The sequence below is a fragment of the Mesocricetus auratus genome, unplaced genomic scaffold (genome assembly GCF_017639785.1).
Source record: "Mesocricetus auratus isolate SY011 unplaced genomic scaffold, BCM_Maur_2.0 Super-Scaffold_6731, whole genome shotgun sequence".
Lineage (NCBI taxonomy): Eukaryota > Metazoa > Chordata > Mammalia > Rodentia > Cricetidae > Mesocricetus > Mesocricetus auratus.
In genome coordinates, this window is record NW_024429185.1 from 4,585,574 (window position 1) to 4,657,662 (window position 72,089).

At 40.3% G+C, this 72,089-nt stretch overlaps 1 protein-coding gene across 2 annotated transcripts; it reads left to right on the forward strand.

The window, feature by feature from the left end:
- The first annotated feature begins 24,094 nt into the window (after window positions 1–24,094).
- LOC121139135 (zinc finger protein 120-like) lies at window positions 24,095–40,413 on the forward strand. Of its 2 annotated transcripts, none has more exons than XM_040742198.1 (4): window positions 24,095–24,484; window positions 37,101–37,227; window positions 37,428–37,488; window positions 38,949–40,413. In XM_040742198.1, the coding sequence occupies exons 1-4, from the start codon at window positions 24,458–24,460 to the stop codon at window positions 39,835–39,837; spliced, it is 1,104 nt and encodes a 367-aa protein (XP_040598132.1). In that variant the 5' UTR covers window positions 24,095–24,457; the 3' UTR covers window positions 39,838–40,413. The 2 variants fall into 2 exon arrangements, with proteins under 2 accessions (XP_040598132.1, XP_040598133.1); XM_040742199.1 differs by lacking the exon at window positions 24,095–24,484 and adding an exon at window positions 27,459–27,642.
- The last annotated feature ends 31,676 nt before the right edge of the window (window positions 40,414–72,089 follow it).

Genomic DNA, 72,089 nt, shown 5'->3' on the forward strand with positions numbered 1-72,089 from the left:
GCGAGGCCAGCCTGGTCTACAGAGCAAGTTCCAGGACAACCTCCAAAACAATAAAGAGAAACCCTGTCTCAAAAACAAACAAACAAAACAAAACCAAAAAAAAAAACAAAACAAAACAAAACAAAACAAAAACTCATCCACCATGATCAAGTAGGCTTCATTCCAGAAATTCAGAGATGGTTCAATGTACGGAAATCCACCAATGTACTCTACCATATAAACAAGCTGAGAAACAAAACTCACATGATCATCTCACTAGATGTTGAAAACATCTTTGAAAAAATCCAACACCCCTTTATGATAAAGGTCTTGGAGAGATCCAGGATAACAGCAACTTACCTTAACATAATAAAAGCTATATACAGCAAAACAATAGCCAACATCAAACTAAATGGACAGAATCTCCACCCGATTCCTCTCAAATCAGGAACAAGACAAGACTGTCCACTCTCTCCATACCTTTTCAATATTGTCCTTGAAGATCTAGCTAGAGCAATACAATGGCAAAAGGAGATCAATGAGATACAAACTCCTACAGCTGATAAATAACTTCAGCAAAGTGGCAGGATACAAGATCAACTCAAGAAAATCTGTAGTTCTACCATATAGAGAGGATAAAAGGGCTGAGAAAAAAAATCAGAGAAACATCGTCTTTTAGACACAAACAACATACAATATCTTGGGGGTAGCACTAACCAAACAAGTGAAAGACCTGTATTGCAAGAACTTTGAGTCTTTAAAGAAAGAAAGTAGATACCAAAATATGGAAAGATCTCCCATGCTCTTGGATAGGTAGGATCAATGAAGTAAAAATGGCAATCCTGCCAAAAGCAATCTACAGATTCAATGCAATCCCCATTAAAATACCAATACAATTCTTCACAGACCTTGAAGGAACAATAATCACCTTTGTATGGAAAAACAAAAGACCCAGGGTAGCCAAAACAATCCTATTCAACAAAGCCACATGGAGTCATCATCATCCCTGATTTCAAGCTCTATTATAGAGCTATAGTACTGAAAACAGCTTGGTATCCGCACAGAAATAGACAGGTAGACCAATGGAATCGAATTGAACACCCTGATATTAACCCAGACATGTATGAACATCTGATCTTTGACAAAGAAGCTAAAAATATACAACGGAAAAAGAAAGCATCTTCAACAAATGGTACTGCCATAACTGGATGCTGGCATGTAGAACAATGCAGAAAGATCCATGTCTATCACCATGCACAAAACTTAAGTCCAAATGGATCAAAGACCTCAACATAAATCCAGCCACACTGAACCTCTTAGAAGAGAAAGTGGGAGGTACCCTTGAATGAATTGGTATAGGAGACAGCTTCCTGAACATAACATCAGTAACACAGACACTGAGGTCAACAATTAATAAATGGGACCTCCTGAAACTAAGAAGCCTCTGTAAGGCAAAGGACACAGTCAGCAAGACAAAAATGCACCCCACACAATGGGAAAAGATATTCACTAACCCAACATCTGACAGAGGGCAGATCTCCAAAATTTACAAAAAACTCAAGAAAGCTAGTCTCCAAAACACTAAAGAATCCAATTAAAAAGTGGGGTGCAGAACTAAATAGAGAATTCTCAATGGAGGAGTTTAAAATGGCTGAGAGGCACTTGAGAAAACGCTCAGTATCCCCAGCCATGAGGGAAATGCAAATCAAAACAACTCTGAGATACCATCTCACTCCTGTCAGAATGGCTAAAATCAAAAACACCAATGACAGCTTATGCTGGCATTGATGTGGAGAAAGGGGAACACTCCTCCATTGCTGGTGGGAGTGCCAACTTGTACATCCATTTTGTAAATCAGTACGGAGATTCCTCAGAAAAATGGAAATCAGCCGGGCATCGGTGGTGCATGCCTTTAATCCCAGCACACGGGAGGCAGAGGCAGGCAGATCTCTGTAAGTTCGAGACCAGCCTGGACTACCAAGCGAGTTCCAGGACAGCCTCCAAAGCCACAGAGAAACCCTGCCTCGAAAAACCAAAGAAAAAAAAAAAGGAAAGAAAAATGGGAATCAGCCTACCACAAGACCCAGCAATACCACTCTTAGGCATAGATCCAATAGATGCACGTTCATACAAGGGCATCTGTTCCACTATGTAATAGCCAGAACATGGAAGCAACCTAGATGCCCCTCTACTGAAGAGTGGATAGAAAAAATGTGGTACATTTACACACTGGACTCCTGAAATTTGCAGGCAAATGGATGGATCTAGAAAAAACCATCCTGAGTGAGGTAACCCAGTCACAAAAAGACAAACACGGTATGTACTCACTCATAAATGGATTTTAGATATGAATCAGGGGAGTACCAGCCTACAATCCCACTGCCAGAGTCTACATAACAGAAACAGAACCTTCAAGGAATGACTGATGGAAGCAGAGGCAGACAGCCACAGCTAAACACTGAGCTGAACTCAAGGAACCCAGAGACAGAGAGGGTGGACTGATGAGCCTAGGGGTCAAGACTGGGCTTGTTTAACCCACAGAAACAGCTGACCTAAACAAGGGGGAGCTCTTGAACTCCAGAATGATGGCTGGTAATCCAGCATGGGACTATTAAAGACCCCCTGAATGTGGTTGTCAGTGAGAAGGCATAGGCAATCTATGGGGCCTTGGGTAATAGATCAGTACTTAACCCTGGCATACAAATGGACTTTGGGTGCCCATCCTACAATGAGAGATGCACTCTCACCCTGGACTCTCAGGGGAGGGTCTAGGCCCTGCCCCAGATGAAATGACAGACTATGGACACCCCTCATGCAGGGCCTCACCCTCCCTGGGGAAAGCAGTGAGGATTGGGGGAGAGGGTGGGAGTAGGTGGAAGTGCATGGGAGGAGGGGAGGGAAAGGGTGAGGGACCTGGGATTGACATGTGAAGCAACCTTGTTTCCAATTTGAATTGAAAAAAAAATCAAAAGAAAAAACAGGGTAAATCCACACACAATACCACCACCACCAAATCCAAAACAAACAAGAATTAACAATCAGTAGTCCCTCAATATTAATGATCTGAACTCACCTATAAAAAAGCACAGGCTAAGAGTATCGATAAGGCAGAAGTCATCCTTTTCCTGCATACAAAAAACATACCTCAACTTGAAAGACAGATGATACCTCAAAAAGTAAAGGGTTGGGAAAAGATTTTACAATCAAATGGACCAAAGAAACAAGCTGGTGCAGCTATCCTACTATCTAACAAATTATATTTCACACTAAAATCAAAACAGATGAAGAAGCTCATTTCATATTCAGAGGAAAAATCCATCAGGATGAAGTCTCAATTCCAAACATCTGTGCCCAAAGAAAAGAAACCCACTTTCATAAAAGAAACACTACTAAAACTCAAATCACACAAAAGACCTCACAGTTATAGTGAGAGACTTCAACACCCCACTCTCACCACTAAACAGGACAACTAGACAGAAACCTAACAAAGAAACAAAGGAACTAACAGAAGTTATGACCCAATTGGGTTTGACCGACATCTATAGAACATTCCACCCAAACACAAAAGAATATACCTTCTTCTCAGCGCCACATGGAACCTTCCCAAAAATTGACCATATACTGGGAATAATATCAACCCTTAACAGGTATAAAAAAAATTGGAAAAACTCCATGCATCTTATCAGACCACCATGTCTTAAAATTAGAATTCAACAACACAAATTGCAGAAACCCTTCAAATTCACGGAAATTGAATAATGCTCAATTGCACCACTCCTGGGTCAAGGAAGACATAAAGAAAGAAATGAAAGACTTCCTAGAATTAAGTGAGAATGTAGAAACAACATACCCAATCTCATGGGACACTTTGAAAACAGTCCTAAAAGAAAAGTTCATAACTGTCCACATCAAAGAACAGGAGCACAATCACACTAGAGCATTAACAGCACACTGGAAAGCTCTAGAACAAAAAGAAGCAAACTTACGCAGGAGGAGTAGACACCAGGAAATAATCAATTGGAGAGCTGAAATAAATGTAGTAGAAACAAACAAAACAATACAAAGAATTGATGTAACAAAGAGTTAGTTCTTCCAGAAAAATCAACAAAATAGACAAAACTTTATCCAAACTAACCAAAAGGCAGAGAGAGAACAGAAAAATTAACAAAATCAGAAATGAAAAGGGGGACATAAGAATGGACAATGACAAAATCCAGAGAATCTTCAGGTCATAATTTGAAAACCTGTACTGCACAAAATTTGAAAATTTAAAGGATGGACTATTTTCTGAATAGATATAACTTATCAAAATTAAAAAAAGAACAGATAAGCAACTTAAACAGACCTGTTATCCCATATGAAACAGAAGCAGTCATCAAAAGTCTCTGAACCAAAAAAAGTCTAGGGCCAGATGGTTTCAGTGCAGAATTCTACCAGAAATTCAAAGAGCTAATACCAATACTCCTCAAATTGCTCCACACTATAGAAGCAGAAGGTTCAATGTCAAACTCTTTTTATGAGGCTGAAATGACCTTGGCACTGAAACTACACAAAGACACAACTAAGAAAGAGAACCACACACCAATATCCCTCATGAACATTGATGGAAAGATACTCAATAAGATACTGGCAATCAAATCCAAGAACACATCAGAGAAATCATCCATCATGATCAAGTGTGCATCATCCCTGGTTCAACATATTAAAATCCATCAATGTAATCAACCATATAAACAAACTGCATAAGAAAAATATCACATGATCATCTCACTAGATGTTGAAAAAGTCTTTGACAAAATCCAATATCCCTACATAATAAAGGTTTTGGAGAAATCAGGGATAACAGGAACATACCTAAACATATTAAAAGCAACATACTGTAAACCAACATCCAATATTAAACCAAATGGAGAGAAACTCAATGCAATTCCTCTAAAATCAGGAACAAGACAAGGCTGTCCATGGTCCTCCATATCTCTTAAACATTGTACTCGAAGTTCTAGACAGACCAATAAGACAACAAAAGGAGTTCAAAGGGTTGCAAGTTGGAAAGGAAGAAGCCAAATTTTCACTATTTGCTGATGATATGATAGTTTACATAAGTGACCCAAAAAACTCTACCAGGGAACTCCTACAACCAATAAACACCTTCAGCAAAGTGGCAGGATACAAGATTATCTAAAAAAAATCAGTATAAAAAGGACGAGAGTATATGTATATGTATATGTATCTTTCTCCTCTGCAGGGAATTCTCGTGGACCAAAAAGAAGCACAGTCTGTCTTGTAATTTATCAGTCTCAGCAACTGTGGCAGCTCATCAAGAGGGCTCCTCCTGGTCTGTGAAGGTAAAGACACTGAACACACACTCACCAAGACATGGCCTGTGGTCTCCCTCACAGCTTCCTGCAGGTGCATCAGAGGAGATCCGTAAAAAGAATGTGCATGTTACCTTTTTTTGGTGCTCCTGATTGCTAAGCCTTCCCTGAGTGCCACAGCAAACAGGGCCCAGCCATCTGGGTCTCAGGACATCAGCATCTGCCCTACTGAATGATCAGATATCAAGTGACTACAGCCCAGGTTTTCCCAGTAAATACCATCCAACCCAGCAGACAGAGCCCTAGTCTGGGTAGTATTTTACTAGAAATTCTTGTAATCCCCACCGCACTTCCTGCTCCTCTTCCAAGGCACAGAGTCCTTTGTGGACACATTCCTTTACACACTCAGGGTCCAGCATTGTCAACCCATTGTTCCAGAGCTGTGAAGTCTTGCAGACAGATGTTGCATTCCAACAGCAACTGTGGTCATCGTTCAAATGATGTTAAAGGAGGGGGGGCAGGAGAGGGAACACAATGACAAGTCATGGTAGGGCTTGCAGGCAGAATAGAGGTGTGTACATGATGTAGTTAGAATCTCCAAGAACTGTTTCCAGAAGTTGAAACAGGATTCATGGTAATGGACTACAGAGACTAGGGGTTTGTATGAGATCATAGCAAGGATTATCATACCATTTCTATCTGCCAGAATATCTTAAACCAGGAAAATAAGAGTTTGTTAGACACAGTCACACATTTTACCCTCCTCTTTTGGTTGAACTGCAGGAATTTGGTTTGAAAATCTTGATGTTTTGGTGTGTGGACCCCAAGAAATGGTCAGTCAGAACATTTATTTATTGATCATATAAAATGTATTACAAAATCCACACTGCTAGTATTATCATCAAAGCAAAAATAGCCCTCATCTTGCTGGCTGCCCTTCCCTTTCTGCACTGTCCCTACACTGGGTTCAAGGTTGGGCAGTGAGCTCAGTACCTGCACACATCCCTCTTCATTGGTATGTTCCTAACAAAAGCCAGAGAACCTAGAGAACACTTATTCACTGGTCTCTTTTTCTCTTACTAACCACTCAAGCTCAGCCCTGGAAGAAGTAGCAGGACCATCTCCCCAGCCATGGGCAGCAGAGTCAGGATTATGAGTTCAAAACAATTCTCTATTACATAGTGTGAAGTAAGCCTAAAACACATGAAACATTGCAATAAATAGAAATAAAACCCAACAATTGAGAGAAAGGAATCAAACTATGAATGGCGGATGCTGAGATCTGTTACCTGACACAGAGTTTCTCAAACCTCTCACTTGACTTAACTGTGTCAAGCAGGACTGAACATATATGCATAGGAGAGTTCCTTAATTGTAAATATCTGTGTTCAAGGACAACCTGATCTACAAGAGTTAGTTCTAAACAGCTTCCAAAGCTCCCAAGAAACCTTGTCTCGAAAAACAACAAAAATTTCATTCATTCACTTAAATACTTCTTTATTTGTTTTTTGGTTTTTCGAGACAGTGTTTCTCTGTATTGTTATGGAGCCTGTCCTGGAATGGGCAGGTGCATCTCTGTGAGTTCGAGGCCAGCCTGGTCTACACAGCAAGTTCCAGGACAGCCTCCAAAGCCACAGAGAAACACATCTCGAAAAACCAAAAATAAAATGTACAAAGGTCATTGACCACCAGGAGAGCAACAGAGTGTGATTAAGTCCACCATGGTCAACATAAGAGAGCTGAAAGTGCAGCAATTCTAGAATTAACATGCCTGCCCCCAGCCTGGTCTACAGAGTGAGTTTCAGGACAGCCTCCAAATCCACAGAGAAACCCTGTCTCGAAAAACCAAAAAACAAAAACAAAAAAACATGCCTTCCCAGGGGGAAATCACTCAAAATATTTAAGAGATAAATGAGCAAAAACCTCTACACTGATAGCACACATTAATTTCTCACTAATGCTCAAAGAGGAGAGAGTCTAGAAAAGAGTTTGTACTCCACACATGCTGTCATCGTTATGTCTCTCCTAGGTTAAGGCTTCAAGTAAAACCTTGAACAATGTAAATAGGGACAGGAGACTGCAATTGTAGCTACTTAAGCTGATGGGAGACATATACCAAAGATATTCCAAGAATTAGTACACCAGTGACCTGAACGAGCAGGCCATTCTTTGGAGACACAGTGCTGAAGGGCAAGGGCCAGGGGATGAGAGAGAGGAAAAGTAGAAGGTAAAAACAAGTGAAAGCTGCTTAGGGGAGGTCTCACACAATTTGTAAGGGCCATGTGGTGAAAGACCCCAAATTTATAGAAATAAAATATAAGCTTAAACAGGGAGGGCACCCCACTAGAGAACTTGGGAAGTGAACAAAGGACCCCATCCCAGGAACCGGCCAAACCACAGAATGGAATGTATGGTTTAGCAACCTTAATTGCAGAAGGGCTGTAAATCCACGAAAGGCCAATTACAGGCTGCCGACCATCTGGAAGAACTGACCAGGTCGTCAGAGAAGGGCAAACAAGATTAGTGGGAAACAAGGAGATAACACTATTTACTTAGGGAGAGATAATTAAATCATGCCAAGGTTTGAGGAAGTTACAACATTGTAGGTCAGGAAGATATCTACTTCCCCAGGTCAAGAGTCACGTACCCCCTTCCCCCGTCACAAGATAGGGAACCCTCCCAAAAGCTTGTGGTTTTTGTCTTTAAAAGCTGATTGTAACTGAACCTTGGAACCAATCTGTCTAAAAGCTGACCGAGAGGCCCATCTGCAGATGCCTAATTAAAGCCTCTTGCGTGTTGCATCAATTGGCGCGTGGACTCTTGATTCTTGGGGTGAGGAATCCAGCTTGGGGACCCCTCCTCAATTCGGGGCACCCCAACAGTGGGACATCACAGAACAACTAATGTGGCCACAGTTTTGCACCCAGCCCTGGGAGGACTTCACACACCAGCTTTCAAGGCTCAGCAACTTCTTCCCTTCTGGGTCCCACAGCCCATAGCTCACCTTGTCAGGTCTTCCCACCTTGGCCATGCTTCCTTCACAGCTCCCTGCGGCAGGGCTCACAGCTCAGCACCCAAAACCACAGCTCCTGCTCCACTACAGAGCCAGGTATTCAACGTGGTTCCAGGAAGAGGCGTGGACTCTCCTGACTGGCAGGTTGGTCTAGGGTTCATGATTGGCTAGTGAAGCCTGAGGGACAGCAGCACCTCCCCTAAGGTCACAATGTGTTCAAAGGCACAGCATAGTGAGAAACCCTGGTCTGCAGAGATTTGCATTTGAACAGTGCTTGCCCCAGCTGCAATTTCTGGCCTAGCCACCTTTCATAACAAAGGCACTAGAGATTCTTCCTCAGGACACAAAGTGGCTAGTTTGCATAGCCCATTACACACTGTGGAGTGCAATTATTCCACTGCCTCAAAGGTGGAAGGGTGTCCAGAATATTTCCAGTTAAGGAGAGAGTTTGGGGCCAGGTGGTGGTAGCGCTCGCCTTTAATGCCAGCAGAGGCAGAGCCAGGCGGATCTCTGACAGCCTCCAAAACAATACACAGAAAGCCTGTCTCATAAAACCATAAAACCAAAAAAAACAAAAAGAAGAGAGTTTGGGACACAAAAGGAGATGCATGTTATGTGACTTCACACTGAGGGCAGACAATCTTGAGGAAAGGAAAGGAACCAGATCACAAACAAGATAATATCTTTCTCCAACTAGAAAGATGGCTCCTGTGGCTCCATTGCTTTAGAAGACTTATTCCGGACATTCAAGTGAATCTCTTGACAAAAGAATAATAACAAAATCTTTAGTCTTCAAGGTCAGATGAATAATCCCAGAGAAATGGAACAAGGAACAATGTACTGTGATCCATCAGTGGACAGGTGAAAATCCAAAAACAAACAAGATAAAAAAACCACAGCAGTATTATTCAAGGTTCTCTACTGGAACGGAACTGATAGAATAAATCACAAGGAAAGCAGAAATTAGATTAAAATGTCTCACAAGCTGTGTCCAGCTAGCCCACCAATGGCTTTCTACCAATAGAAAGGTGAAGACTTCAGTAGTTGTTCAACCATAAGGTTGGATGGCTCAGCTGGTCTGCAATATATATCAGCAATCCTAAGAAGTAGACTTTAAAGAGAGTAAAGTATTGAGATTCACAGTCACAGCCTGGGCCATCAAACAAAGAGAAAGAGCTTCCATCCTCAATATCCTTTATATGTGTGATCTGCCACCAGAAGGTCCGGCCAACATTAATGCAGGATCTTGTTACCTCAAAAGATCCAAATTAATGAAGAGTCTTCACATTCTAAACCTGTCATTAAGAAAAATCATCACAGATGTACACAATTCTTTGGCATTCAGTAAATTCGAGAGGTGGTCAGTTTGACTACCAAGAACAGCCATCAGAACAACCAGGACAGAAGACTAGAGAAAGATTTATCAGCAGGAGGCCTTGAGAGATTGGTATTCGTTTCCAAAGTTATTTTCATTTTTTATTCATTTATTTATTTATTTATTTGGTTTTCCGAGACAGGGTTTCTCTGTATTGTTTTGGAGGCTGTCCTGGAACTTTTTCTGTAGACCAGGCTGGTCAGGAACTCACAGGGATCTGCCAGCCTCTGCCTTCCGAGTGCTGGGATTAAAGGTGTGTGTCACCAATGCCTGGCATTTCCAAAGTTCTTAAGCATGTAAGCATAGGAATTTTGCTCAGGGAGTCTGGACAAGTTCATATAAAGTTTTGCCAAAACATGCTCAGTTAACAAATGCAGTTCTGATTATGGTCACAAGGTAAAGACAGAGATATATAGGGAATTCCTTACCTCACAGGCATGCAGGAAAAATACATAAGTTCTTAAAATTATATGAAGAAGTGCCCATGGCATGTTCATCTTACACCACAGTGTCCTTGCTGAAAGTCCAGTCAATGACATTGTGAAAGCAGATTGCTTTGGATCCTATGATCTCTGTCAGTCATTACATATGATCTAAATGACAGATGTATCAATGCCACAATTCTCACAAGTACAAAGGACAGAAAACACAAATTCAGAAAACATCAAGGAAAAGTCACCTAGAAACACTGAGTTCATTTATAATATTTGGAAGATATGCTGAGCTATTATAACCTGAGAATAAAGGTCCTTTTTTTTTTTTGATTTTATGAGACAGGGTTTCTCTGTATAGTTTTGGAGGCTGTCGGTCCAGCGTGGCCTCGAACTCACAGAGATCTGCCTGCTTCTGACTCCCGAGTGCTGGGATTAAAGGCCAGAGCCTCCACAGACCAGCAAGAACAAAGGTCCTTTTACATCTGAAAGGCCAGAGCTGCTTCCAAACAGGACCTGAACCAGTTCTTTTAAGTAGCCCTGGTTGCAAATTGTCTCATGTCTTTGACATCACTATAAAGAATTTCATTGTTGCCCTTTGTAACCTGCATTTTGATTTTAGTTATATTGTATTTTGCCTGCATGTGTCCATGCCCAGCAACTACAGAATCCACAGGAAACCAAGAGAGGCTGGGGAGTGGCTTTACAGCAAATGGTTAGCTACAATGTGGTTTCTGGGAATGGAACCTGATCCTCTGCAACAACAGCCATGCCTCTTAACTGTTCAGCCATCTCTCAGCCCTTCTTTTATTTAAAATTTACTTCTCTATGTTTGTGATTAAAAGGCTTTCTATTACCTCCCTCACTTTTTGCTCTCTCTGCAATCTTTGGTATATACTTGCCTCCTGAGTTCTTTCTTGTTAACAATGTATTAGTAGGAATATAGAAAAACATGAATACTATGTTCTGAGTCCACTGTGTTTGTTTTATGCGCGTGGTTTAAGGGCTGGAATATTGTGTTGGATAAAAAGTGAGGGAGCTCATTTCTATGTGAGACTAATTTTCTCACCTGAAGGAGAGGAGATTTCCACTTTTTAATGAGTCTCAGGTGTCTGACCCCGACTAGGCTTCCTTGGACAGGGAAGATAATCAAGAACAGAAAACTTAATTCAAAATTACCTTAGAAGTTAAGAGTAATCATTATTCCACTGGGCGGTGGTAGAACACACCTTCAATCCCAGGATTTGGAAGGCAGAGGCAGGAGGATCTCGGTGAGTTCGAAACCAGCCTGGTCTACAAGAACTCATTCCAGGATACCCTTGAAAGCTACTGAGAAACCCTGTCTCAAAAAAACAAAACAAACAAAGGGCTAGTTCCAGGACAGACTTCAAAGCTACACAGGGCAACCCTGTCTTGAAAGAAAAAAAACAAAACAAAACAATAAAAGCCAGGCATTGGTGGTGTGTGCCTTTAATCCCAGCACGCGGGAGGCAGAGGCAAGTAGATCTCTGTGAGTTTGAGGCCCACCTGATCTACAGAGTGAGTTCCAGGACAGCCTCCAAAACTACAGAGAATCCCAGTCTCAAAAAAAAAAAAAAAAGCTGGGAGAGTCATATTTGACATATTTGTTGACAAATTGCTTTTTGTGGGAGGTTAATCTTTGACAATGGGAAATTACTTGTTAGAATGGAAAAATACTCCCATTTTGATGTATATATAAAGTCAAATGGAGCTATTCTGGGCTGCCCACCTGTGTGAAATTCACCAAGTGGCCAGAGAATTCATTTCTTCATACTGATGCCCCTTTCCCATCTCAGGACTTGGACCCAAAGCTAGGCTGGACCAGATGAGATAGAAATACGTGCATACAGAAGAACAAAACCTGGTACACATAAAAGAATGCCAGAAATCCTGGCATTGGTGGTGCACCTTTAATCCCATCATTTAGGAGGCAAAGGAAGGCAGAGCTCTCTGAGTTCATCTTGGGGCCCAAAGAGCTGGTTCTGCTTCAGAGAGTTCAATACTGTCCTTATTCTTCAAGGCTCTCTTCAAGGTTCAAGTCCTAAGACCTAAAGGTCTAAGGCATGGGTAGACCTTTGTTTGTTCTTGGTCATAGATGTTATCTAAGTACCATTAGACTAAGGTTAGGTTACTCTTGGTCTTCGAGGCCAGATAATGAATAACGGAGTCTATGGTGTAGTTACCAAATGTTTGAATAATTAAGGAAGAAAGTCTGGTTATTCCTTGTACATGATAAAAAACTATTTTACCATTGTTGTGCCCAAGTTGCAAAATCCCCAGAGATCACCAGGAAGACCCATGAAACTGCAAAAGCAAGGTTTAATGATTATTCATCCAAACACAACAGGGACCCCGTCTGGCTAGCATCCCTTAGAGGGAGTGAAGTTCCCTGACTCCTGCTAGGTTTTATTATTATTTTTATTTTTTTATATTTTATTTATTGTGTATACAGTCTTCTGCCTGCGGAGGGCACCAGATCTCATTCAAGGTGGTTGTGAGCCACAATGTGGTTGCTGGGAATTGAACTCAGGACCTCTGGAAGAACAGTCAGTGCTCTTAACCGCTGAGCCATCTCTCCAGCCCACTGCTAGGTTTTAAAGACAAAAGTTAGAGGATTACATCAGTAGGTACAGGTTGGTTTCTGATTGGTTGACACTTGGGTACAATTAGGAGCATTTCTCAAAGTCATATTTTGGCATGAAATACCTGTGTACCAATTATTTTCATTGGTTAGTGCTGAGAGGGAACATTCTGTGGTTTCTATTGCATTGTCTTGTTATTTGCAGTTTTCAGAACTATATCCTGGAGACTGCAGGGGAAGTTTTGGTCCCCCCTGGAGTTTCTTTTGTGGCCAAACAGTTCCCAGGAAACAAGCATCTAGAAGGCTGGGGGTGGGGTGGGGGTGGGGGTCTGGAGTTTCTTTGTGTTCAGCTTTGGCCCTAGACTCTGGGAGGCCAGAGGATCTGAAGTTTCCTTGTGTCAGAGGCCTATGTGTCTTTTCTTCCGCCTGTTATGGCTATTAAAGCAAGGGGCTGAGTGAGGGTCTGATTCCTTTATGTCTAAATTATTAGAAGTGAAGTCTCTGAGTTTAGTTTACCCTTTCAGCCATGTTCATCTTTTTTGGTTGGAGTACTTAAGAATATTGAAGAATAAACTTGGGATGCTCAGCATTCACTGGTTTTCTCTCCAGACTCTATCCTGGGTCTCTGTCTTTTTCTTCACATCTTTACCTGCCCTTTCTCAATCACACTGCACCTCTCATGTATGATCCAGGCGAGTCCGCTGGACCCGACTGAAGCCTCACAAAGATGAGCTACAACAAGTTCAGGGCTAGGCAGGAGTACACAGAAAAACCATGCCTCAAAAAATAAATAATAAATAAATAAAGGCTGAAATTAGACCTGTAAAAAAAGCTGCAACAATAAGAACAACACATGAAGAGAAGAGTTGCACAAAAACCTTATTTTTCAAAGTGGGTAGTAGTAGATTCTTTTAATTTCAGCACTCCAGACACAGAGGAAGGAAGATGCATACTGAATTTTAAAGCATGTGCATAGTCAATAAGGGCAAACACACATACATACACCAGAATAGAACAATACTGAATAATATACATGAAATGGAGCATTGGATACTTGGGGAAAAATACCTTTTAAATTATTTCAGGTGTCAGCCACTGATCCCCATCAAGTCACTGTCAGAAATGATACTAACAGAGCCAAGCTGATCTCCACAAATTGGAACCAGCTTGGTCTGTATTGTGAGTATGCTAGTAAGACATATCTCAATTATAGGCTCATACAATTGAATATGATATTGTTTTCTTGCTTGAGATATGATCACATTAGAAAACCCCACGTTGCCTGGATCTCTCTCTGTAATGTACTTCAACAATTCCACTATATATTTCATTCTGTATCATTTGGCTCATTATTCAATGCATAGCATTTTTCTATACAAGATCAAGCATGAGAGCAATTTTCTTTATACTTACTTATATTGGAAGAGATATGGATCGGGAGAAATTTTACAGTGCTTGCACTCCCTGTTGTTTTTCTTCATCTGACTATTCTACAAAATTAATATCAAGCTTTCCTCAAACTCTTTCTAGTTTAATATTTTAACTAGTTTGTCTGTAAATTAAGCTCTTTGCACATTTTCTTCTAATATTAAGAGTCCAAGTGTAAAACCTAAATCAATACTGTCCAGAGTAAATACTCTAGCTTCCAGTAACCCAACGACTTTTAAAGAATGTTTTTTATAAAATTGTTAGAAATTTTCTCAGAATTGCATTTTTTTGAAGACCACAATTTTTCTTTTTTTTTTTTTTTGGTTTTTCGAGACAGGGTTTCTCTATATTGTTTTGGAGGCTGTCCTGGAACTAGCTTTGTAGACCAGGCTGGCCTCAAACTCACAGAAATCCGCCTGCCTCTGCCTCCCGAGTACTGGGATTAAAGGCGTGCGCCACCAACGCCCGGCCACAATTTTTGTAACTATGCACAAATGCAGTATTTTTTTTTGTGCTATCAAAACATTGAGTTAAATAGCCATTATTGTATGCTACCTAAAACAAAGACTGACTATACCGGATTTATAGGTGATGTCCGATAATGCTGTTGTTATGTTTTTGTTTGTGTTTCAAGACAGGAATTCTCTGTTTTGATTTGGAGGGTGACCTGCAACTAGCTCTTGTAGACCAGGCTGGCTTTGAACTCAGAGAGATCAGCCTGCCTGTGCCTCCCAAGTGTTGGGATTAAAGGTGTGCGCTATCAATGCCTGGCTGGATAATGCTGTTGTACACTGTAAACATTTGTCAGCCATACTGTTTTAATAATAATGTTGATTGTCCAGTAGCCAGGCACGGAGTATAGGTGGGAAAACCAGACTAGGAGAATTCTGGGAAGAGCAAAGACAGAGACGCAGTTGTGAGCTAAACACAGAGGAAATAAGATGAGAATATCTTACTGAGAAAAGGTACCAAGCCATGTGGCTAAACATAGAAAAGAATTATGGGTTAATTTAAGTTTAAGTATAAAACTTCTGTGGTGCTAGACATGAGGAATGTTTTTGCCACACAACAAACTTGCTAATTTAAGATGCAAAGAAATTATAATAATAGCACCCATTTTTATAGGCAGGTGGAAGTAAAGCCCTTAAACTTTAAAAAATGCAGAATACATGTTTTAGCAAATAAACCCTCTATTGTGAGAATTTCACATGGTGCCAAGTTGAGCGTTTCTCCTGTGAAACTCTCTAGAGCTTCAAATTACAAATATATACATCAAACCAGATTTATATAAAATTCCATTTTCTTGGATCCATCTCATAGCTGCTATGAATCAGAATAACTCAGATGCTGCCAAGTAAACTGTAGTAAGTTCTTCTTGCAATCTTGTCAAACATCCGAATTGGGTTTTCATTATTCCACACTTGCTGAGCTTTTGTTTTTAAATCACCCATATCTACCCACAATGTGTAAAACACACAGTGACTGTGAACAAATGCTTGTTGTATCTGCAGCCTCTGTTTTATGCCTCTCACTGGCAGAACCACTTCCTTCTCTAACTCTAAAATCATCAGTAACCCCAGGTCTTTGCATGTGATGTTAACTTTTAACAATTCAGGAGTACATGACATGGAACCCTACACACAAAAGCTGGGAGGAAAACAGCCATGAATTGGTACTGAGTCAGATCACAGAACAACAAAATAATTCCATTCAGGATAGTAAGAGTAAGCCTAAGGATTTAAAGTCCCTGAAAATCTCTTAAACCTCAGAGTGTCATGTGGTGCTACAGACTTGTAATCTAGGGATTTAGGGTGACTAGTCAGGGGTATAGCAAGGGCAATGCCTGTGGGGCTACAGACAGGGTTCAAGTCCACCTCAAACAACAATGGAGACCTTGACTCAAAACCACTTTTCAAAAGGACTGGAGATGCAGCTGTTCTAGACCGAATTCACCTTTATAGCACACCAGGATTTAATATTGGCTGTGACCCTGTAATGGCCCCTTGAGCAGCATGTTCTTGAGAGGCCCCTTCTTTGATGGGGTGGGGTAGGGTGGCTGCTTGTAAATCAGGATTGTCTCCTTTGTTATGGGAATATAGCTTAATGGCTGTCTAATCCTGGGGGGAAAATATTTACATCTTATGACACAAATCTCTTACAGGTTTAGTTAGCACACTACTTATCTTAGAGGTATTTGAGTCAGTACTCCCTTAGCTAAATTGTACTTTATGTGACTTAATGTTCCCTAAGAATCAGTAAATTCCACCGGGCATTGCTGGCTCAAGCCTTTAATCCCACACTCCAGGGGCAGGTGGATCTCTGTGAGTTCGAGGCCAGCCTGGTCTACAGAGCGAGTTCCAGGACAGCCTCCAAAACAATACAGAGATTCCATGTTTCGAAAAAAAAAAAAATTGATAAATCCTCCTACCATCAATTCTACTCCTCTACATGAGAGTTGGGCAGGTGAGTGCTACTCTGCACAGGAGACACCGTTTACAAGCTCCACAGCATTAACTCCAGAATGACCCTACACCTAAATGTTAAAGTTAAACCTGCAGAACTTCTGGAAAACACTAGGAGACCGGGGCTCTCCGAGTTTGGCAAATCTGCCTTCCACAGTGACAGTAGGCACTACAGGCACAGCATTTCAACGTGACCCCAGCAAGGCTATCTCTAAGCGCAGTCCGGCTCCCAGTGTCCTGCTCAGACGCAGCCCGCGTAACGAAGTATTCAGAGGCTGCGGCCCGCCGGGCCCACGCACGTAAAGGACCACGCAGGACCGCACGGGACGGGCAGGACCACAGTGAACTCTGCGTCGGGCTCCCACCCGGCCCGGGAAGGACTCGCCACACCGCGCTCCCGTCTGGGGACAACAGCCCTTTGCTCACCATGGCCGGCCACTCCTCCTCCGCATCTGTGGGCAGCAGCCCCTCGCTCACGATGGCCAGGCGGTCAAGCTCACACGCTCTCTCCACAGCAAAGCCCACGGCACAGCGCAACCGAGTAGCTTCCGAATTCCGCAGTGGGAGGGGCTGAGGCAGAAGTTTGGCTTGCGGAAGAACCCTCCCATCTGACTGACGGGTCTTGTGGAGATCCTGATTGGCTGGTGAGGCCTGAGTGACAGGAATAATTCCCCGTGGGGAACCAGTGAGCCTCAGGAACACAGCATAGTGGGTCTCAGTCCTGCCTTCCTGGCTAAGCACAGATGGACTGGAGGTTTGCACTAGATTTATTAGGTCTCTGGCTAGTGTAGATCAATGGGTCAGTTTTAAAAGGAAGTACACAAACCCAGGAAGAGACTAACCAGATGTTGCACAAGAAGAACGCAGGGTACGTCAGGAACATTATAAACAAAGTTCACAGTGGCCATGGCACTGATAACCACAGCAGCACGCGTAGAAAGAGCTGGGTTCTCGGGATATGATATGAAACAACCCCTCCCCTTCACCAACTCTCCCAGTATTCCCAGATTTAGAGGAGATCTGGTTTTGTTCTGTACATCAATGCCATTGAGAAAACTCCCAAGGCCTGGGCAGATTGCCAAACTCAGTGAGGCCTAGTTTCTCAAAGTTCTACATGTCACATTTCACATTTGGGTGCAAGTTCCATTTGGAGTTAATTTTGTGGAGGTTGTAAGTGGCATCTCATGTACTGGATAGCACTCTATGCTAAACTGTGATGCAGAACAATGGAATTGGTGATATAAAGGATTTACCACGTTGTGCCCAAATTCTGAACCCCAAAATCACCAAGAGGCCCATTGTACACTGTCTGTAAAGCACACCCAGAGCTGTAAAGCACAGCCTTGCCAGCTAACTTCTGATTGGTTCCTTGCCATGAGGAGAGCATGTCACCTTAGTGACCAGGACAAGAGCAGCAAGGTCATGAAAGCACACGTCATGGCTGCTAAAATGGGGGGCTGGTCACTACAACCAATGCTTGGAAGAGTCACACAAGGGAGAATTAATCTAAGGGAGAGAGCTGCCTCTAAAATACCCCAGAGATAAGTAGCATGTGAACCAGGCAGGCCTGTTAGGGATTAGGATGCTGGGATGTAAATGTTTATTTAATTTTTCTTTATATGCATGTTGTTATTGGTCACATAGGAGAGCTTGTCTCAGAAACATTTTTCTGAAAAGCTGTTCTCAAATGATTGTTTTCTCAGGGAGAATTCACTTTAAATACTGAAAATTTAATAAAGAAGTATGTCTTTAATAACAGCATGTACCCAGCTGTGGTCAATGCTGAAGGAGGAACCATCCAACAATGGGTTTTGCATTCCACAAATGCTGTCATCGTTAAGTCTCTTCTAGGCCCCAGGATGTACACTGAACAATTTAAATGGGGACAGGAGACTGCAAGTCTAGCCACTCAGGCAGATGAAATCTATCTTTCAGATCATACATTATGTTCTACAGTTAAAAGATGTATCAATAGATTTAAAAATGTGTGCCATTGTCACAATTCTCACACCTACAAAGGGCAGAGAATACAAACACAGAAAACGTCAAGGAAAAAGTCCCCTATCAGTACTGTGGATGCTGCTCTTAGGTGAAGAGTCCTGCTGAGCGATTCTAACCTTGGCATAAAGCTGCTTTTGCCTGTGAGCATGCTGGCTCAGAGGATGGATACATCGCCAGAATGAGTTCATTTCAACTAGCCCCGCCTACTGTGTATCTCAGAGCTGTGATATCACTCTTGGGCTTTTGGAGACAGGGTTTCTCTTTGTAGCTTTGGAGCCTGTCCTGGAACTAGTTCTTATAGACCAGGCTGGCCTTGAACTCACAGAGATCCACCTGCCTCTGCCTTCCGTGTGCTGAGATTAAAGGCATTTTCCACCACTGCCCGTGGAGAATTCCATTTTTTAAGCTATAAATTTTGTTTTTTTATATGGGTGTTTGCCTTCTAGAGTCTTGCAGTACTCGCAGAGGCCAGAAGAGTGCAACAGAATCCTTTGGCCTTGTGTTGGCAGATGATTGTCCTCTGTAACAATATCCAGTGATGGTAACTGCTAAGGTGTCTCTCTTACTGGTTTTTAATTTAAAATGTATTTTCATACACTTTAATTAAAATATATTACAACATTCCCCCCCTTCCTTGTTCTCTTTCCTGTCCTTTCCCAATTTCTTCCTTGTTTGATGTGTGTGAATACGAATGCACAGATACATGAATAAAACCTGCTGAGTCCATTTCTGTTGGCTGAGTGTGTATGTGGTTTCAGGGCTGAACACACTGAACTTGATAAACAGTTAGGGATCTCTTCCCTGCCTGAAGCTAATTCTCCCACCTGCAGGAGAATTTCCCCATTTAATGAGTAACAGGAGTCTGACCTTGAAGTGACCCAGGCTGCCGTGGAAAGGAAACATTATCAAGAACGGAAAACCTGGGGTGTAAACGCCTCAGCTACCACTTGCTGGTGTCATGGCCCTGAAGGAGCTGCAGGGAAGACTAGGAACACTGGTCTGAGCCAATCACAGCCATCCTCGGTTCCGTGGGCCTCATGCCATACCCCATTGACGGTTTTCACCTTGGATGACCTCAAAATTCTGAAATTCCTGCCTCCACTTCCTAGGTTCCCTGATTACAGGGCTGTGCCACCATCCCTGGCTTGGGTGGCTTCAACTTCATTTAGTGACACTTTAGAATGACAGAATGAGTAAAATGAGCAGTTCTATTTAACTATATTGTAAACTTCAGGAAGGAGACCTGGAGGGAGCTGTCCTGCCACAGGTGCAGTGAGTTCCTACAGAGAGCACGGTGGGAGCCAGCTTGTCCTCAGGTAAACCCCAAGGCCTGCTCTCTGCCCATTTAAACCTTTGGCATTCAGACCAGAGCTCCCTCTCTAACAACTCCTCCAAACCCCACCCGTCTTTTTAAATGCCTACCTGTCCCAGACTTAGGGTGACTTCCTTTTAAGTCTCAGGATCTTCTGACAACCAGGTGTCTCCAGGAGTCAGCAGCTTCCAGGGTTCCTAACTGAAGGCTTGGCAGAATCAGGGAAGCAGACTGTGACTCTGCTCAGACAAGTCAGTCTTCATGTTTGCAAGTTCCTTTTTCTGTGCTCACAGGAGGCATGGACTCCAGCAGGACTACAATGACAGGTGAACTTGTTGGCTCCCATTGCTGCCTATTTACCACACTGAGGTAATCAGCCTTGTGGCTTTGGTCAAGCAGGCAGCCACTTTCTAAAGACTTGTATTGCAAGTTTCATTCCTGATCATTTTTCACACTATTCCCTCATTTTGTGGAGACTTGGGCTCAGAAACTTCTTAAAGCACCATGGCTAAATGGGTTTCCGATGGCATGAATCTTGTATTTCTTCTGGGTCATCAGAGCTGAGGTAATGATGAACTCAGGCTCACCCATTCACACCTTACTGCTCTAATGACTGGCATGTTCATGTGGCTGAACAGATACTCAACACCTAAGAGCACTGGCTGCTCCTCCACAGGGCCTGACTTTGACTCCCACACCCACAAGACAGCTCAAAACTATGTGTAACTACACACACAAGGAATCAGATACTCTTTTGTGACTACCATGGGTACCTTACATGCGCTGGAAAAACTTATATACCTAAATTAAATATCACTCTTTTTGAAAATAACATGTACACAAAGAAAAGATTTTTTTAATACAGAATCACATTTATATCTGAATTTTCACCATCTGCACATATGGGGCCCTAGGAGGCCCGAGAAATGCATCATATCTCCTGGACCTGGAAATACAAGTAGCTCTGAGCTAACTGATGTGGGTGACAGGAACCAAACTTGGGTACCCAAGAGGAGCAGTACTATTGAACAAGCAAGCCCTCCAGCTCCCAACACGTCATTATAATGCAGAAGATGAAGATGCCTAATTGCTCCTTCTGACTCCTGTCACTTAAAAGTGAAAGGCCCTGTGAGAACGTTGTCAAAGGACTCAGGCTTTCTATTCCTCTGTGAATGGACTTGCCACATTGCTTCATAGTTTCATTGTAAACAAAGTTTTCATAATGTGACTAAAGATAACAAAAGCTTTTGTTAAATCAGTCACATCATATTAGAAAATGTTTCATCATTTGAAATTTGCTTTCTTTTTGGATTTTTTTTTTTGAGACAGGATATCTCTACATAGCCATGGCTTTCCTGGAACCCACTATGTGAATCAGGCTGATCTCAGACTTAGAGAGATTGACATTCCGCTGTCTCTCAAGAGTTGGGATTATACACATACACCTCTAAGCTCAACTGAGAAATGTTTTTAAAATGACTTATCTTTGAATTGAAGTGGCCAGCACCCCCCTCCCCTAGTTTATCAGCCATGACAGGCTAACATGTGCTTGCATGACCTTGCCCCTCCTATCCTGGTCACTAGGAGGTCAGAAACCCTGTGGTAAGGAACCAATCTGAAGTTAGCTGGCGGGGCTGTGCTTTATGGCTCTGGGTGTGGTTTACGGACAAGTGCACAACAGTGATACACAGAGCATAGCAACTGCTATGGGTGGGCCTATGGGCCATAACAACCAGTTGACCAATCAACACAGGGCAGGTCGTCCAAACCTGGAAGAGCACCAATCCTGAGATTGTTGCATACCCTTAGACACTCCCCTTACACTGTCCCTTAGTATCCCAGCCTTGTGTTTTCTCTGGATCTTTCTCTAGCCATTTGCTTCAGTGAAAGGATGAAAGGCCCAAACTAATGGGGTTAGCTCATTAAACAAGTACAATAAGTGACTCTTTGCTTTTGCATAGAAATGGGCCTCTTGGTGATTTTGGTGTTCAGAATTTGGGCACAACAGAATCAGAGAATTAAATGATAAAATAAGATTTAAAAAGGAACCATTAATATTTTGATGAGCATTAATAGTTCTTGAAATTTTATAATAATAATTTAAATTGACAAATCATCTCATCTGTTCTCAATAATTGGCCTATTTTCTTTGCTTTGTTAACTTCATCCATTTAAAAATGTTTTAACTATGCTTGCATGTATATATACCTGTGCCAGTGTGGCAGCGAGATGACAGGGGGCTATTGTCCACTTCTCCTATGTGAGTTCTAGAGATGAAACCCACAAATTCATCTGGCTGTTAGTGACCTCAATGGCATTTATTTGTGTCTAAAAAGTATTTTGTATGTGCTGGTATCAGAGTGTGCATATGCCGAGTGGTGGGAATAAAGGCGTGCACCACCACCGCCTGGCCGCTATTTCTTAGTCTTATTACTAACTAGCTCTTACAACTTAAATTAACCCACAATTCCTATCATGTTTAGCCACATGGCTTGTTACCTTTTCTCAGTAAGGCATCTTGTTTCCTCTGTGTTTGGCTGACCCCTGCATCTCTGTTTTTCCTCTTCCCAGAATTCTCCTAGTCTGTTTGTCCCACCTATATTCCCTGCCTGGCTACTGGCCAATCAGCATTATTATTAAACCAATACGAGTGACAAATCTTTTTTTTTTTTTTTTTTTTTTTTTTGGTTTTTCGAGACAGGGTTTCTCTGTGGCTTTGGAAGCTGTCCTGGAACTCACTCTGTAGACCAGGCTGGCCTCGAACTCACAGAGATCAGCCTGCCTCTGCCTCCCGAGTGCTGGGATTAAAGGCGTGTGCCACCAACGCCCGGCACGAGTGACAAATCTTTACAGTATACAAGAACATCTTCCCACAGCACCTAGGACTCCAGTATTGTCAGTCCTTATTGTATGTAACATACAATAAAGGCTATTTAACTCAATGTTTGATAGTACAGCAAACATACTATAATAGTGCAAAATTAGAAAAATTACCGTCTTCAAAAAAGGCAATTATAACAGCCGGGGGTAGGTGGTACACACCTTTAATCCCAGCATTCAGGAGACAGATGCAGGTGGATCTTTGTGAGTTCAAAGACAACCTGGTCTATAAAAGCTAGTTCCAGGACAGCCTCTAAAGCCACAGAGAAACCCTGTCTAAAAGAGAAAAAGAAAAAAATTATAGCAATTTTAGAAAAACATTCTTAAAAATGCATTGGGTTGCTGAAAGCTAGAATGTTTACCTTAGAACGTATTGATTTGACTTCTACACTGGGGGTCTTAATTTAAAAGAAAATGTGCAAACAGGTTGATTTACAGACAAACCGATGAAAAAGTTAAAGAATGAATTGTTCAAGAAAAACTTAATATTGTGTAGATAAATGGGATGAGGGAAAACACCTGGAGTGTAACCTCTGTAAAATTTCTCCCACTTCCATCTCTCTTCCAAAATAAGTAAATATAAAGAAAATTGCTTGGGTGCTCCTGCTTGTATAGAAAAATGTGGTACATTGAATAATGAGCCAAATGTGTTGTTCTTTGTTGTTGTTTCCTTTTTTGTTAGTTTGTTTGTTCATTTTTGTTTTTTTTCAAGACAGGGTGTCTCTGTAACTTTAGAAGCTGTCCTAGAACTAGACCAGGCAGGTCTCAAATTCACAGAGATTCTCCTGCCTCTGCCTCCCAAGTGCTGGAACTAAAGGCCTGCCCTGACACCGCCCTGTTGAGCCAAATGTTTTAGAATGAAATATATACTGGGATTGTTTTAAAAAACTCAATATAGCCAGGTGGTGGTGGCACACTCCTTTAATCCCAGCACTCAGGAGGCAGAGGCAGGCGATCTCTGTGAGTTCGAGGCTGGGCTGGACCAACAGCCTCCAAAACAATACAGAGAAACCCTGTTTCATAAAAACAAAAAAACAAAAACCAAAAAAAAAATCTCAATATATATTGCTCATTGAACATAACAGAGTGTGATCCAGGCAAGCTGGGGTTTTCGAATGTGATCCTATCTCAAACATGAAAACATAATTATTTTCAGCTGTATGTTCCTATATTTGATACACGTGATACTGTCTTTTTTTTTTGTTTTGTTGTTTCGAGACAGGGTTTCTCTGTGGCTTTGGAGGCTGTCCTGGAACCCACATTGTAGACCAGGGTGGCCTCGAACTCACAGATCCACCCTCCTCTGCCTCCCGAGTGCTGGGATTAAAGGCATGCACCACCAAAGCCCTGCATGATATTGACTTACAATGTAAAGTTAGCAAGGTCACCAATTGCAGCCTAAGGAAGCACTATTGGAATGCAAATCTCTGCAGATCTGGAAAAATTCTTTGGGTTTCTCACTGTAAGCACATTGTTACCTTAAGGGAGGTGCTGCTGTCACTTAGGCTTCACTAGCCAATCAGGACCATCACACAAACCTGCCAGTCAGGAGAATCCACCGCTCTTCCGGGTGCCATGTTGAATTCTTGGATTTGTAGTGGAGCACGACCAGTGGTTTTGTGAGCTGTGAGCACTGCTGCAGGGAGCTGTGAAGGAAGCATGGCCGAGTCGGGAAGACCTGACAAGGTGAGCTATGGGCTGTGGGACTCAGAAAGGAAGAAATTGTTGAGCCTTGAAAGCTGGTGTGTGAAGTCTTCCCTGGAAATGCATGTGGACCTATGGCTAGATTAGGTGTCCGGGGAAATCCCATGTGGTCCTTAGAACTCCCTGGATGCAGGTGGATGCCACTGAATATCTTCACTCTGTAAGCTGCACTATACACAGAGAGCTGTGTGTAGAAATATTTTTGCAGTCAAAGTCATCAAGTCCTGCTAGCTTTCTCCTTTAGAAAGCATATTTCTTTCATATGGAAAGATACCAGGTGACAACCATGTGAAAAGGAAACACACTGTTGTGTTGGGGCTGACCTGAGGAATCAAGGTCATCTGTGAGGCCCTCCTGTAATGAGAAGAAACACAGCTCCTTCTCAAACCCTGGAACAGGATTAGTAGTGCCTGAAACAGCCTGGGTCTTAGGCCTTGGGAGCTTTTCGTAAGAGCCTGATGCACTGAAAATGAAATAGATCTCCTTTTCTAACACCAGGATTGTTCTTGCAAGAGCTGGTTATGGTTTAGGGTCAGGACCTGTGTGGTGGGCTTGATTCACATCCTGAGAACCCAAGTCTTCCAACCACATGGAACTGTGATTATCAGTTCAAAAGCCACGGGGCTAAGTCAGTAATATTCTTGGGAAGCCCTGTGCTCCCTTGTGTAGCATTGATTGGTTGTCCTTCTGCTGAGTTGGTCCCACTGCGTGTCAGTTTCTGCTGACCTCATAGAAGTTCCCATTTCCCCTCTGGAAGTAGTGTACAACATGCTAACTTTTAAAGAAGCTTACCTGGCATGACACAAGCTTGTGTGAGACCTCCCCTACCCAGCTTTTATTTGTTTTTACCTTCTACTTTTCATCTCTCTCATCCCCTGGTGCTTGCCCTTAAGGACTGTGTCCCTGGAGAATGGCCCGCACTCTCAGGTCACTGGTGTACTTAAGGAATAATTCTTGGAGTATCTTTGGTATTTAAGTATCCCAACTACGTAAGTGGCTAGACTTGCAGTCTCCTGTCCCTATTTAAAGGTTTTACTTGAAGCCTTAACCTAAGAGACTTAAGGATGACAGCATATGTGCAGTGTAAATCTTTTCTAGGCTCTCTCCTCTTTGAGAATTAGTAAGAGAAGTATGCATGCTGTCAGTATAGAGATTTTTCTTCATTAATATCCTAAATTTTTGAGTAATTTCTCCTTGGAAATGTGTATTAATTCTAAAACTAGTGTACCTCCAGCCTTTTAGAAAAATGGCTTTGAGACAAGCTCTATTATGTCCACCTTGGTGACCTTAATCCCATTCTGTGGCTCTCCTGGTCAATGACATTGCTGTCCTATATTGCATCTTTAAAATTCTTAAATGACTGTGCTACTTCAGAGTTTTAAAATTACCCATTTGAGTCATGTATTCCTCTACCCATTGTAGTCTCAGGAAAAGGAATTGCAAGTGGACCATGATTTCTGCCTTCAGACAAGTCTAGGCACAATAATTCATTGTGTAAACTGCAGAGGGAAACATGGTAGGCAATCACCTGCTAGAGTCACCATTGTGAAAAGGGACATGATTGGCAGGCAGAAGTGATTTTGTAATTTCACAGCATGTATGAATTCATGCCATGCAAATGAAGACAAAACAGCTTAGTGGGTATACAGTGTGATAAGGTTGGCTAGAGCCATTGGATATTGAATCCCCATAGCAAACTCCCCTATGCATGTATGTTTAGTCCTGCTTGACACAGTTAAATCAACTCAGAGATTTGAAAAACAGACCATTGCCTGTGACTCTCTGTCAGATAAGAGATCATTCATAGTTTGATTCCTTTTCTCTCGATTGCTGCTAGTTTTTAATTCTGTTTGAGCAATATTCCCTGTATCTTAGGCTTACTTCACAACTATGTAATTGAGAATTGCTTTGAACACCTAACCCTGCCTCTGCTGGCCATTGCTGGGAAGGGAATCCTTACTGAGCCTTGAGTGGTCAGTAAGAAGGAAAAGAGATGAGTGGGTGAGTGTTCTCTAATCTCTCTGACTTGTATTGGGAAATTACAAATGAAGGGATGTGTGCAAGTACTTAACTCATTGAACAGCTTTGAACCTGGTGTACTGATGGTGCACAGAAAGGAAGAGGCAGCCAGCAAGGTGAGAGCTTTTCTGCTTTGACAATAATTAATATTAGCAGTGTGGAGTTATGTACTAAATTTTAGAGCATCAACAAATGTTCTGACCATTTCTTGGGGGCTACACACCAAAGCAATCAAGCTTCTGGATAGACAACTGACATTATGATGGAAACAAATTATTGCATTTACCCTAGTCCAACCAAAGAGGAAGGTCTGGGTAAAATGTTATGGCACTTTCTAACAAACTGTTATTTTCCTTGTTTAAGTTGCTCTGGTGGATAGAAATGGTATGAGTAATCTTTGGTATGCTATCATATAAATCCCTACTCTCTTGAGTGCATGACTGTGAAGCCTTTTAACTCACGAAAACAATTCTTGGAGATTTTATTTATATCAAGTACACAGTCATTTTCCTGCCTCCAAGTCCTACCACAACTCTTCCGTTGTTCTCATTCATGGCCTCTTTTAATTTTAACAACAGTTAAGCAATAACCACGGTTGTTGTTGGAATGCAACATCTGCTTATCTCTAAGACTTCACAGCTCTGGAACAATGGGTAGACTATGCTGAACCCTGAATAGGTAAAGGAATGTGCACACAAAGGATGCTGTGCCTTGGAAGAGGAACAGGAAGTGCTGTGGGGATACAAGAATTTCTAGTAAAACACCATGCCCTGCACTAGGGGTCTGTCTGCTGGGTTGGAAGGGCTGAGCTGGTAAGGCTGTGCTATCTGAGTCCCTTGATCTCTGATCATTCAGTAGGGGAGATGCTAATTCCCTGAGGCCCAGACAGCTGGGCCCTATCTACCATGTTACTCTGGGAAGGCTTAGCAATCAGGAGCACCAATGGAAGGTAACTTGCAGATTCTTTTTCGGGATCTCCTGTGATACACCTACAGGAAGCCGTGAGGGAAACCACAAACCATGTCTTGATGAGTATGTGTTCAGTGTCTTCACCCTCACAGAGTAGGAGGAGCTGTTGATAAGCTGTCACAGTTGATGGGACTGGAATAAACCACCAGACTGTGAGTGTTTTTGATTCATGTGGATTCCTTGCAGAGTGGGAGGTTCTATAGCACTGGTTATCAGAGTCTATGATGCATATAATATCACTGTCCAGTGTACACAAAGAGGCATCTCTTTTGGTGTACAATGGGAAGACAGATTGGAAACATGAAAATCTAGTTTGTAGAATTATGAATGTTCTATTCCACTTTCAGACTCATGCTTAAATGTTACAGGTAATTTAGTAATTGGTAGAAAGGGGTGATAGTGATCATCCTTCAGCAATACATGATCAGAATAATTTTTAAGTTTCTGCTACCAGCAGCTATAATGGCTTGATTCAGGGAAGCTCATTCAATTCCAGGGGAGAAAAAATGTTCTGAGATGCAGAGGTTTTTCAGGTGTGCATGGTGTTTGAGCAGGTAGAAAGGGAAGACTCCTCGTCACCTACCATAATCCATATGAAAGGAAATAGAGATAAAATTTTCCTTCTACACTGTTTTATGACTGGGCATTAGTAGGGCAGTGTTGGACTGAAATTATAAAGGGCTATGAGAACTTGTGGAGCTATAGCACAAGATCCCCTCCATTTGCAGAGAGCTCTTGAAATGGATCCCTTCAAATGTCAATAGCTGTAGGATCAGAAACATAACAATCTAAGGTTCACTTTGCATTAATTTGGGGAAGTTGCAAAGTCTGTGTATGTTTAATTTCTCTAAACAAAGAATATTATGTTGCTTCATAACATTGGGCAAGATCACTGTTTTCCTTGCTGAGTTTTCTTTGGTTTTTAAATTAAAGTTTAACAATACTTTTCTGCTTTTGTCTTTAGCTTTTTCTCCTAATTGCTTTCATTCTTTCACAAATATTGTACAAATTTTTTATTGTTATAACTTTGTCCTTAGTAAAGAAGTTAAAATGTGACATGTCATATATTTTCATAACCCTTTTACAAATTCTGAGGGTTTTCACTTTGCATATAGCTTTGCAGTCAGATATTCTGTTATAAATCATTGGGAGCCGGGCAGTTGTAGCCACGCCTTTAATCCCAGCACTTGGGAGGCAGAGGCAGGTGGATCCCTGAGTTTGAGGCTGGGCTGGCCCGACAGCCTCCAAAACATGCAGAGAAACCCTGTCTCGAAAAAACCAAAAAAAAAAAAATAGTTAAGTTGGTTTTTCGAGACAGGGTTTCTCTGTGGCTTTGGAGGCTGTCCTGGAACTAGCTCTTGTAGACCAGGCTGGCCTCGAACTCACAGAGATCCACCTGCCTCTGCCTCCCAAGTGCTGGGATTAAAGGCGTGCACCACTAACACCCGGTTTGAGGGGTATTGTCTAGATGGTAAAATAACCAGAATACACTCTAGCTTTGGATCCACACGGTCTACATGTGCTTCTAATATTCTCTTTTCTACCCATTCTAATTCTTTTTCAGCTTCAGCTGATAGTACTCATGGGCTCTTTAGGTCTCTATCTCCTTTAAAGCCATTTTCAGGTGTTTTATTTTTTATTTTTTTAAAGATTTATTTATTTATTACAGATACAGTTTGTCTACATGCCAGAAGAGAGCATGCACCAGACTGAATTGTAGATGGTTGTGAGCCACCATGTGGTTGCTGGGAATTAAACTCAGGACCTCTGGAAGAACAGTCAGTGCTCTTAACCTCTGAGCCATCTCTCCAGCCCCTTTTCAGGTGTTTTAAATCATGCCCTTATCACCGATAATTGTCTGTAACTGAAAGATTTCTCCTAATAGTTTTTGAAGATCATTAAGAGTCCGGTAATGATCTCTTCTGAGCTGTACTTTCTGCGGTCTAATTTTCTGAGTGTCTATTTTATAACCTAAATAGTTAATAGATTCTCCTCTTTGTATTTTTTCTGGGGCAATTTGTAATCCCCAGTGAGGCAAAGTTTATTTTACTGCTTCAAATATCTTTTCCAAAGTATCCTTATTTGAATCAGACAGTAATATGTCATTCATATAATGATATATTAATAAATGTGGAAATATTTTATGAATTATTTCTAGTGGTTTATTCACAAAAGAGTGACACAAAGTTGGGCTATTTAACATGCCTTGAGGTAGTACCTTCCACTGGAATCTCTGTACCAGTCAGGAACTATTATAGGTAGGTACCGTGAAGGCAAACTTTTCTCTGTCATTTTCTTGTAACGGTATGGTGAAGAAGCAATCTTTTAAGTCTATAACTATAATTGGCCAATCCTTAGGTATTAGAGAAGGTAATGGCATACCAGGTTGTAGAGACCCCATAGGCTGAATTACCTTGTTGATGGCTCTAAGATCACTAACCATTCTCCACTTACCAGACTTCTTCTCCTCCTAATCTTTTGGGGATGTTGAGAAAATTTGGGATTATAATCAAGTCCTGACAGGAGTATTCTGTGTGCCTGCATCATCTCAGCCAATCACATTGAAGATGTTCTGGATGCAGACCTCAGAGGAAACTGCAACGAAGATGCTCTGAGATACTGGAACATCTGGGACATCATCTGTCCTCATAGGTGATTTCTCAGGTGATCTTCCTTTATGAAACCTGACTATTCTTAAGGTGGAATTAATCCACAGTCTCTCATTTCCTATGGAAATAAAAGTCAAACCTCTTTCCGAATCTAACATATGTTTTGACATCTATTTTGAAGTCAGAACATTTCTAAGATATTTGGGGGGGGGTTAATCCAGTAGCATTTACACTCAGAAGTCTCCTAGTAGTTATTGTTCACACATTAGCATTCAGACATTTTAAAGACAACACAATAATATAAATCCAGACTCCCTGTATTTTCTATCTTTATGTGACTTATTATTTTTTATTACTCTATTTTTATGACTTTCTCCAGACCCTATCCTTAAGTCACATAAGGTACAGATGAAGCGATTGCTATTCAATGCAAAGACATTTTGCTAGTCTTATGGTTTGGTTTGGTTTGGTTTGGTTTTTAAATTAAGTTTTCTCTGCATAGAACTGGCTGACCTGAATGTAGCTCTACAAACCAGGCTGGCCTCAACTCAGAGATCCTCCTGACTCTGTCTCCCAAGGAATAGCAATAAAGGTGAGGCCAACATGTCTGGATTCATTTGGTTTTATATTATGGACTGATGAGCCTTGAAAGTAGGATTTTGAGTGTGTGTCAATCATATAGTTTTGTGCTGAGCTTCACTCACATCTTGAATATTGGAATATGACAAAGGGTATCATCCCATTTCTCAGAATGGCATGTATTTATATAAGTAATAGTAGCTGGGCCTTCTGATTCATTGGAATGCAGTGTGTGACATTATCCCTGTCTTTTGTGTTTGATTAGAAATTTTTTGAATAAGTGAGAGTTTGGTCTGAATGCATGAATATTTACCACATGTGTACCTGTTCCACACAGTAGTCAGAAGATGTGCTCAGAACTCCTGATCTTGGAGTAATGGATAGCAAGCACCCATGTGAGTGCTTTTAGCTGAGCCCCTATCTATAAGATCAGTAAGAGGTTTTAACTGTTGAGGTATTGCTCCTGTACTTTGCTGTTAATTTCAGAAACGTTTTCATTTCATTCATTTTCAACTTTTCACTAGGACATTTCAGGTTTCTGGTAGATGAATACAGAACAGAATTTATAACTCTGTATAGGAACTTCATTACGCATCCCTTGAGTTCTTTCTACCTAGAATATTTGTTTGATTGACTTTGCATGGTAGGCAGGGTCTTAATATGTATCCCTTGCTGTCCTGAAACTCCTTTCATAGACCATGCTGGCATCTAAGACAATGAGATATGTAAATGGGTTTTTCCTATCCCAACCTCTCACTCAGAAATAACCAGCATGGAATCATAAAATTATTTATCGATGCTCTACTGATAGTTCAGGCTTGTTATTAGCTAATTCTTACATTTACATTTCTCATATTTCTGATCTATCTTTGCCATGTGACTTGGTAACTTTTCTCAGTACAGCATGCCCATCTTGCTTCTTTCTGTGTCTCTGGTGACTTTCCTCTGACTGCAAATCTGCCTTCTTCCCCCCAACATCCTCTCAGTCTGTTTTTCCTGCTTAACGTCATCCTGTCCAGCTAAGGCCAGTAAGGTCTTTAATACCTAATAAGAGTTAAACATATTTATAGTGTACAAAAAAAGACTGTTTCTCAGCATTTCTTCCTTGTTATCTAAGTAAAAAGAAGGTTTTACTTTTAGCATAGTACAACTATATAAAACAGAAACAATTAAATAATCATTAAATTTACAACATCTAGTCCATTTGTATTTGGCAAAATTAGGGTAAGTACTTTATTATCTACTTATTTTTGCGAGTTCAAAGTTTTGTGCCTAATTTACTTTCTGTTATAATCAAGGAAAATTATAACTATCTGATGTCCATTGAAGACCCCAGAATGGTGTTAAATTACCTAACGACAGAGAGATCTGGCTATGTAGACACTTACCCTAGGTTCTTCTGTGATGTTGAGGAATCAAACTTCGACTTACAAACCTAAAATATCCAAGAGACTTTTTTTTTTAGATGCAGGGCTGCCCTACCCTGTCTTGGCAACATTCATCAGTTGCTTTAACTTCGTGTCCTGCTTGTGCAGTTTGGATATCATATTATTAGCAGTTGAGACTAGGGCAGTTTCCTGTCTAAATGGCCAGCTTTCTTCATGAAGAAAGAGAACTCGCTGAACAGTGATGACACATGCCTTTAATCGAAGCATAAGGAGGCATAGACAGGTAGATCTCTCTTAGTTAGAGACCAGTATGGTCAACAGTTTCCAAAGGTATAGAGAAACCCTATCTTGAGAAAGAGAGAGAGAGGTCCACATGGAGTTTTTTCAGTGGCCATCATTCTCTTTTGAAGTAAATTGGTTTCACCACTAGCACACATGTCTCATGTTGAGAAAAGTGTAAGAACATTTTAAATGTCATATTCCCTTAGTCTCTGAAGGGTTTGAATATTATCACAAATATATCTCTGTATGATCTTGAAAAATCCTGGAGTATGTATTTCTTTTTTTTGTTTTGTTTTTGGATTTTCGAGACAGGGTATCTCTGTAGCTTTGGAGGCTGTCCTGGAACTCACTTTGTAGACCAGGCTGGCCTCGACCTCACAGAGATCCGCATGCCTCTGCCTCCAGAGTGCTGGGATTAAAGGCGTGTGCCACCAATGCCCGGCCCCTATGTATTTCTTTTTTATCCAAATAGCTTTTGAGAAATAAAGCTTCATATTGTATAACTAAACAAGCAGTACACATAGAGCTATATAGGTAATACCTTAAGCAAAACTAGAAGAGGAAAATAAACAAATTGGTATCAATTTACAAAATATCTTTTTTCCCTCATTATATGTTTTATTTACATTAGAAACATGAATGCTTCACATGTCAATCAAAGCTCCCTCTCACACCCCTCCTCCCTTGTCCCTCCACCAGAACCCCTGAAAACCCCCACCCAATCCCCATAGCATTCCCCAGGGAGGGTGAGGCCCTCCTTGGGTGTTGTCCAGAGTCAGTCATTTCATTTAGGACAGGACCTAGGCCCTTCCCCATGTGTCCAGGCTATGAGAGTGCATCCCTCTATTTGGAATGGGCTCCCAAAGTACCATGGAATGTACTCCATGGTAAACACTGATCTACTATCCAAGGCCCCAGTGATTTCTGTGGCCTCCTCCCTGGCACTACATTCATGGAGTCTGGATCAGTCTCCTGTTGGTCTCTTAGCCATCAGTCTGGGGTTCAAGGGCTCCTCCTTGTCCAGTCAGCTGTCTTTGTGGGTTTCACCAGCACAGTCTTGACCCCTTTGCTCGTCACTCCTCCATCTCTGTCACTGGGTTCCTGCAGGTCAGCTCAGTGTTTAGCTGTGGGTATCTGTCTCTGCTTCCAACTGTCACAGAATGAAGGTTCTAGGCAGTCATCAACCTTATCATCAAGGAGGGGCTATTAATGTAGTCTTTCCACTATTGCTTAGTTTGCCAGTTGGTGTTATCCTTGTACATCGCTGGAAATCTCTCCTCAAGCCTATAAGGACTCGATCTATTATGGTATCTCTCATCCTGCTCTCCTCTATTCCTACGTCGACTCAACCTTCCTGCTCCCCCATGCCTTCTTCTCCCCTCCGCTTATCCTCCTCTCTTTTTCCTGGTTCCCTCTCCACTCTCCTGATGTTCCCAATCTGCTCAGGAGATCTTGGCTCATTACATTTCTCAGGGGCATCATACATCTCTCTTGGGAACCTCCCTATTTCTCAGACTCCTGGCACTGGGATTATAGGCTGACACTTCCCTGATCCATATCTGAAATCCATAAATGAGTGAGTACATACCATGTTTATCTTTTTGTGACTGGGTTACCTCACTCAGAATGGTTTCTTCTAGTGCCATCCATTTGTCTTCAAATTTCAAGATTCTATTATTTTTTTCTGATGAGTAGTACTCCATTGTGTAAATGCACATATAATGCTGCTATGAATATAGTGGAACAGACATCCTTGATGTGTGACTGGGTATCTTTTCCTAAGAGTAGTATTGCAGGGTCTTGTGGTAGACTGAGTTCCATTTTCCTGAGGAATCTCCATACCGATTTCCAAAGTGTCTGTACAAGTTTGCACTCCTACCAGCAATGGACGAGTGTTCCCCTTTCTCCACATCCTCTCCAGCACAAACTGTCATTAGTGTTCTTGATTTTAGCCGTTCTGTGATATCTCAAGAGTTGTTTTGATTTGCATTTCCCTAATAGCTAAGGATGTTGAGCATCCTCTTAAGTGTCTCTCAGCCATTTTAGACTCCTCTATTGAGAATTCTCTATTTAGTTGAATCACCACTTTTTAATTGGATCCTTTGGTGTTTTGGAGACTTGTTAAGTCTGAATGGATCAAAGACCTCAACATAAATCCAGGCACACTGAACCTGTTAGAAGAGAAAGTGGGAGGTACCCTTGAAGAAATTGTTACCGGAGACTGCTTCATGAACATAACACTAGTAGCACAAACTCTGAGATCAACAATTAATAAGAGGGACCTCCTGAATCTGAGAAGCTTCTGTAAGGCAAAGGACACAATCAGCAAGACAAAAAGGCAGCCCACAGATTGGGAAAAGATATTCACTAACCCCACATCTGAAAGAGGCCTGATCTCCAAAATTTACAAAATATCTTTTTAAAAAGTAGAAATGTATGCAGTATAAGAAAAATAACCTTCAATTTGTATCAATTTGCAAACATCATTTTACCAATGTAAAAAAATTTAAGGTTAAAAGTTGTCATTAGATTAAAATACATTGAATAATCGACGCATTTATCTCATCATTTTTGTAACATATCCCCCTTTTTTTCCTTTGGAAAGAAATCCCTGAATTTAATATCCATTGTTTATATTTTTTTCTTCACCATTAACCACTAACAATTTGTAGCCATCCTCCCTTAAATGATAATAAGCATCCGTAAACTATTCCTTTGAGAAGGTGGACATCATTCTATAGGGTAGGTACTGTTGTTTGGGTCCATTGACATCTTTGGGGAAACATTGAAAAAATTCAGGATAAATTTTAGGTTTGGGCTGGGGTACATTGTGAGGGTGGACTGATGGGTAATGTCTTCTGTATATATATTTTCCTCATTAGTTTACGAATAAAATACAGATTGGCTGATTGACCAGAAAGGAAGTGATGTAGTTGGGCAGAAGCAGGATATAAGCAGGGACACACAGGAAATCACTCTCTTCTCTGTGAAGATGCTGAGCAGTCATCATGCAGCAGGCAAAGGTATTGCAGGTCTGGCCCAGTAAACCAAGACCATGTGGAAGTACATGGATTAATAGAAGGGTTAAATAATTAAGGCAGAGCTAGCCAAACAAGAAGCCCTCCAACTGCCAACAATGATATAATTGGTATAGTGTCTGTGTGTTCATTTGGAACTGGCATATCTGTAGGACCAGTTTGCTGGGGCAGAAGACTCATGCTTTCAGGGGACCCTCCTTGTGAGTAGCCCTGAACCTGGTTTGGAAGTAGAACTTATGAACTACAACAGAGGCATTATGTCTGTAGCCAGGATTTCAGGGTCTTCCATGATATCTGAATTTTTAAAACCAGGAATGAATTCATTGTCTCTCCTCTTCTGTAAAATTAAAAGCATAACTTCTGCCCCAAAGAGGTATACATTTGACTTAAGTTTTGTGTTATGTATATTTCTGAAATATGCAGGCTGGCTGATTCTATTGGCTTTCTTTATCCAGTGTCTCTTAGCAGCCAGATAATTTAAATAGAATGCAATAACACATAGGATCCAGACTCTGTGTATTTCCCAACATTTATTGTTTTTTTCCTTTATATTACTTACACTCTTTTTAAGGATTTCATCATTTTAAAACTATAAATTTTTTAACTGTTCTTCCTCTTTGCTTTCACGAGCCTATGTATATTTTTAAACACACTCTAACCTGTTTAGAATTTTTTTTCTCTCTTGTCAGTCTTTCTTTACTGCATATCTGTAAACTCTTTCTGGCCTAATAAGAACAATTGTAACATGATAAGCCAGCCCTCTGGTGGTGTAGCTTAGCTTAGTGCATGGCTGTAGTGCAAGGTGACTGGTGGCTGGGTCTTCCACAGGCAGCTGCTGGAAGCTTTTTTTCAATACTGTGGCTGGCATGAGAAACATGAGACTAGGAAGCCAAGCTCCGCAATGTTTCTGTGAGTTTAGACACCTCTTTAAATATTTGTTCGGTCTTGTGTGGAAATTCCAGTCCTTTGGAATGCAACTTGTAGGTGGAGGTTTCCTATCCCTTTTGCCCACTCCAAAATAACAATACAGAATCTTAGTATTATTTATAAATGCATGACCAATAACTCAGACTTGTTACTAGTTAGCTCTTTCATTTCAATTACCCCATATATCTTATCGATGCTTTGCCATGTGACTTGGTAACTTTTCTAAGCATGTCCATCTTATTCTCTGTGTCTCTCCACTGCCCTTCTTCCCCCCCAGCATCCTCTTGGTATGGTTTTGCCCCTAGCCTTCTGCTCAGTTATAAGCCAGTGAGCGCTTTATTACCCAATAAGAGTAATACATATTCACAGTGTACAAAAAGATTGTTCCACAGCAGAAATACACCTGCCTAAGCCTCCTGAGTGCTGGGATTAAAGACAAGAACCAAAATAACCACCTCATCCATCTTTTTTCTAGTTAGTAGTTGTTCATATGACATCTCTAATATGTTATCAGTATTATTGACCTTCTTACTTGTCATTCTTCTTACGTCTGTTAATATACATTTCTCTTGAAAGGCTATATTCTGTTCAAAATATGTAGAAATAACAGAGGTGGGTATCAATATTCAGTTTCCTTCTAAAATGATGTGGTGATTGCATTAGAACTTCTGTCATGGAATACTTGTGAGACTCATCAGAAGTATATGGATATATTTTTAAAGAAGTATCTATTCACAGTGTTGTCAGTGTCATGCTTTTTGTTATACATATATATGGGATATTTTAGAATACAGTGACTTATGATGATGTGCATGTAAATTTCACATCGGACGAGTGGGCTTTGCTGAATCCTTCTCAGAAGAATCTCTACAAAGAAGTGATGCTGGATACCTACAGGAACCTCACTGACATAGGTAAGGCAATGAATTAAATTTCACTTTTTGATTAAGAGGACAATTCTTTCTTTGTAATTGACTCTTTTGTATTTTTGATTGAGAAAGAGGAAGAATGTTGTGAATAAATCAGTCATAGTTATGAGGTTCAATGAAGGTAATATTTTACATTTTGCATAATAACTGAAATGTTTCATATATTTTCTGGTATTATAACTTAGGCTACATTTGGCAAGACAATAATATTGAAGAAGCTGATCAAATACCTACACAATATGGAAGGTAATTTTCATGTGTACCCTCAGATAAATGTGCCTCTAAAGCAATAGTGTAAACAAGCTCAGCTGTATTTATTTACACTTTATTGATAACTATATCAGCATCAAACTATGTGCTTCAATGTAAGGTTGTAAATTTGTAATTGAAATGCATTCCACATAGAAAGAAGACAAGGAATAAATATCTTATCTGATATAACAATATGAATTATAGTCCTGTGCGAGCTGTGCCCTAGCATTTCCAATGAATTTAGTTTCATAGTACAAAGATATTTCAATGTGTACTCATGTTTGATAGGTAATTCACATATGTTCAATATTTTCTAATAAGTAAATAGTCAAGAGTAAAGAAAAGAAAATAGTCGAGTAATGTTAGTATTATTCATATACATTTATTGACTTTGCTAAGTTTATATGGATATGCACAGAAGCAACATATCTCTCCCAGATTAAGTAAAAAATGAAGTAGTCTCCATTTAGAGTTTACTTTCTGAATGTGATAAAAGTTTATAATTAATTGGTTTTTCATCTTCATTGGGAATGCATCAACAAACTCATATTGCAGAAAAGCCCTATGCATACTAGGAATGTGAAAATTATTTTGATTATCCTGGTTGATGTTGCAAAAGCTATATGATTCAGTATAGAAAAATTTATGAAAGCAATCAGTGTAGTGAAGTTTGAGTTCTTCCTGTTCTCTTAATATATGTGAAAAACCTCATAGAAAAGGAATGCTTTATGGGTGAGTATCAATTTTGAGTTTCTCTTGCTGTGAACAGACACTAAGACCATGGTGACTCTTATAAACAAGAGCATTTGATTGGGACTGACTTAGAGTTTCAAAGAGTTAGTCCATTATTATGGCAGGAAACATGGTGGCATGCAGACATAAGTGGTGCTCAAGAGGAAAATGAGTTCTGCCTCTTTATCTGCCGACAGCAGAAAGAGACTGGGCATAGCTAGAACATATAAAACTTCAAAGTCCGCAGGGCGGTGGTGGTGCACATCTTTAATCCCAGCACTCAGGAGGCAGAGCCAGGCGGATCTCTGTGAGTTCGAGGCCAGGCTGGACCGACAGCCTCAAACAATACAGAGAAACCCTGTCTCGTAAAACCAAAAAAAAAAAAAAAAAAAAACTTCCTCCATCAAGGTCATTGTTTCTCAAAGTTACGTATTCTAATGGTGGCACTAACTATCAGCCAGGCATTCCAACACATGAGACAATGGGGACTATAGCTATTCCAATACCACAGTGAACTGTGTTAATAAAGACCCCCCACTAACACAGGCATCTTTACAGATACAAAACTTTCCATAATGAAGGGGAACACTGTGGATGCAAAGTGAAAACCTTACAATTTCTCTTTATAAGTAGATCAAATTATGAAATGGATTTTTATGGTTAAATGATTAGTCAGTGTGATAAACATGGTAAAGCATTTCCATTAACAATTATCTTCACAGGTATGAAAAAATTCATACTGAAGAAGAATCCTCTCAGCATATTAAGTGTGGTAAAGCCTTTGTACATCACAGTTATCTACGAATGCAGAAAAGAACACATACTAGAGAAAAATCTTTTGAATGTACTCAGTGTGGTAAAGTCTTTGTAAGTCACACTTATCTCCAAATACATGAAAGAATGCACACCCGAGAGAAACCTTACAAATGTAATCAGTGTGATAAAGGTTTTTCACACTGCAGTAGTCTTCAAGACCATAAAAGAACACATGCTGGAGAGAAACCATACGAATGTATTCATTGTGGTAAAGCCTTTGCATACCAAAGTAGTCTTCAAGACCATAAAAGAACACATACTGGAGAGAAGCCCTATGAATGTACTCTATGTGGTAAATGCTTTGCACAGCACAGTTATCTTCAACATCATAAAAAAATACATATTGGAGAGAAACCCTACCAATGCAATCCATGTGATAAAGCCTTTGCACAACAGAGTAATCTCCAAGTACATGAAAGAATGCATGCTGGAGAGAAACATTACAAATGTAATCAATGTCGTAAAGCCTTTGTCTATTACAAAAATCTCCAAATTCATGAAAGGAGACATACTGGAGAGAAGCCATACAAATGTGATCAATGTGATAAAGCTTTTGCATACCACTGTAGTCTTCAACATCATAAAATAACACATACTAGAGATAAACCCTACATATGTAACCAATGTGATAAAGCCTTTGCACGTCATGGTAACCTTCAACAGCATAAAAGAACACATACTGGAGAGAAACCCTACAAATGTGATCAATGTGATAAAGATTTTGCACACCGCAGTAGTCTTCAACGCCATAAAAGAACACATACTGGAGGGAAACCCTATAAATGTAATCAATGAGGGAAAGGCTTTTTGTCACAGCATTCTCTTCTAAGGCATAAAAAAAGTTATTCTGGGGAGAAAATGAATTAATGTAATTAAGGTAACCAATGTAATCAATGTGACAAAACCTTTATGAAACAGACTTGTCTCTGACTATATAAAAGTAGACATGCTGGATCTAAACATTGTGGTACAGCCTTTGCATGTAGCAGTAATTTTTGAAATCAGGAGAAAAATGAAACTTCAAAGAAACCCGTTATGTAGTAAGCATGGTATTGTAAAGTTCATGGTAGTTTTTATACAAGAATATTACCTGTAATGTTTAATCAATCTGTTAAAACATTTGCATGTAATAATAATCTTTAAGGACATAAAGTAAACATTGAAGGCAGTATGAGTACCATATCTTTTGTAAGATCATTAGCGAATGCAATACATTCACTTATACAAAATTAGTTACTCTGTAGAAAAAAATCTGAAACGTGTCAACATTCTATTCATTCATGATGCTGTCATTCTTTGTTTTGTTTGTACCTGCAAATTGATATGGGCAAAAGCCTCTAAATGTAAAACAATAAACTTTATGATTTCACACTTCTCTTCAATTACATGAAATAACTTATTTCCATGTTTAAAAGATAATGGATGTGTATCAGTGTCTTTTCTGTTTTTGTGGTAAGAATAATGTCTAAGGCAGCTTATAAAAGATTTTTAAATGGCTTATGATTACATCAGATACATGATCACCATGAAAATGGCTTGGCAAGAAGTTTCAGACATGGCGGCTAAAGTAGGAAGTTTCGAGCTCACATCCTCAACCTGCAGCATGAAATAGAGGATGGGTACTGGAAATGGTGTGTGGATATAAGCTCTCAAGGCCAACCGCAGTGACATATTTTCTCCAGCAGGATAGCGTTTTCTAAATCTCCCCAGATGATACCACCTACTTAATATTGCTTTCCATGGCTTCAAGCCTTACAGTTTGATTTCTGTTTTACAATGCGATTCATGATGAGAAAAACTTTGCCTTTAGATGCCTCAACATGCGGGTTAAAGGAATGAACACTTATATGAGAAAAACATTCATGAGTGCAAATTTGCTTAATGAATTGCTTTAATTTTCATCTTGTGAGTTCAGTGTCTTTTTGTATAGGTATGTGCATGTGTATATGCATGCTGCATTCCAAGAATGTGAGACCACCTGTTGTATGAAATTAAATGTCTCCAAAAACCCAACTGGCCTTGCTTCAAGCCCTGCAAATATTTTAAAGCCTTTATACATCATATATATATATATATATATATATATATATATATATATATATATATATTAAAGATCCTCCTGTTTCTCACTCTTGAGTGCTGGGATTACAGTCACACACTGCCATGCCTAACCTGACTTACATTCTTTTTTAAAGATTTATTTTTATTATGTATACAGTGTTCTATATACATGTTTGCTGCATACCAGAAGAGGGCACCATATCACATTTTAGATGGCTGTGACCTACCATGTGGTTGCTGGGGATTGAATTCACAACGTCTAGAAGAGCAGTTAAAGCTCTTAACATCTGAGCCATCTCTTCAGACCCCTTTATACATCATCTTGATGTCAGGAAATTGAAAAGAAAGTATACATGTTTTTTTTTAACGCCTACTCATATAAATTATTTTCTAAAGACTTTAGACATCATAGTTACCTTCAGTTTCAGGGAAAAAACTGTTTCATGTCTTTTTTCAGAACCTTAAAGAAAGTAATTTATTTACCACGTTCACCAACGTGTAATGGTAAATATCAACAATTGAGCTTGTAGTTTGTATTTTGAAACATTTGGAGTAGGCATTGAAGATTGCGCATTTTTGTCAAGTCCATTTACTGCGGTGTATTGGGCAGTTCTTATCTTCCTTCTGTGGCTTCTGTTCATTTTCTGTTGTAGTTTCAGATGGTTGACAGGCATTTCTATGCTGCAATGTATAGAATGGGACGCCTGTCATCTAGTGACCCATTGTTTATTAAATACCAGGCACTGTTTGGTCACACTTTTCAAATAACTGTATCTGTGAAAACGTGGTGTTGCTCATGGTTTTTTTTTTCCATGTTCTCATGATTTCCATGAGTTCTTTGTTATCCAGCATTACTTGGATGTGAGTGATTACACAGAGCTACAACTGAACTCCTGATTCTCATGTTTGGGTCTCCTGAGTACAACCCCAATGATAGAAGTTGTACCCCTAAAGTGTGCTATTTTGTCAAATGTTTTAGCATTATATGTTAAAGTACTTAATAGAAGAGAGCACAAATAACTCCTGAGTGTATCCACATCCTCAGTTTCATCTATATGATAGAAATGTTATAAAATAGCATAAGAAGCAATCATCTCTGTATTGCATATCATAGCTTGATGAGCTATGGATATGTTTATATTATTTTGTGTCCATGCTTCTTCATGTCCCCATTACTTACCCACTTGGTACTTCATCTTTAAGTACTGCCTTCTAGGTGGATTGTCTTGAGATGTCAGATAATGTAATGGCAATGAAATTTATTTTTAAAAAGCAAAAGCGTTTGGGTGTCCTAATTGTGTGTCCCTACATTGTGATTATGGTTTTATGGGCCCTGGCACATGTGTGCAATCTGGAAGACTACTTTGAGGGATCTTCTTTTGACTGCCCTCATATGCTGATAAAGGTCAGGCTCCAGCCTTGCACACCAGAGACATTTCCCACTCACTGATGCCCAAATAAGATTAGGTGAAATATTACATCAGTAACATTTTGGAAACTTTTCAAATTGTAAAAATATTGCTGTCTAAGGATGGAGGATAACAGGACAATTGGAATAATAAATCACATTTGTTGATGAAAATTATATACTGCTATCTTTGTTTTGATCAGTTTAGTTTATTATGAGGACTAAACACTTGTTCATAGCCCTTTCTTAGAACCACAAATGAATACCAGATAATGTCTCAGTATGTAAAATTAGTGGCTAGTAATCGTCATGATTTGTATTCAATCTCTGGGAGACCCATATTACTCCTATAATTATTCCTATTCTATGCTTGGCTTGATGCACATGCACACTCAAACATCAGCACATACATGAAGAATTTTTAAACCCTAAAATGTGCCAATGAGGTCACATACAGTCAAAATAACTCCATGGGTTTCATCTCTAGTACTTACATGGGAGAAGTACAAATAGACAACCCTAATGTGTTCTCAATTCCACAAACCACGGTACAGGTGTATATGTACACACAAACTCATCCAAACATTTTATAATAGAAGTTACCAAAGCTAACAAAATAACTCAATTATTGAGAACATATGAATTGATTTGTAAATGTAAACAAGTATATAATTTCTAGAAGTATTACTGTTCATTAAAACAATGATGGTGCCTTTTAAATCTGTCTTTTCATCCTTTCATTCTCTGATTTATTTATAGGTCATTAAAAAAATCTTTCTCTGTGAGTTCGAGACCAGCCTGGTCTACAAGAGCTAGTTCCAGGACAGCCTCCAAAGCTGCAGAGAAACCCAGTCTCAAAAAAAAAAAAAAATCTCACCTCGCTATTGTGCATTCCTGTAATCCCAGAGAGCAGTGCCAGAGGTGGGTGTACCAGAGGACATGTCCACCCAGCTGTGCTGAGTCAGCCCCTGCCAGGGCTTCCACTCTCCTTATTCTTGCAACTACAGTGTAGCTGCCTGTGATAGCACCTTGAAGGCTTCCTGTGTTGGTACCCATTTGGTCCTTCAAGCACCTCTTCCTCACCCTTACACCCCTGAAACCTGCCTGCCTGGTAGGAATACAGATATCCTAAAGAGACATTCATATCTTGCCTTTTGAAACAATGAACTCCATGAAAGTCTATTTTCTCCCAAATATCATTCTGGGAAAAGCCTGAGTCTCCCAGATGAGAATGTCCACCCCGAAGAATCATTTGCTCACTATCTGAATCCTTTTCAGGAGAGAAAGCAGCTGAGGACATGAATGGGGTTTAGAGATGGGAAAAATCATTTTGTCTCTTGGTTACATTACATTGTTTTACATATGTTTTCTCTTTTATTTAAACCTGTTAGGACCACAAGGATGGATGTTACCTTACATCTTCACCAGTGTTCCAGTTAGTCATATGGAAAATAATATTGTATCCAGTTAGTGTTATTAATTTGTTTTTCTTATCTTATACAATTTTTTTCTATTTTTATTTAAAGGATATTCTCACTGACCTGGAACGAACTAGATAGTTTAGCCTGTTCCTGAACATCAGAGAGTTTTCCTCACCTTGCCTTCAGAGTACCTGAATTCTTAAAGAACTTTATGACTACTTATTTTTATTTTTTCCTTTTTTCTCTTTATTTAAGAAACAATCTTATTTTACATATCAGTCCCCACATTACCTCACCCTCCCATCTGCCCATGCACCCCACCCACTCCCCAAGGATAATGAGGCCTTCCTGGGGGATCATCAAAGTCTGTCACATCATTTAGGGGAGGACCTAGATCCTCTTCGTGTACCTGGGCTGTAATAAAATCCCCCCATAGGGAACGTGCTCCCAAAGTTCATTTGTACACTAGGAATAAACAGTGGCTCCACTTTTTGAAGTCTCATAGCCTGCCCTGGCCTTCTAGCTGGCATCCACATTCAGAGGGCTTGGTTCAGTCCAATGCTGGTTCCCCAGCTTTATGACTAGGGTCTCTGTGCTCTTACTAGGTCAGGCCAACTGTTTCTGTGGGTTTCTCCAGCATGGTCTTGGCTCCTTTGTTCATCCTCCTCCCTCTCTACAACTGGATTCCAGGAGTATGGCTCAGTGTTTAGTTGTTGATGCCTGCTTCTGCTTTGATCAGATACTGGGTGAAGGTTCTAGGATGCCAACCAAGGTAGCCATCTGTCTCATCATAGGGGAAGGACATCAAAAGCAGCCTCTCCGCTCCTGCCTAATTCATAGTTGGGGTCATCCCTGTGGATCCCTGAACATTTCTGTAGTGTCAAACCTCTCTCTAAACTTTTACTGGCTCCCTCTTTCAAGGGATCTACTCTCTTGCTCTCCTCTATCCCACTACTCCACCCCATCTCAGTCTTGTTCTCTTCCTTCCTCCTCTTCTCCCCTTCTCCTTTTGCTACATCCCTCCTCCTCCCCCCCCCCGCCCCCATGCTCGCAATTTGCTCAGGGGTTCTTGTTTCTTCCCTCTTCTTCAGGGGACCATATTTTTTCACTTGGGGTCCTCCTTGTTTCGTAGTTTCTCTTTTGGTGTATATTGAAGCCTTGTAGTGCTATGTCTAATAAACATATATGAGTGAGTACATACCATTCTTGTCTTTCTGTCATTGGGTTACCTCAGTCAGGATGCTTTCTTCTAGTTCCATCTAGTTGCCTGGGAATTTCAAGATTTCATATTTTTTCCCTCTGAGTAATACTCCATTGTATAAATGTAGCACATTTTTTCCATCCAATCTCTGGTTGAGGGGCATCTAGATTGCTTCCAGATTCTGGCTATTACAAACAATGCTGCTATGAACATAGTTGAACATATGTGCATGTTGTTTGAATGTGCAATCTTTGGGTATGTGACCAAGAGTAGAATTGCTGGATCTTGAGGTAGATTGATTTCCATTTTCCTGAGAAACCACCATACTGATTTCAAAGTAGATGTACACGTTTGCACTGCCCCCAGCAATGAAGGAGTGTTCCCGTTTCTCCACATCCTTTCCAACATAAGCTGTCATCGGTGTTTATGATTTTCGCCATTCTGGTTGGTGTATGATAGTACCTCAGAGTTGTTTTGAGTTCATTTCCCTGATGGCTAGGGATATTGAGCACTATCTTAAGTGTATTTCAGCCATTTTAGATTCCTCTATAGAGAATTCTCTATTAAGTTCTGTACTCCACTTTTTAATTTGTTTGGTGTTTTGGTGGCAAGCTTGTTGAGTTCAATGAATATTTTGGTAATCATCCCTCTGTCAGATGTGGGGTTGGTGAAGATCTTTTCCCATTTTGTGTGCTGCCCTTTTGTCTTTACTGTGTCCTTTGCCTTACAGAAGCTTCTCAGTTTCAGGAGGTCCCATTTATTAATTGTCAATCTCAGTGACTATGCTACTGGTGTTATGTTCAGGAAGTAGTCTCCTGTACCAATTAGTTCAAGGGTACCTCCCACTTTCTCTTCTAAGAGGTTCAGTGTTTCTGGGTTTATGTTGAGGTCTTTGATCCATTTAGACTTATATTTTGTGCATGGTGATAGACATGGATCGATCTGCCATCTGCCATCCTCTACATGTCAGCCTCCAGGTATGCCAGCACCATTTGTTGAAGATGCTGTCTTTTTTCCATTGTGTAATCTTTGCTTCTTTTTCAAAAATGAATTACTTGTACGTGTGTGGGTTAATATCAGCATTTTCAATTCGATTCCATTGGTCTACCTGTCTATTTTTGTGCCACTACCAAGCTGTTTTCAGGATTATAGCTCTATAATAGAGCTTGAAGTCAGGGATGGTGATGCTTCCAGAAGTTCCTTTATTGTTCAGAGTTGTTTTGGCTATCTTGGGTTTTTGTTTTTTTTCATATAAAGTTGAGTATTTTTCTTTCAAGGTCTGTGAATAATCGTGTTGGGATTTTGATGGGGATTGCATTGAGTCTGTAGACTGCTTTTGGCAAGATTGCCATTTTTACTATGTTGATCCTACCTATCCAAGATCATGGGAGATCTTTCCATTTTCTGGTATCTTCTTAATTTCTGTCTGAAGAGACTCAAAGTTATTGTTATACAGGTCTTTCACTAGTTTGGTTACCATTACCCCAAGATATTTTATGTTGTTTGTAGCTATTGAAAAGGGTGATGTTTCTCTGATTTCTTTCTCAGTCCAGTTATCCTCTTTATATAATAGGGCTACTGATTTTTTTTAGTTAATCTTGTATCCTGCCACTTTGCTGAAGGTGTTTATCAGCTGTAGGTGTTCCCTGGTAGAGTTTTTCAGATCACTCATGCAAGCTATGTTATCATCTGCAAATAGTGACAGTTTAACTTCTTCCTTTCAAATTTGTATCCCCTTGATCTACTTTTGTTGTCTTATTACTCTAGCAAGAACTTCAAGTACACTATTGAAGAGATATGGAGAGTATTGTTCCTAATTTTAGAGGAATCGAGTTGAGTTTCTCTCCATTTAGTTTGATGTTGGCTGTTGGTTTTCTATATATTGCTTTTATTGTGTTTAGGTATTTTCCTAATATTTCTGATCTCTCCAAAACCTTTATCATGAAGGAGTGTTAAATTTGTGAAAGGCTTTTTAGCATTTATTGAGATAACCTTGTGATCTGCAAAGCTACACAGAGAAACCCTGTTTCAAAAAAGCAAGAAAAAAGATGTTCAGCCTGAAATTAAAAAATAAATAAATAAATAATGCTTGTTCAGCCTTAGCCGGGAGGTGGCGATGCACACCTTTAATCCCAGTACTTGGGTGCCAGAAGCAGGTGGATCTCTGTGAGTTTGAGGCCAGCCTTATCTACAAAGCTACACAGAGGAACCCTGTCTCAAAAAAAAAAAAAAGAAAAGAAAAAGAAAAAATTAGATATTCAGTCTGAAAGCAAAGAATAAAATAATGAAAGTAAAATATGCAACACCTAAAATGTTTAAATAATGAACAGTTGGCCATTTATTGAAGATCCATATGGAATCAGGGATGCAAATACATAGAATGTCAAAGATTAAAAAAAATGTGTAGACTGAGGGGAAAGGGTGTAAGCAATACTTCATTGCCCAATTACAAATCCCTAGTTTCTCAAGGACATGGCCATGAGCTTTTTCAACTTATGAAAACAGTTTTTGTCATTATAATTTAATCATTCCACCTCTTTCCTGCCTCCAAGCTGTGCCATAGACCCCTCATTCTTTTCTAATTATTGATCTCTTTTTGCTTTAGCAATAGTTACTGTTTGAATGTGAACTATGTTAGTTGCAAGATTTCCAGCTATGGAACAAGGGGTTGACTTCCCCAAACAGTTACTGTATAATGGAATATGTACACATGGCTCAATGTGTCTTAGAAAGAACAGGCAGTACTCTGAGGGACTGTAAAACTTTCTGCTAAAATATCAAGTCCCCAGACTCGAGGCTTGTGACCCTTGGCAGACAGGGCAGAGCTGGATCTGTGCTGTCTGATTCATTTGATCTCTGCCCACCCAGTAGAGGAGCAGCTGTTGTCCTGAGATTCAGCTAGGTGGTCCTAGCTAATGAAGGATTTTGGACAGGACTATCTATCAAGAAGACCAATTCAGGGTACTCCTTGGTTCTTTCTAGGGCTCCCTCTGATGTAGCTCTAGGGAGCTATAAAGGCAAACATAAGCCATGCCATGATGAGAGGGAGCACATTGCTTTCTGAGAAGGAGGGGCATATTGACTGAACTGTCAGATCAGCTGGGCATGGACAGACTGAGAACCAGTGTGTGGATCTGTTGGTAACTGTGACTTTCCCAAAGGTTATTTTTTAAAGAATTGAAGACTTTTTTGTGATTGCTTGATTTCTTTTTTTTTTCATTTTAAATTTTGCATCCCAATTTAAATACCAACCACAGTTCCCACTCCCTCCCCTCCTTCCCCTCCACACCAATACTGCCCAATGCATCATCCCCTTCCACTTCACAGAAAGTGTGTGGCCTCCGATGCAGAGTCAACTAAATCTGGCACACCAAGTTGAGGCAGGACCAATGTACTTTCCCCTCCATCAAAGCTGAGCAAGACGTGCCACCATTGAAAATGGGCTCCAAATAGCCTACTTATCCTCCAGGAATAGATACTGGTCCCATTGTCTGGGGTCCCACAGACATAGCAGTCACACAGCTGACACCCACACACAGAAGGCCTTGTTGAGTCCCATACAGGATGCCCAACTGTCATCCCAGAGTCCCCGAGGACCCATGAATATGGGCCGTGGTGCTATGAACTTCCCTCTTATCACTGCTTTCAACGAGTCCCATAAGTATAGGTATGTTGTGCCTTCATTTTCATTGAATCCTAAGAAGTCTTAAATTTCTGTGTTTATTTCTTCCTTGACCAAGCAGTGATGCAATTAAACATTGTTCAATTTCCATAAGTTTGTAGGCTTTCTCCAGTTTATGTTGTCACTGAATTCTAAGTTTTAACCATGTTGATATAATTAGATACAGGGGGTTATTCCAATTTTTTTTATCTGTTGAGTTTTGTTTTGTCACTGAGTATGTGGTCAATTTTAGAGAAAGTTCCACATGGTGCTGAGAAGAAGGTAGATTATTTTGTGTTTGGATGGAATGTTCTATAGATGGCTGTTAAACACAACTGAGTCATAACTTCTCTTAGTTCTTCAATTTCTTTCTTAAGTTTCTGTCTGGTAGTTCTGTCCAGTGATGAGAGTGGAGTGTTGAAGTCTCTCATTGTAAGTATATGGGGTTTTATCTGTGTTTTGTGATTTAGTAAGGTTTCTTTTAGGAATCTGTGTACCTTTTTATTTTGGGGCTTAGATGTTCAGAATTGGAACTTCATATTGATGGATTTTTCCTGTGATGAATATGAAATGACCTTCTTCATGTCTTTTGATTAATTTTAGTTTGAAGTATAATTTGTTGGATATAAAGAGAGCTATACCAGCTTGTTTCTTAGATTCATTTTCCCAACTCTTTACTTTAAGGTAATGTCTGTCTTTGAAGTTGAGGTGTATTTCCTGTATGCATCAAAAGGATGAATTCTTTCTTCATATCCATTCTGTTATCTTGTGTCTTTTTATAGGCAACTTAGGACAATTGATATCAAGAGATATTAATGACCATTGATTTTTGGTTCTTCTTAGTTTTGGATTTATTTTTGGTGGTATGTGTGTTTACTTTTTTTTTACTTTTGGTAATGTGTGATTATCTATTGCCTATGTTTTTGTGGGTGTAGGTAACTTCCTTGGGTTAGAATTAACCTTCCTGTACTTTCTTTAGGGATGGATTTGTGGATATGTATTGTTTTGTCGTAGAATATCTTGTTTTCTCCATCTATAGTTATTGAAAGCTTTGGTGGGTATAGTAGTCTGTTCTGCCATCTGTGGTCTCTTGGTGTTTGTAGGACATCTGTCCGGGATCTTCTGACTTTCATAGTTTCCTTTGAGAACTAAGGTGCAATTCTGATAGGTCTATCTTTGTATATTGCTTGGAGTTTTTCCTTTGCAGCTCCTTTATTCTTTCTTTATTCTGTATGTTTGGTGTTTTGCGTATTGTGTAGTGAGGGGACTTTTTTTGGTCCAGTCTATTTGGTGTCCTGTAAGCTTTTTGAACTTTCATAGGCATGTCCTTCTTTAGGATGGGAAATTTTTCTTCTATGATATTGTTTAATACGTTTTCTCTGTCTTTGAGTTGGACTTCTTTATCTTCTTCTATACCTACTATTCTCAGGTTTGGTCTTTTCACAGTGTCCCATATTTCTTCAATAATTTGTGTTAAGGATTTGCAGGACTTATCATTTTCTTTGGGTAATGAAATAATTTCCTCTAATGTATCTTCAACAGCAGAGATTTTCTCTTCCATGTCTTGTATTCTGGTGGTTATGCTTACATCAGTCATTCCTGTTCATTTACCCAGATTTTCTATTTCCAGTATTCCTCAATTTGTGTTTTCTTTATTACCTCTATTTCAGTTTTCAAGTCTTGAAATGTTTGAATTGTTTCCTACATCTGTTTGTATTTTCTTGGCTTTCCTTGTTTTCTTTTTTGTTTTTTGTTTTTTGGGTTTTTTTTTTTTTGGTTTTTCGAGACAGGGTTTCTCTGTGGCTTTGGAGGCTGTCCTGGAACTGGCTTGGTAGTCCAGGCTGGTCTCGAACTCACAGAGATCTGCCTGCCTCTGCCTCCCGAGTGCTGGGATTAAAGGCGTGCACCACCAACGCCCGGCTTCCTTGTTTTCTTTAAGAGATTTGTTGATTTCTTGCGATTTTTGGTTTGTCTTTTCCTCCATTTCTTCCATTTTTGTTTGTCTTTCCTTCCATTTCTTTAAAAGAGTTTTGAATTTCCTCTTTAAAGGTCTCTAATCTTCATGAAGTTGTTTTTAAGGTCATTTTCTTCTGCTTCATCTGTGTTGGAGTAGTCAGGTCTTGTTGGTGTAGAAAGCCTAGACTTTGGTGTTGTCATATTAGCTTTTATGTTGTTCAATGTGTTCTTCTATTGTGGTCTTCCCATCTCTTCTACCAGTGGGTGCAGGTGGAGCCTCTGTCAATGGATCAGGAACAAGGGTCTGACAGAAGCAGATGCTGGATGATTTGTATTGCCTCTAAGTCTTTGGGGATTTGGTGGGCAGGAAGGGGCTACATGCCATGGTCTAAGGCCTCCAAAGTGGGGTGGAAGTGGAGTGCAGGAGAAGACTCAACACTCACCTCTTCTGGGGGAGTAGGGCCAAGGAATCTTTGGTGGCAGGCACTGGCTGGTTGGGCTGCTCCCAGTTCTTGGGACATTCCGTGGGCAGGACAGGGCTATGTGCCCTAGACAAGAGCTCCAAGGAGGGGCATAGGGGAGCAGGAAAGCCCCAGCTCTCACCTCTCCCAGTGAGTATGGGGCCAAGATGCCAGTGGTGGCAGCTGCTTAGTTTGAGTTAATTTTGTGGCTTTTCTGAAATCTCTATTTATTTCATTTCTGTGCATACAGAATCTTAGATTTCTGGGTAACATTGGCCAAGATCAAACTTTTCCTCTCCTTGTTTTTTGGTTTTTCCAGGGCGGGTTTTCTCTGTGGCTTTGGAGGCTGTCCTGGAACTAGCTCTTGTAGACCAGGCTGGTCTCAAACCACCTGCCTCTGCCTCTCTGGCTTCCTCGACTTTTTATTTGGTCTTTTGATTAAAATTTGACTATATTTTTGTGCTGTTTTTTCTTCTTGAATATTTCTTTCCATCACCTCTTGCTTCATAAATGTATAATATAGATTTTTGATTATTGTAGTTTTGTGGTAAGTAGAGGATTCACATTGTGTCAGTGTATGCCCTATATTTTCACAATCCTGTTGAACATTCTGAGTGCTTCCATTTTACATGTAGCTTTATAATCAGCTTTCTTTTTATAATTTGTTGGGAATTTTCTTTGGATTGTGTTTGAATCATGTTGCAAATTGACCATACACAGCATCTTCAAATTGATGCATCATTTTCCTAGGGATCATTTAATTACTTGATATATTTTGGTTTTGTTGTTGTTAACCTGCGAAAGACTTTTTTGTTGGACAAATAGTATTATGGGACTTGGTAGGTCACTCAGCACATGTTCTTTTGGGGGACAACCTTACTTCAGGTCCCAGCACTGAAGTTGGGAGGGTCAATCCAACTGCTATTCCAAATCCAGTGGATCTGTTATTCTCTTTTTTGATGTGTCACCTATACAAACATAAAAGACATCCTCTCTAGAACACAAACATACACCAAAATGGGATAAACTTGTTTTAAAAGTTAAGGTGAATTATAAAACAATTGGAGCCAACATATCGCTTTAAGTGTACAAATCATATGCTGTTTCTTTAAACATTTACTATCTTGCATTTGATTTGCAAAAGTTTTTATTTCCTCATTCTGATGCAGGCATATAAGTAAACATCAATAATAGGAAATAAGATGGTTTTTAAGTGAATCTAACAGGCCTCTTTTTCTTTTTTCTGAGAGAAATGGATCCTTTTAGTAGTCAAAAGTATTTTCTTTCTACAAAGTTAAACATTAGAACTATTCAAGAAGATCTCTCCAATTTCCATGGAACAGCCTTCCCCACCCAATCCATTTTCTGTTATTGGCAAAGGAGAGAACCAGACTGCACAGGATGAGTTTTGATTTATTGGAATTTGATTTTGATTAGATTGTTGTAGTTCTTGTTTAGATAACCATGGAATATGTATTTCTAGGTTTGTCTTTGTGTATTGTTTTCTAAATGATGCCATCTATGTTGATGTTATTAATTATTATATAATATTTGTTTCTCTAGAAAATAATGGAAATCTTTTGTATTAAGAAAATTTACTATATTTTGGTTATGAGTTCCTAGACTTTTAGGGTTGAGAATTTTCTGTGAAGAGACATTTACTTTTCTCTTATTGAGCTGAGAGTCTCATATATTCTCATTTTTTATTTTTCTGTGTTGCTTTTTCATATTTGGGCTTTTGCTGATTAAGTGATCGATATGATTAATACATTGGCTTTGGTCTTTAGTATTTTCCCTTACATTGCTGTCTCTGTGTCCTCATTATCCTCAGCTGTCAACATAACATAGGCTAGAGTCATCTGATGAAGCATTAGTTGAGGGAGTACTTATATCAGGATGTCTGTTTTCTGTTTCTAAGAGAGAGTGTGTTGATTGATACATGATATGGGAAGGCTGTTCCACTGAGTTAGCAATATTGCTAAGCAAGTGGGCTTGAGAGGGGTAAGACAGCTAACTGAGCACGAGACAGTGACAAAGCATGACAGAAGGTCAGGAATCTGTGGTTCCAAGTTCATTGCCTTCAGTTAACCTTTGGTTCTATCCTAAGTTCCCCTCAATAATAGACTGTAGAGATATGATATCAACAAAATAAACCTGTATATTACCCAAACTGCTTTGGTTATACAATATAATCACAGCAACAGAATAGAATGTAAGAACAAAAATGATGCTCCAAAAGTGATTCTGTTGTTGCAAAGGATCTGTTTGGAAGAATGTTGAAGATACTAGGACCTTAGATGGCAAAAACCATAGAAAGCACTACATAGAGCTTAATCAGTTTTTGTCGTAGGACCTTGAAGATGGGAATGTTAAGAGTAATGGTAGAAGCCAGGTGTTGGTGGCGCAAGCCTTTAATCCCAGCACTCAGGTGGCAGAGGCAGGTGGATCTCTGTGAGTTTGAGGCCAGACTGGTCTACAGAGTGAGTTCCAGGACAGCCTCCAAAACAATACAGAGAAACCCTGTCTCAAAAAACCAAAAAAAAAAAAAAAAGAGTAATGGTAGAAAGTGGAAGTCAAGGCCCATTGAATTTTAGTGGGAAATAGACTCTGCAGGAAGCCACAGAGTTGGCCTAGCCCATCTACCTTGAGAGACATATGACATATGATTTTTATGTTATGCTCCAAGGCTCATAAGGCATGATGTGCCTTCCAGTTCCTGAGAAGTGTTAAATCCGAAGAGCTGGGTTAGCTGCTTATTTTAGACTGAGAAAAAGAAGTGGTTCTGCTAATGGGAGGTATAAAATAAAGCCTGTGGATACTGAGGGCATTTGTTCATAGTCACTGTGTCATTTACACATGAGAGGGGTGATTTGGGGGACTTAACAACAATTCAGCAATTGTGAAGTAATGGTAGCCAAATTTGGCTGTTGGTCAGGATTGAAAGAAAAGCTTACTACAATTTGCTTAATAACATCTGAGTTACCCTGTCTCATAGCAGTGATGAGATGCAGCCTCGAAAATCGAATTTTAAATAAAACTGATTCAATATAGGCATTTGTAATCTGAAGCTCTAGAGAAATTCATAGAAGGAGAAACTCTCAATGTGGCACCATATGTAATTTTCAGAAAAGTGGGATTATTTGCTAGTTCATGTATTCTGTAGTGTGTAAAGTTTAATGACTTTGCTTTCATCTGCCTATAAATATGGATGCTGTTACACATTGTTTGCATCTTAAATTGTCAACATGTTTTGTGGCAAAGGCATAGCTAAGTCCCGCAACACAGATGTTTTAAACTGTTGTTAGCAACTGCATAGAACAGGAGGTATAATGAACATGGGTAGTTGAAACCATTGTTGTTTTAGATAAAATTATTTTAAACACTAAAATATTCCCATTCCTAAAGTTGACCTAATGTTATTCAGTAATAAATTTGAATTAGTTCTTGTGGGTTTGAAGAGCAATCACACAAGATAGTATATTTACACCAATTTTCCATTCCAGCAATTATTTTATACAGGTTTTTTACATGTACTTGTGGGATATTGAGATTACTCATCTGGTCAAAGCACATTGCTATACAAGTACAATAAGCTCAATTCTGGGAACCATGGTATATACAACCATATGCTGAAACTTGTTCACTGACCAGTAGACTAGAGTTATAGCATGTACCTGCACTCATGCGCCAGACACTCCCATCACATACACCACTCTCTGTCTCACACACAAATACATACAAAAATTCCCATAAATGTACACATATGACATACATAAACATACACACCACACATACAGACATCACATACAGACATAAACAAAAACAAATACCCAAACACAAATACATACATACACACACAAAGTTAAAGATAAACACAAACACACATACAACCACAAATAGAAACACATCACACTAAAATACATTGTACACATCAAAATACACACCACACACAGAAATACACACAAATATGTGCACATCAAACCAATACAAACATATATACACACAATCGCAAAGAAACTTTTGTAAACAGTGTTCGTATTTAAAGCAACTTTGGGATGTGTGTGATAAATAAGTGTATATGGGACTAGATTTATTATTTCAATTTTTATGACATTACAGCATGTTCTGAAAAGTTCTGACCTCATAGGAAATTTGATAATTATTATACTTTGAATACATTGGCTATTATAAAAAGACACATGGAATATAGTTGCATTCAATGTTAGTGTTTTCGGTGGATGATTTTGAATCTTCATCAATACCATAAAATGTTGCACCTCCTGGAGCCACTGACATTTGAAAGACCCTGGGGGTTAAATAATAGAGAATTCTAATATTTTTGTATCATAAAAAACGTTGTTTGACTTAGTTTTGTTTTATATATTCTTTCTAAATAGCCCTGGCTGTTCTGGGACTTGCTATGTACTCCAGAGTTGTCTTGAACTCACAGACAGATCCTCCTCCCTCTGCCTCCAAACTGATAGGTCATGCCTGATGTTCATGTCATGTTTTTTGAAACAAAGGACAAATATGTATTCTCTTGGCCTAGAAGTGGCATATATAGTTATATGTCTTTGAAAATAAATATTTAAATATAAGATGCTAAGTCAATTTTGTATGTCTTGTATTTCTCTAATTTCATGGCAGACAACATTGCTTTGGATAACTAACTAGGAGGCTCATTCCTGGGAAAGATTGATTCTCCATCTCTCAATAGTCAATAGTTTCCTGTGGTACTTTGTTTAGGTGTGGGGTCTCACTAGATCCCCCCCCACAGACATACACCTGTATGTGAGTATGTCTGCTGTCCATATTTTCTCATTCATCTGAAATCTTCATAAAGGACTCAGGGCTTGTCTGTCTTGGTAGTTGTGGCTCTGGTTTCCCGGTTCATTTTTCCCCTGGAGGACTAGGTCTCCTCTTCTAAGGTCCTGTAGTTGCAGTAGATAGCTGGCCTACTGTCTTCACTGGCCTTAATTTCAGAGCAGCTCTGAGTGTAACTGACAAGCCTTCCTAATTTTTAACTCTTTCTGGGGGCTGAGATCACCACAGTGTTCCCAGGTCTTGCTTAGAGAATATCTACAAGGGCATTGCTGGTTGTGTAGAATGGGGGTGAGCATTTTATGAGGATGGACCAATAAGGAATGTTCCTGGTTGTGTTTTTGGAGGTTGCTGTGATTGTTCTTGTGTTTGTGAGGATCTGAGTGAAGGAATTTCAGCTGGGTTTGCCTCAGAGGGTGGGTATGCCTGAGTCATTGGTAGGCTTGTCTCAGTGAGGCAGGAATGCAGATCTAACACAAGCAAACAAGCATTGCTCACCAGCCTAGATCTTGTCTTCTCTATGGCTGAATATCTGTGGCCTTAAAGAAGGTGTTCCTGGAGTATCAAGTCATATGATGCTTTGCAGTTCTGGAACTGGAACCTGGAGATTCCCATGACCTGTGTCTTGCTGAGCAAGGAGTCAAACAGGAATACCGATAAAACCTAGAGAGATGGTGGTCACATACTGCTGCCTCTGTACCCATTAGGAGTTTTGGAATACTGTGACCAGCCCAGGAACATCTGATCATAGCCATAAAGGTGAACTCCTGATGCACAGAAAGTGAGGCAGGCATCTACCTACCCATTTTAAGGACCTTCACTCCAGCAGGTGGACTTCTGATTTCTTAGTCTCTAGTACCACCATCCAGACACTTCTTTGAGCTCACTTCTAAATGCTTTCTGGTGCCCAGCTGGTTTACAAAGCTTTCCTTGGGCCCACTGCTGCTTTCCCAGGAATTGCTAGAGGTTTGGAATGTTCCTGGGAAAGTGAGAATAATGCTCAAAAGTGAGCTCCTTGATAAAACTGGACTTGTGAGGCACACAAACTTATAACTGTTGCCTTGAAGCATTTACTATTTTGTACTTTAAAACTTAAGTTATGCCAGGCGTTGGTGGCGCACATCTTTAATTCCAGCACTCGGAAGGCAGAGGCAGGCAGATCTCTGTGAGTTCAAGGCCAGCCTGGTCTACAGAGCAAGTTCCAGGACAGCCTCCAAAATAATACAGAGAAACCCTGTCTCAAAAAAACCCCATAAGTTATAATGGTTAGTATCAATTTTTTTTCAGGTTGTTCATGTGATGAATGTTCTTGTTTGTGTAGAATGTGATTTTGGTCTGTTAGTAAGATTGATGGCTATGTGGAAAGCATGGGACTGACCCAGACCCCCTGAATGTGGATGTCAGTGAGGAGGCATAGGTTATCTATGGGGCATTGGGTAATATTTATCCCTGGCATACAAATAGACTTTGAGTGCCCATGCCACAACATGGGAGGCTCTCTTGGGGGAGGGCCTAGGCCCTGCCCTGGTTGAAATGACAGTTACTGGAGATCCACCATGGAGTATCTCACCCTCCTTGGTGATCAGAGTTGAGATTGGGTGGGGGACTGGGGGACCTGCTGGGGAGGGTGGGGGAGAAGGAGAGGGAGGGGGGAGCTTGGATTGACATGTGAAACAAGATTGTTTCTAACCTAAATAAAAAATTTAAAAAAAAGAATTGTGAAAATTGGAGTCAGAATGGCAAAAACCCACCAAAATCTGACAACAAATACTGAAGAGTACGTGAGGAAAAGAAAATGTTCTGAACAAGACGTTAGATATGCATAGTTAGTATACCAAAAGTTATATTTTACTATGCTGATGGTCACTGAAAAAGATTCACACTAAAAAGTGCTAACTATATTCCTAAGCCAATCTCTCCATGGTTGCTCATCTTTCTGACATCCTAACTGAAAGTCAGGTCCAGTCTCCAACAGAAGTCCCTGATTTGAGAGTCAGAAGGAGACTCTCCAGCCTCAGGGTAGATCAAGGTGGGTTCTGCCCAGATGTGCACAGCAGAGCATTGCTCTAAGTCTGTATATACTTTCCAGTGGGTGTCATCCTGGTTATCTTGAGTGAGTGATGTCAATGAGTTCTGGTTAATAGGAGTAGCCTTGGGAGTATTGATATTCCTGACTAAGTTATTTTTACATATCTAAAAGGCAGTTCATTTTTTTTTACTGTGCTCATTACAATACTGTTTTTGATCCACATATATGTTTGGAAATGAATAATCAATAATATACCAAGATGCCTTGGAATTAATGACGCTGTGGCTTTTCATTGGGAAACAGAAAAGGTGAGAAAAATAAATGTTTGCCCTGTGCAATTTATTGGAAGCAATGTTATTAAAACACACATCTCATAACACATAACTGCTATTAATTGTCTCACTTGCCTCCATGTCCAATTGGAGGACATGAAGCAACCTTGTCATTATTCCCACATTGAGTTAAATGCAAGCTAAATATTTCATGTAAGCTAACATGGAGCCTTGGGTGGACCCAACAGAATGTTTCATTGTATAATGAATTATGGTATGCAAGCCAACCTACTTTTAACCTTTCTCAATAGTATAGTTTCACTGTTTCTTTACCTACTTACAATACAGAATAATATATCATAATTCCTTGTGAACATTAGTATTTAGTATCTGATTCATTACTCATCAAAGAGGAAGTACTACAAGAAACACTGCTAATTTTGACACAATGAACAATGAAAACTCTTATGCACAAGCTTGTGCAATTGGTCTTGTTGTGTTGTTAATAGAAAACCTACGTGTTGATGGAAGTTTATGTCCTGCCAAGTTCTGTGGCCATTCATTCCCAAATAAACAGAGCAGAGGCTTCTATTAATTATAAACTGTTTTGCCTATTGCTCAGTGTTACTACTAACCTGCTCTTACAATTTAAGTTAACCCATAATTCCTATCTATGTTTAGCCACATGGTTTGCTATCTTTTCTCAGTAAGGCATTCTCATCTTGCTTTGTCTTTGTATGCCAGGCAACTGCATCTCTGTCCTTCCACTTCCCAGAATTCATCTAGTCTTGTCTCCCCACCTATACTTCTTGCCTGGCTACTGTAAAATCAGCATTATTATTAAACAAAAATGAGTGACAAATCTGTATAGTGTACAAGAGCATCATCCCACAGCACACACTAATCCAGTGTAGTCATTCCTTATTTTATGTAACATATAATAATGGCTATTTTACCAAATGTTTTGATACCACAACAAATAAAAATGATAATTGTGTAAAATAAGAACAAGGGTGGACTTCCAAAAACAAAATTCCTGGAAGTTTTCTAATAATTTTAGAAAAACATTCTTGAAAATTCATTGTGTTGCTGGAAGCTGGAATATTCACATTAGACGGCATTATTTCAGTTCCACAGTTGGGGTCTTAGCATTAAAAGAAAAGGTGCTGCCAGGTGTTAGTGGCACAAGCCTTTAATCCCAGCACTCAGGATGCCGAGGTAGAGGGATCTCTGTGAGTTAAAGACCAGCCTGGTCTACAAGAGCTAGTTCCAGGACAGCTTCCAAAGCATGGACAAATCCTGTCTAGAAAAAAAGAAAAGAAAATCTGCAAAGAGCTTAATTTACAGACAAACTAGTAAAATGTTAAACCAGAAACAGTTCATGAAAAACTTATATTGATTTTGTAGAATAATGGGAAGAAGTAAAGCAACCTGGATTTTAAACACTGTAAAACATCTCCCTCTTCCATATCTCTTCAAATATAAGTAAATATAATGATAATTTATGCTCTCTTCTATATAGAAAAAATGTCATGCATTGAATAATGAGCCAAATGGTATACAATGAAATATATACTGGAATTGTTTTAAAATCTTCACTGTACATTACAGAGCGAGATCCAGACAAGGTGGGATTCTCTTATGTGATTCTGTCTCGAACAAGAAAGCAATGTTATATTCAAGTGCATGTGCCTAAAATTGAAATAGGTCATACTATCATATATAGGCTAAGCTGGTTCAAGTTTGTGGAGATCAGCTTGACTGTTACTATGCTCAACTGTATTCATTTCTGACAATGATGTGATGGGGATCAGTGACTGATACCTGAAATGATTTTAAGAGGCATTATTTTATACCAATTATCCGATGTTTAATTTGATGTATGTTAGTCACTATTGTTCTAAAGTGTGTATCTGTGTCCATATTGACTATGTAGCACATGGTTTAAAACTCACATGCATCTTCCTGCCTCTGTAACTGGAGTGCTGGAATTAAAAGAATGCATTACCACCTACTTTGAAAGTCTTCTCTTCTTATGGATTTGTTGTCACTGCTGCTGCTTTTTTACTTGTCTAATTTCAGTATTTATTTATTTATTCATTTATTTTTGAGGAATGGTTTCTCTGTGTACTCCTAGCTGTCCTTGAACTTACTCTGTAGACCAGGCTGGCCTGGAACTCAAAGAGCTCTGCCTTTCTCTGTCTTCTGAGTGCTGGAATTAAAGGTGTGTACCACCACTGCCAGGTTTCAGTCACAGTTTTATGTGTGTGGGTGGTTTTTTTCTATATGCATGTCTTTGTAAACTGTTAGGTCCAGCCTCTGCTTGGGTTCAGACCCTGAGATGGGGAAGGAGCATCAGTGTGACGAAATGAGTTGTCTGACAACTAGATGAATCTCAAAGAAGTGACCATCCCAGAATAGCTCCATCTGACTTTATTTATATATCAAACAAAGAATATTTTCCAACGTAACAATTTTTTCCATCCTCAAAGTTTAACCTCCAGCAAAAATGTATGTCAAATATGTTTCTCTAAGATGATATACCAAACCATCTTTAAACAAAAAAAAAATCCAAATATCAAGCCGAATAATCCTGTCTTCACAAAACTAAAAGTGGTTGACATAGGCACATATTTCAAGAATAAGAATCCCTTGTAAACCATATTTACAGAAATAAGGGTGATCTGCCTCCCATCTTATTAGAACTGAGTCAGAATTGATTGTAGGGTCTGAAGCAGTAGCTAGCTTGCCAAAAAGAAAAAAAGAAACCCAATCTCTAATCTAAAGATATTAGGGGAAAACGGGGTTTCCAGTAATGAGTATGTCTAACTCATGGATGATTGATAAAATGAAACTAACAAGAGAATCATCAGTTTTGTGAGAGAAAGTACACACATGGACTGCACAGGCATAGCAGTATTCTGTGCTGTCCTGAAGTCTACTGCTCCTTGCCCAGTGAGAATGACTCCTTGGAATTTTGCCTTATCTGAAGACCCACTGGACAAACACTGATATACTAGTCCAAAACTGGGCAGCAGACCTCCCAACAGCCCCAAATTCATGCCTGGTGGCTAGGGAGCCAGGAAACGGTGTCAAAATGGATGGGACTGAAGGTGCAGATAGTAGTGGGCTTCTTTCTATATGTCCTGAGAATGGAACCTACCTGATTTGGAGGAATCTTTATTAGTACTTTTGTTTTCTTTTTCTATTGTTTTTGAGAAAGGCTTTCTCTGTAGATGGGGAACTCACTCTGTAGACCAGGCTGTCCTCGAACTCACAGAGATCCACTTGTCTCTGCCTCTAGAGTGCTTGAATTAAAGGCATGTGCTACTAACACCCAGCAGAAGCTTTATTATTATTAACTTCTGAGGTTATTTTGAATATAAGTTTTCTGTTCTATTATGTTTCCTATCCAAGGAAGTCTTCTCATGGTGAGGCATCTTAGGATATTAAAAGTGGAATTTTCCTTCGGGTGGGGACAATTAGTCTCCAATAGGAATGAGCTCCCTAACTTTTTTATTCAACACAATATTGCAGTGCTTAAACCATACACATAAACCCAACAAAATGGACTCAGAATGCTGTATTAATGATTTTCTGCATTCATTTTTAATGGATGTTTTTATTTAAATTATAAACATGCATGCTTCAAATGTCAATCCCGACTCCCCCCTTCTCCCTCACCACCACCACCACCACCACCCCAACCCCTAGCCCAATCCCCACATCATTCCCCAGGGAGGGTAAAGACCTCCTTGGGGGTATCTCCAGGGTCTGTCATTTTGTCCAGGGCAGGACCTAGGCCCTTCCCCATGTGTCCAGGCTGAGAGAGCATCTCTCTATGTGGAATGGGCTCCCAAAGTTCATTTGTATGCCATAGTGAACACTAGTCTACTACCCAAACACCCAGAGATTTCTGAGTCCTCCTCACTGACACTACATTCAAAGAGTCTGGCTCAGTCCCCTGTTGGCCTCTTAGTAATCAGTCTGGGGTTCAAGGGCTCCAACTTATCCGGTCAGCTGTTTTTGTGGGTTTCACCAGCATGGTCTTGACTGCCTTGCTCATCACTCCTCCATCTCTGTCACTCTGTAGATTGCTTTTGGCAGGATTGCAATTTTTACTACATTGATCCAAGAGCAAGGGAGATATTTCCATTTTCTGGTGTCTTCTTTAATTTCTTTCTTTAAAGACTCAAAGTTCTTGCGATACAGGCATTTCACTTGTTTGGTTAGTGGTACCCCAAGGTATTTTATCTTGTGTGTGGCAATAGTAAAGGGTGATGTTTCTCTGACTTCTTTCTCAGCCCTCTTATCTTCTGTATATAGTAGGGCTACTGATTTTTTTGAGTTGGTCTTGTATCCTGCTACTTTGCTGAAGGTGTTAATCAGCTGCAAGAGATCACTGGTAGAGTTCTTTGGGTCACTTATGTAAACTATCATATCATCTGAAAATAGTGAAAGTTTTACCTCTTCCTTTCCAATTTGTATCCCCTTGATATCCTTTTGTTGTCTTATTGCTCTAGCTAGAAATTCAAGTACAATATTAAAGAAGTATAGGGACAGGGGACAGCCTTGTCTTGTTCCTGATTTTAGCGGAATCACCTTGCGTTTCTGTTTATTTAGTTTGATGTTGGCTGTTGGTTTGCTGGATATAGCTTTTATCATGTTTAGGTATGTTCCTGTTATCCCAGATCTCTCCAAGACCTTTAACATGAAGAGGTGTTGGATTTTGTCAAATGCTTTTTCAGCATCTAGTGAGATGATCTTGTGATTTTTGTTCCTCAGCTTGTTTATATGGTAGATTACATTGATAGATTTTCATATGTTGAACCAACCCTGCATCCCTGGAATGAAGCCTACTTGATTATGGTGGGTGAGTTTTCTGATGTGTTCTTGGATCCGATTTGCCAGTATTTTATTGAGTATTTTTGCATCAAAGTTCATGAGGGAAATTGGTCTGAAGTTCTCTTTGTTACTTGTGTCTTTGTGTGGCTTGGGTATCAATGTTATTGAAACCTCATAAAAACAGTTTGGCAAAGACCCTTCTGCTACTATTGCATGGAATACTTTGAGGAGAATTGGTAGAAGCTGTTCTTTGAATTTCTGGTAGAATTCTGGACTGAAGCCATTCTGGCCCTGGGCTTTTTTTGGTTGAGAGACTTTTGATGACTGCTTCTATTTCTTGAGGTGTTACAGGTCTATTTACATTTCTTATCTGCTCTTGATTTAATTTTGGCAGGTGATATCTATCCAGGAAGTCATCCATTTCCTTTAAATTTTCTAATTTTGTAGAGTACAGGTTTTCAAAGTATGACCTGATGATTCTCTGGATTTCCTCAGGGTCTGTTGTTATGTCCCATTTTTCATTTCTGATTTGGTTAATTTGCATGTTCACATTCTGCCATTTGGTGAGTTTGGATAAAGGTTTGTCTATCTTGTTGATTTTCTCAAAGAACCAACTCTTTGTTACATTGATTCTTTTTATTGTTTTCCTAGTTTCTGCTTTATTGATTTCAGCCCTTAATTTGATTATTTCCTGGCCCCTTAATTTGATTATTTCCTGTCATCTACTCCTCCTGGGGGAGTTTGCTTCTTTGTGTTCTAGAGCTTTCAGCTGTGCTGTTAATTCTCTAGTGTAACTATTCTCCAGTTTCTTCATGTGGGCACTTAGTGCTATGAACTATCCTCTTAGCACTGCTTTCAAAGTGTCCCATAAGTTTGGATATGTTGTGTCTTCATTCTCATTGAATTCTAGGAAATCTTTAATTTCTTTTTTTTATTTCTTCCTTGAGCCAGGAATGGAGCAGTTGTTCATGATTCAATTTCCATGAGTTTGTAGGGTTCCTGCAGTTTGTGTTGTTGTTAAACTCTGACTTTAAAGCATGGTGGTCTGATAAGATACATGGAGTTATTCCGACTTTTTTGTACCTGTTGAGGTTTGCTATGTTGCCAAGTATGTGGCCAACTTTTGAGAAGGTTCCATGCAGTGCTGAGAAGAAGGTATATTCTTTTATGTTTGGATGGAATGTTCTATAGATATCTGTCAAACACAATTGGGTCATAACATCTATTAGTTCTTTTGTTTCATTATTAAGTTTCTGTCTTGTAGTCCTGTCTAGTGGTGACAGTGGGGTGTTGAGGTCTCCCCCTATTAGTGTGTGAGGTTTTATGTGTGGTTTGGGTTTTAGTAATGTTTTTTATGTGGATGCCTTTGTATTTGGGGCATAGGTGCTCAGGATCGAGAGTTCATCTTGGTGGATTTTTCCTGTGATGAATATGGAATGACCTCCTTCATGTCTTTTGATTGATTTCAGTTTAAAGTCTAGTTTGTTAGATAGTAGGATTGCTACCCTTGCTTGTTTCCCCCCCCTCCTTTTTTTTTTTTTGGTTTTTGAGACAGGGTTTCTCTGTATTGTTTTGGAGGCTGTCAGTCCAGCCTGGCCTCGAACTCACAGAGATCCACCTGCCTCTGCCTCCCAAGTGCTGGGATTAATGGTGTGTGCCACCACTGCCTAGCCCTTGCTTGTTTCTTGAGGCCATTTTATTGGAAAATCTTTTTCCAACCCTTAACTCTGATGTAATGTCTGTCTTTGAGGCTGAGGTGTGTTTCTTGTATGCAACAGAAGGATGGTTTCTATCTTCAAATCCATTCTGTCAGCCTGTGCCTTTTTATGGGTGAAATAAGACCATTAATATTAAGGGACATTAATGACCTTTGATTGCTGGTTTTTGTTTGTTTTGGAATGGTTGTTCTTGGTGGAATTTTGTGTGGATTTCCACCCCTTTTCTCTTTTGGGTATTGGTAAAGTGGGATTATCTATTTCCTATGTTTTTCTGATTGTGGTTAATGTGTTTGGACTGGAGTTTTCCTTCCTGAACTTTCTATAGGGCTGGGTTAGTGGATACGTATTGTTTAAATTTGGTTTTGTCATGGAATATCTTGTTTTCTCCATCTATAGTGATTGAAAGCTTTGCTGGGTATAGTAGTCTGGGCTGGCATCTGTGTTCTCTTAGTGTTGATAGAATATCTATCCAGGACCTTATAGCTTTCAGAGTTTCCATGGAGAAGTCAGCTGTAATTCTTATAGGTTGCCTTTATATGTTATTTGACCATTTTCCTTAGCTGCTCTAAGTATTCTTTCTTTATTTTGTATGCTTGGAGCCTTGATTAATATGTGGCAAGGGGACTTTTTGGTGATCCACTCTATTTGGTGTTCTGTAAGCTTCTTGTACCTTCACTGGCGTGTCTTTCTTTAGATTGGTAAAGTTTTCTTCTTTGATTTTGTTGAATATGTTTTCTGCACCTTTGAGTTGGGTTTCTTCACCTTCTATACCTATTATTCTTAGGTTTGGTCTTTTCACTGTTGGTTATGCTTGTGTCTATAGTACCTGTCCATTTCCCCAGTTTTTGATTTCCAGCATTCCTTCAGACTGTGTTTTTTTTTATTGTCTCCATGCCAGCTTTCAGTCCTTGCATTGCTTGAATTGTTTCTTGTAATTTTTGCTTCGTGTTTTCCTCCTTTTCTTCCATTTTTTTGTAATTTTTAGTTTGTCTTTTCTTCTATTTCTAGCATTTTTGGTTTGTTTTTTCTTCCATTTCTTTGAGGGATTTTCTCACATCCTCTTTGAGGGCCTCTATCATTTTCATGAAGGTGTTTTTAAGGTCATCCCCTTCTGCTTCCTCCGCATTGGGGTGTTCAGGTCTTACTGGTGTAGAATCTATAGACTCTGGGGTGTCATATTTGTTTTTCTGTTGCTGAGTGTGTTCTTATATTGTCTTTTCCATATCACTTCTTCCAGTGTCTGTAGAAAGACTCTCTTCCTCTCTTGGTGGGTAGGCGACCAGGGTTCCCTTTTGGTGGGTGCAAGCAAATCCTATACTCTCTGGCTTCTGCTCTCTGCCTTCTGCCCTGGGTTTGGGTGGAAGTGGAGCAGCTCTCTGTGCAGGCTCCTGGTTGCTTGGTTTACCTTCCTGGGGGAGTTGACCTGGCTGCTGTCCCTAAGCCAGGGGATTGGAGAGAGGGCAACCAGGAGGAAATCAGGTCTACGATGGGGAGCCAGTGCTAACCTCTGAACTCTGCCCTGAGTGTGGGCAAAAGTGGCCCAGCTCTCTCTCTGCAGGCCCCTGGTCGCTTGGTCGTCCTTCCTGGGGGAGTCGACCTGGCTGTAGTCCCCAAGCCAGGGAATCTAAGAGAGGGCGAGCATTCTCACCTCTGCCCTCTGCCCTGGGTTTGCATGGAAAAGGAGCAGCTCTCTCTGCAGGTTCCTGTTCACTTGGTAGTCCTTGGAGGGCAGGGGGAGTCAATGGAGACCTGGTGCTCACCTCTGAATTCTAGTGGCCCAGCTCTCTCTGCAGGCTCGTGGTCACTTGGTCCATTTTCTGCATTCTTACTCATACATACTTAACAAGAAAGAACTTGGTGGGGCAAGCCTGGGCCCTCCCTGGTACGAAATAACAGACTCTAGAGATCCCCCATGGAGGGCCTTACACTCCCTGGGAAATGGAGTGGGGATTGGGTGGGGGGCTGGGTGGCCTAGAGGGGGAGAGTGGGCATGGAGGGGAAGGAGAGGGTGTGGAGACTGACATGGGGAGCAAGCCTGTTTCTAATTTAAATATATAATAAAAAAGTGTACAAAAAAAGAAAGAACTTGAAAGGGAAGTATATGGAAAGGAATGGAGAGGTGCAAAAAGTGGGGAAAGTAATGTAATATCTTTTAATTATAAATATATAGAAGTATATTTTAAATAAAAAAGGACTAGAGAGATGGCACATCAGTTACGAGCAATGGCTGTTGTTACAGAGGATGACTAAAACTACAGTTCCCAGCATCTCTTGGCTTTATCTGAGACACATGCAGGCAAAATACCATATAAGTAAAATAAAAATCAAGAATAAAAAAAGGCAAGAACAAAATTATCTACAGTGATGTCTTAGGCCTGAGACAAATTGCAGCAAGGGCTAGTTAAAATGAAGTTCCGGTCTTGTGTGGGGGCAGCTTGGCCACTCAAGGGCAAACAACCCTTGTTCAGCATCGATCGTCTTCCAAATATGATTAGTGATGTCAGTGCTGCTAGGTGACTTTTCCTTGATGTTTTCTGAATTTGTGCTTTCTGTCCTTTGTACTTGTGAGAATTGTGGCATTCATACATCTATCTTTTAGATCATGCTTAGTGATTGACAGGTAGCATTATCTCCAAAGCAATCTAGTTTCACAGTATCATTTACTGGATTTTCAGCTAAGACCTTGTGGTGTGAGGTGAATATTCCCCAGGCATTTCTTCATATCACTTTTAGAACTTATGTATTTTTCCTGCAAGCCTGTGAGGTAAGGAATTCCCTATACATCTCTGCCTTTATGCCACATCTGCTGTGAAGCCTGTGTCTGAGAATGTACAGAGACAAAACAGAGACTCATTCAACAGTGTAAAGAAAAGATTGAGCAGGCCCCAAAAAGGCTCAAGAAAACTTCTCAAGAAAGGCCTCCCTCCAGAAAAGCTTCTGCTCTCTCCTTACCCCTGGCTGGTTCTGCTCTGACACCAGAAACTGATTTGGGTGTGTCAGAAGAGACACTTAGTCTTTGGACAAGGTCGAGGTGAGGGCGGTTCCTGTGGGCCAGCCCTTTCCTGGAACTTATTGCCCCGGGCATTGTATTGTTTTTAGTAAACATGTTTTTAGTAAACATTGTCTTACAGCTGCCTACTCCTAGGCTGATGGGGAAGTGGGTCTCTGCTCAAGGTCTGGTGTCCCCACAATTCCTCCTTTTTTATTTTCTAATGAGGCACTCCTGGCTTAGGTCAAGTAGGGTCACCCTCCCTTGCCTGTCTTTGGGGGACCTTGTAACCCCTGTCTTAGGTGGGAGGGGTCTTCCCCACAGGTTGTCCATCAATGGAAGGATCCTTAAATCATCTGTAATCAACCTTCATAGCTATCGTGATTGCCATGGGCTAAGCTAAGCAAGACTTGGTTATGGATCTCTTGCCCCTGGTACAAGGCATGTTTGAGCTCGGCATAAAGCCAGAATGCCTACCACTACTGCCACCATTTCCAGGACCCCCATTGACATAGCACCTCTCCATCACCGAACCCATCACCACATCTGGGCCATAACATTCTACCAGCCTTCCTCTGTTACAAGGGTAACCCGCATGTGATTTACAGTTACAATTTGATAGTCAAAACAGTGATAAAGTTTACAATCATTCCAAGATCTACTCAGGAAAGCATTTAGAAAGTGCACTTGCAGATACATTAGGTATAATCATTGATGTAACACATGTAGCATTATAAAAAATATGAACAAGAGGCTTGTTGCACTATCCATAGAACACTAATTTGTTCCTGTGGTGATGCAGTTTGCTGATTTAACATCACTAGCCTCAGCTGAATATGCGAACTGAGAAAAAGTCTCCTTTTTGTTGAATTAGGACAAGTTGCATTTCTCCAGATAAATACACTGGCATAAGCCCGATTCCAGAAACAGGAACCACCAAGTCTGATATTTCAAGTGACCATGTGCTGTTCAAATACGGAAAAGAGGCTTTTGCCACTCATCACAGTTCATATCAATGCCCAAATGTTTTAAATGGGTCCTTTTTTCCCCCAAAGGGAAAAAATGGCAAAATGAATTCTGTTGTTTCAAGGTGTGTCAAGAGCAGACAGTTAGTTTTTCCAGTTCTCTGTTGGCTTCGGGATAAAAACTCACGGGTCCGGGAGGTTGATGCAGCAGGCCTTTTGAGAAACTGGTAATTCGAACCCACTGTTTTCTTTTTTCTCAGGCTGTAGATTCGATGACATCAAGGGTCAGGAACACTGATTTAGGAGATCTCACTCAAACTGGCTTAGGTAGGCTCCCATGGTCTCAGGTCCAGTTTTTCTCTGCTCCATGCATCTCACCAAATGTTCTGAGAAAGCTGCTGAAGCTTTATTCTTTTCCTGCAAGAAAGCACAAACATGCCATCAACCCCAAATTAGGGTCTTCTCCACTGTCTAGTGCATGGATGTCTCCATTTGACCTGAGCAATAGTTGCTCAATTTCCATTATGCCACAATCTGTCTGAAGCAGATTGCTCACTGGCATTCACATTTTAAAATTTTTAAATGAGGAGTGTATTATTTGATGAGTCATTTGGGGACTGGGGACATTATTCCCCCTTTTTTATTTTCTAAAAAAATTTTTTGAACTGTTGAAGCTGAACCATAACAGTAGAAGGATTTGTCTACCCTTCTTAGTTAACTATCTAGGTGAATTGGGATCACTACCTAGATTATTTGTAGATGCCCTTTGAAAAGGACATATCCATTAAGTATTTGCCAAAAACTTCTGAAAATCTCTCAAAGATTGTAAACTATACTGTGTCCCAAATAACTTTTGAAAATTATTTGAAGTCTGTGAGCAGTCTTTCGCAATCTAACCTGTAGAGCTCTCACAAGCTGACAAGGCCTCATTTGCACCTTAACTTTTCTATTAAAACATTAACAGACTGGCTGGATGTGTCTTTTGGCTATATCTAAAGCAATTCAGGTAGCTTTTTAACTATATTTGAAGGGATTTAAGTATCCTTTTAATCATATAAGCAGTTCACACTCACGCATTCACAATCACATTTCATATGTACCGGTGTGGCCACACCATACATTCAGAACATACATGCAACTTTCGGTCATCCTTTGTCCATAGGTCATGATTAGTCTGTTGAAATGAAACTTTCTTAATTGAAATCTATGTAAAAGAACAACTCCAGCCAATCCTTGAACTAAAAAGGTTAAAAAGTCCTGTATGCCCCTCATCATTCCTCCATTGGAGCTACAGTCATGGGGTACAGCCATGTCTACTCCTTGTAACTCTATAGATGCAAGGTGGAGAGGCCAGGCTTTTGACCAAAAGTTTTTAGAAATGACTCACAAAATAGAACTTAAATGCAAACAAAATTTTCCATTTTATATACCTTTGTCTTTTTCTTTTTCTTTACTTAATACCAGTACCTCTTTATTGTTACCATTTTTTTTTGATTCACCCATTTTTTTTCGAGACAGGGTTTCTCCGTATTATTTGGAGGCTGTCCTGGCACTTGCTTCTAGTCCAGGCTGGCCTTGAACTCAAGAGATCTGCCTGCCTGTGACTCGGAGCACTGGGATTAAATGCGTGCTGGGATTAAAGGCATGTGCCGCCAACGCCCGGCTATTCACCCACTTTCAATCCATCCTTCAACGCAGGATGTTCTCTCATGAAGGCGTGCTGGGATTAAAGGCGTGTGCCACCAACACCCGGCTATTCACCCATTTTCAATCCATCCTTCAACACAGGACATTCCCTCATAAAGGCGTGCTGGGATTACAGGGCAAACCTCTCCCTGTTCTAGTTTACCTAGTCCCCTCCCCAGAGTCCAGCCCATCCCTTGCATCATCTGGGGGCCACTGCTTTTGGATTTGGATGCCTGGGTGGTGAGGACCACTCCCATTGCTTGCATGAGGTCCCATCCCCAGAGGTTAATAGGGAGGCCAGACAAAACATATGGCTGAAAAAGCCCCGTGTGGCCCTCAGAGTCTTGCCACTTTAGGATTCTGAGGCTTTTTTGGGGGCACAGCCTGCCCTATTCCCTGGAGGGTCACTGTCCCTTCCTCTTTCATCCAGGCGGGGGGGGGGCACAATTTATCTGAGAGGATGGAAATGTCCTCCACCCCAAAATCTAGGACACCCTTGAAGGACTTGCCTTCTATCCTTAATGTAAGCTGGAGGCGGTTCTCCATAGTGGCTACCAAAAATGCTTCTGGGCTGGTACTTCCAAAACCTTGGTTGCCCCTTTTCTCTTTAATATTTTGAGCCTCACAAAGAGCTGTGGGGAGGAGGAGTAACTGAGCAATCCAATCTCCTGCTGGGATGGCAACAACCACACTGCCCACTGATGTCATTATTTTAATCTCTCCCTCACTATCCTGCTCTATAACACCAGGGTGTACCTGCATGCCTCGAAGAATAGTATTGGATCATCCGAAGAGTAGTCTGACCATGCCTGGGGGCAATGGCCCATGCACCCCAGTAGGGAGGGCCTGGATCCCCATTTCTGATGTTAGGATTGCCTGGGCAGTGGGACCGAGGTCCAATACTGCACTCCCTGAGGTGGCTCTAAGGAGGTCTGACATATGAAGGGGTTGCTCTGGGAGAGAAATCGAATCCTGCCACTGCCCAGAACAGGGGTCATTGCCCTGTACATATTGGTTTTGGGGCCCTGGGGCGGGGCCCTCCTCCAGTTTCCCTGATTATTATTAGCAGGAAGGAAATTTCCCTCCTGGTCAGTTTTAGAGTAGCAGTCATTGGCCCAATGATATCCCCTTCGGCAACAGGAGCATAAACCAGATCTCTTGAGACCTGTAGTACTATTTTGAGGGCACTCTCTACAGAAGTGTCCCTCCCTCCCGCAGCTGAAACATGTTTTTCTCCCTCCCAGAGTAGGTCTTTCTTTCCCCACTTGGGGCCGAATAGCAGCAGCTAACACTTGGCCCTGGATGAAGTTCCCATCAATGTCCCTACAGATCCAGATATAGTCATTTAGACTTTTATTGTGATAGGGGTGAAGGGCTTCCTTACAGTACTTATTTACATCTTCAAAAGCCATCTGCTTGATGACTGGCATTGCAGGCCCAATGCCCCCAAATATTCTTTCTGCTATCTGACTGAGACGGTCTATGAAGTCTTGAAAAGGTTTGGAGTTTCCTTGAAGGACGTTGGACAGATGATCCCCTCCTTCCTTGGAAGG

What these genes read in the sequence shown, in the direction of transcription:
- LOC121139135 (XM_040742198.1), top strand. Translation starts at nt 24,458, where the DNA reads ATGGCCGAGTCGGGAAGACCTGACAAG. An exon ending in AGTCGGGAAGACCTGACAAG is followed by an intron (nt 24,485 to 37,100) that starts GTGAGCTATGGG and finishes GGGATATTTTAG; the next exon opens with AATACAGTGACTTATGATGA. An exon ending in ATACCTACACAATATGGAAG is followed by an intron (nt 37,489 to 38,948) that starts GTAATTTTCATG and finishes TTATCTTCACAG; the next exon opens with GTATGAAAAAATTCATACTG.